The 58,934-nt window shown below is 59.0% G+C and overlaps 2 protein-coding genes across 2 annotated transcripts; both read left to right on the top strand.

Moving 5' to 3' along the window:
* Positions 1–7,460: 7,460 nt before the first annotated feature.
* Positions 7,461–28,398, top strand: LOC133629376 (kallikrein-6-like). The gene is made up of 5 exons (XM_062020032.1): positions 7,461–7,537; positions 15,319–15,481; positions 20,874–21,127; positions 23,674–23,810; positions 28,103–28,398. The coding sequence occupies exons 1-5, from the start codon at positions 7,498–7,500 to the stop codon at positions 28,262–28,264; spliced, it is 756 nt and encodes a 251-aa protein (XP_061876016.1). The 5' UTR covers positions 7,461–7,497; the 3' UTR covers positions 28,265–28,398.
* A 5,138-nt stretch (positions 28,399–33,536) lies between these two features.
* LOC104559325 (kallikrein-11-like) lies at positions 33,537–58,158 on the top strand. The gene is made up of 6 exons (XM_062020031.1): positions 33,537–33,675; positions 41,568–41,636; positions 41,720–41,882; positions 47,949–48,202; positions 54,706–54,842; positions 57,911–58,158. Exons 2-6 carry the CDS (start codon positions 41,573–41,575, stop codon positions 58,064–58,066), a joined length of 774 nt encoding a protein of 257 aa, XP_061876015.1. The 5' UTR covers positions 33,537–33,675; positions 41,568–41,572; the 3' UTR covers positions 58,067–58,158.
* The last annotated feature ends 776 nt before the right edge of the window (positions 58,159–58,934 follow it).

The raw sequence follows: 58,934 nt of genomic DNA, 5'->3' as shown, positions 1-58,934 counted from the left end.
TCCCAGTATCCCCCATCCCAGTGTCCCCATCCCAGTGTCCCCATCCCAGTATCCCCATCCAGTGTCCCCATCCCAGTATCCCCATCGCCAGTATCCCCATCCCAGTATCCCCATCCCAGTGTCACCATCCCAGTATCCCCATCCCCATCCCCAGTATCCCCATCCCAGTATCCCCCATGCCAGTATCCCCATCCCAGTATCCCCATCCCAGTGTCCCCATCCCAGTGTCCCCATCCCGTGTCACCATCCCAGTATCCCCATCCATCCCAGTATCCCCATCCCAGTGTCCCCATCCAGTGTCCCCATGCCAGTATCCCCATGCCAGTATCCCCATTCCCAGTGTCCCCATCCCCATCCCAGTATCCCGATGCCAGTATCCCCTCTCCCAGTATCCCTCTCCCAGTATCCCCATCCCCCATCCCAGTGTCCCCATCCCAGTATCCGATGCCAGTATCCCTCTCCCAGTATCCCTCTCCCAGTATCCCCATCCCCATCCCAGTGTCCCCCATCCCAGTATCCTCTCCCAGTATCCCCATCCCAGTGTCCCATCCAGTATCCCTCTCCCAGTATCCCCCTTCCCCATCCCAGTATCCCCATCCCAGTATCCCTCTCCCAGTATCCCCATCCCTCTCCCAGTATCCCCATCCCCTCTCCAGTATCCCCATCCCAGTGTCCCTCTCCCAGTATCACCATCCCAGTGTCCCTAGCCTCATCCCAGTATCCATATCCCAGTGTCCTCATCCCAGTATCCCCATCCCAGTATCCCTCTCCCAGTATCCACATCCCAGTATCTCTCTCCCAGTATCCCTCTCCCAGTATCCCCATCGCCATCCCAGTATCCCCATCCCCAGTGTCCCCATCCCAGTATCCTCATCCATGTCTCAGTATCCCCATCCCTCTCCCCAGTATCCCTCTCCCAGTATCCCCATCCCTCTCCCACTGTCCCCATCCCAGTGTCCCCATCCCCATCCCAGTGTCCCCATCCCAGTATCCCCATCCCAGTGTCCCCATTCCAGTGTCCCCATCCCAGTATCCCTCTCCCACTGTCCCCATTACCATCCCAATATCCCCATCCCAGTGTCCCCATCACCATCCCAGTATCCCTCTCCCAGTATCCCCATCCCCATCCCAGTATCCCCCATCCCAGTATCCCCACGCCAGTATCCCCATCCCTCTCCCAGTATCCCCATCCCCATCCCAGTATCCATATCCCAGTATCCCCATCCCTCTCCCAGTATCCCCATCCCTCTCCCAGTATCCCCATCCCGATCCCAGTATCACTATCCCAGTATCCCCATCCCAGTGTCCCCATCCCAGTATCCCTCTCCCAGTATCCCCATCGCCATCCCAGTATCCCCATCCATGTCTCAGTATCCCCATCTCTCTCCCAGTATCCCCATCCCAGTATCCCTCTCCCAGTATCCCCATCCCCATCCCAGTATTCCCATCCCAGTATCCCATCCCAGTATCCCCATCCCAGTATCCCCATTCCAGTGTCCCCATCCCAGTATCTCTCTCCCAGTATCCCCATCCCAGTATCCCATCCCAGTATCCCCATCCCAGTGTCCCCATTCCAGTGTCCCCATCCCAGTAGTCCCTCTCCCAGTATCCCCATTACCATCCCAATATCCCCATCCCAGTGTCCCCATCACCATCCCAGTATACCCAGTCACAGTATCCCCAGTCCAGTATCCCCATCCCACTGTCCCCATCCCAGTATCCCTCTCCTAATATCCTTCTCCCAGTATCCCCATCCCCATGCCAGTATCCCTCTCCCAGTATCACCATCCCAGTGTCCCCATCCCCAGTATCCCCATCCCAATATCCCCATCCCAGTATCCCCATTCCCATCCCGCATCCCATCCTCTCTCCCAGTATCACCATCCCCATCCCAGTATCCCCATCCCAGTATCCCCATCCCATTGTCCCCATCCAGTGTCCCCATCCCTCTCCCAGTATCCCCATCCCAGTATCCCCATCCCAGTATCCCTCTCCCAGTATCCCCATCCCCATCCCAGTATCCCCATCCCAGTATCCCCATCCCAGTATCCCTCTCCCAGTATCCCCATATCCGCATCCCAGTGTCCCCATCCCAGTATCCCCATCCCAGTATCCCTCTCCCCAGTATCCCCATCCCTCTCCCAGTATCATCATCCCAGTATCCCCAGTCTCATCCCAGTATCCCCCCATCCCAGTATCCCCAGTCTCATCCCAGTATCCCCATCCCTCTCCCAGTATCCCCATCCCTCTCCCAGTATCATCATCCCAGTATCCCCAGTCTCATCCCAGTATCCCCATCCCAGTATCCCCAGTCTCATCCCAGTATCCCCATCCCTCTCCAGTATCCCCATCCCCTCTCCAGGTATCATCATCCCAGGTATCCCCAGTCTCATCCCATTATCCCCATCCCAGTATCCCCAGTCTCATCCCAGTATCCCCATCCCTCTCCCAGTATCCCCATCCCTCTCCCAGTATCATCATCCCAGTATCCCCAGTCTCATCCCAGTGTCCCCCATCCCAGTATCCCCAGTCTCATCCCAGTATCACCATCCCCTCTCCCAGTATCCCCCATCCCCTCTCCCAGTATCATAATCCCAGTCCCCAGTCTCATCCCAGTGTCCTGTCATCGCCAGTATCCCCAGTCTCATCCCAGTATCACCATCCCCATCCAGTGTCCCAATCCATGTCCCAGTATCCCCATACCCATCCCAGTATCACATATCCCAGTATCATCATCCCAGTGTCCCCAGCCTCATCCCAGTATCCCCATCCCCATCCCAGTATCCCCATCCCAGTAATCCCCATCCCCATCCCAGTATCCCCATCCCCAGTATCACCCATCCCAGTATCCCTCTCCCAGTATCCCCATCCCCCATCCCAGTATCCCCCATTCCTCTCCCCATATCCCCATCCATGTCCCAGTACTGGGAGATGCTGGGAAGAGCACTTGGACATACTGGGAGGCACTGGGATGTACTGGGAGGTACTGGGAAGGATGGGAAGGGCACTGGGAGGTACTGGGAAGGGCACTGGGACATACTGGGAGGTACTGGGAAGGGTGGGAGGGCCACTGGGAGGTACTGGGGAAGGGTACTGGGACATACTGGGAGGTACTGGGATGTACTGGGAGGTACTGGGAAGGATGGGAAGGGCACTGGGGTGTTCTGGGAAGCACTGGGACATACTGGGAGGGTACTGGAAAGGATGGGAAGGGCACTGGGAGGTACTGGAAGGGCACTGGGACATACTGGAGGTACTGGGAAGAAGTGGGAAGGGCACTGGGGTGTACTGGGAAGGGCACTGGGACATACTGGGTGGGTACTGGGAAGGATGGGAAGGCACTGGGACATACTGGGAGATACTGGGAAGGATGAGAAGGGCACTGGATGTACTGGGAGGTACTGGGAAGAATGGGAGTGGCACTGGGAGGTACTGGGAAGGGCACTGGGACATACTGGGAGGTACTGGGAAGGATGGGAAGGGCACTGGGAGGTACTGGGAAGGGCACTGGGACATACTGGGAGACACTGGGATGTACTGGGAGGTACTGGGAAGGATGGGTAAGGGCACTGGGAGGTACTGGGAAGGGCACTGGGACATACTGGGAGGCACTGGGATGTACTGGGAGGCACTGGGATGTACTGGGAGGTACTGGGTAAGGATGGGAAGGGCACTGGGGTGTACTGGGAAGGGCACTGGGACATACTGGGAAGTACTGGGAAGGATGGGAAGGGCACTGGGAGGTACTGGGAAGGGCACTGGGACATACTGGGAGGTACTGGGAAGGATGGGAAGGGCACTGGGATGTACTGGGAGGTACTGGAAGAATGGAAGGGCACTGGGAGGTACTGGGAAGGGCACTGGGACATACTGGGAGGTACTGGGAAGATGGGAAGGGCACTGGGATGTACTGGGAAGGGCACTGGGATATACTGGGAGGTACTGGTAAGGATGGGAAGGGCACTGGGAGGTGCAGGGAAGGGCACTGGGACATACTGGGAGGTACTGGGAAGAATGGGAAGGGCACTGGGTGTACTGGGGAAGGGCACTGGGACATACTGGGAGATACTGGGAAGGATGAGAAGGGCACTGGGATGTACTGGGAGGTACTGGAAGAATGGGAGTAGCACTGGGAGGTACTGGGAAGGGCACTGGGACATACTGGGAGGTACTGGGAAGGATGGGAAGGGCACTGTGTTGGTACTGGGAGGCTGTGGTTGGAACTGGTTGGCACTAGTTGGAACTGGAAGCACTGGTTGGTACTGGGAGGCTGTGTTGGAAGCTGGTTGGCACTGGTTGGAACTGGGAGGCACTGGTTGGTACTGGGAGGCTGTGGTTGGTGTTGGTTGGAACTGGTTGGAACTGGCGGAGGCACTGGTTGGTACTGGGAGGCTGTGGTTGTGTGTTGGGTTGGCACTGTTGGCACTGGGAGGCACTGGTTGGTACTGGGAGCGTGTGGTTGGAACTGGTTGGCACTGGTTGGAACTGGGAGGCACTGATTGGTACTGGGAGGCTGTGGTTGGTGCTGGTTGGCACTGGTTGGAACTGGGAGGCACTGGTTGGTACTGGGAGGCTGTGGTTGGTGTTGGTTGGAACTGGTTGGAACTGGGAGGCACTGGTTGGTACTGGGAGGCTGGTGGTTGGTGTTGGTTGGCACTGGTTGGCACTGGGAGGCACTGGTTGGTACTGGGAGGCTGTGGTTGGAACTGGTTGGCACTAGTTGGAACTGGGAGGTACTGGTTGGTACTGGAGGCTGTGGTTGGTGCTGGTTGGCACTGGTTGGAACTGGGAAGCACTGGTTTGGTACTGGGAGGCTGTGGTTGGTGCTGGTTGGCACTGGTTGGAACTGGGAGGCACTGGTTGGTACTGGGAGGCTGTGGTTGGTGTTGGTTGGCACTGGTTGGAACTGGGAAGCACTGGTTGGTACTGGGAGGCTGTGGTTGGTGCTGGTTGGCACTGTTGGAACTGGAGGCACTGGTTGGTACTGGGAGAGCTGTGGTTGGTGTTGGTTGGCACTGTTGGAACTGGGAGGCACTGGTTGGTACTGGGAGGCTGTGGTTGGTGCTGGTTGGCACTGGTTGGAACTGGGAGGCACTGGTTTGGTACTGGGAGGCTGTGGTTGGAACTGGTTGGAACTGGTTGGAACTGGGAGGCACTGGTTGGTACTGGGGAGGCTGTGGTTGGTGCTGGTTGGCACTGGTTGGAACTGGGATCACTGGTTGGCACTGGGAGCACTGGTGTCACTGAGGAGCACTGGGAGCACTGGGAGCACTGGTGTCACTGGAGCACTGGTGTCACTGTCTGGGCACTGGTGTCACTGGGAGCACTGGTGTCACTGGTTTGCACTGGGATCACTGGTTGGCACTGCGGTGTCACTGGTGTCACTGGTGTCACTGGGATCACTGGGATCACTGGTTGACACCGGGTGTCACTGGTGTCACTGATGTCACTGGTGTCACTGGTGTCACTGGTGTCACTGGTTGAGCACTGCGGATCACTGGTGTCACTGGTGTCACTGGGAGCACTGGTTGGCACTGGGATCACTGGTTGGCACTGGGTATCACTGGTGTCACTGGTGTCACTGGTGTCACTGGTGTCACTGGTTGGCACTGGGATCACTGGTTGGCACTGGGTATCACTGGTGTCACTGGTGTCACTGGTGTCACTGGGATCACTGGGAGTACTGGGAGCACTGGTGTCACTGGTGTCACTGTCTGTCACTGGTTGGCACTGGGTGTCACTGGTGTCACTGGGAGCACTGTGTAGCACTGGTGTCACTGGTGTCACTGGTGTCACTGGGAGCACTGTCTAGCACTGGTTGGCACTGGGATCACTGGTGTCACTGGTGTCACTGGGAGTACTGGTGTCACTGGGATCACTGGGAGTACTGGGAGCACTGGTGTCACTGGGAGCACTGTCTAGCACTGGTTGGCACTGGGTGTCACTGGTGTTACTGGTGTCACTGGTGTCACTGGGAGCACTGTCTAGCACTGGTTGGCACTGGGTGTCACTGGTGTTACTGGTGTCACTGGTGTCACTGGGATCACTGTCTAGCACTGGTGTCACTGGTGTCACTGGGAGCACTGTCTAGCACTGGTGTCACTGGTGTCACTGGTGTCACTGGTGTCACTGGGAGCACTGGTGTCACTGGGATCACTGTCTAGCACTGGTGTCACTGGTGTCACTGGTGTCACTGGTGTCACTGGGAGCACTGTCTGGCACTGGTGTCACTGGTGTCACTGGTGTCACTGGTGTCACTGGGAGCACTGTCTAGCACTGGTGTCACTGGTGTCACTGGTGTCACTGGGAGCACTGTCTGGCACTGGTGTCACTGGTGTCACTGGGAGCACTGGTTGACACTGGTGTCACTGGTGTCACTGGTGTCACTGGTGTCACTGGGAGCACTGTCTAGCACTGGTGTCACTGGTGTCACTGGGAGCACTGTCTGGCACTGGTGTCACTGGTGTCACTGGTGTCACTGGTGTCACTGGGAGCACTGGTGTCACTGGGATCACTGTCTAGCACTGGTGTCACTGGTGTCACTGGGAGCACTGTCTGGCACTGGTGTCACTGGTGTCACTGGGAGCACTGGTTGACACTGGTGTCACTGGTGTCACTGGTGTCACTGGTGTCACTGGTGTCACTGGGAGCACTGTCTGGCACTGGTGTCACTGGTGTCACTGGTGTCACTGGTGTCACTGGGAGCACTGGTGTCACTGGGATCACTGTCTAGCACTGGTGTCACTGGTGTCACTGGGAGCACTGTCTGGCACTGGTGTCACTGGTGTCACTGGTGTCACTGGTGTCACTGGGAGCACTGTCTGTCACTGGTGTCACTGGGATCACTGGGAGTACTGGGAGCACTGGTTGGCATTGGGTGTCACTGGTGTCACTGGGATCACTGGGAGTACTGGGAGCACTGGTGTCACTGGTGTCACTGTCTGTCACTGGTTGGCACTGGGTGTCACTGGTGTCACTGGGAGCACTGTCTGGCACTGGGTGTCACTGGGAGCACTGGTGTCACTGGTGTCACTGGGATCACTGTCACTGGGTGTCACTGGTTGGCACTGGTGTCACTGTCACTGGTGTCACTGGTGTCACTGGGAGCACTGTCTGGCACTGTCTGTCACTGGTTGGCACTGGGTGTCACTGGTGTCACTGGGATCACTGTCACTGGGTGTCACTGGTTGGCACTGTCTGTCACTGGGTGTCACTGGTGTCACTGGTGTCACTGTCACTGGTGTCACTGGTCTCACTGGTTTCCCCAGTTCACCTCCCCGCCTCTGGCCCCGCCCCCTTCCCCTCAGGCCCCGCCCCTTTCCGCGCAAGCCACGCCCACTCGGGGCTTGGCCACGCCCCCTCCCTCACGCACACAGACCGTGGCCACGCCCCCTCCCGGCCTGGCCCCGCCCCCTCCCGCCCTGGCCCCGCCCCTTCCCGCATTTAAAGGGGCCGCAGCCCCGCGCGCGCCACCGCCGGCCGCAGCCGCTCGCGCCGATGGAGCAACTGGTCCCGCTGCTGCTGCTTCTGGCCACTGGTGGGCACTGGGAGGGACTGGGAGCACTGGGAGGGAGCTGGGGGGGAACTGGGAGAGAGCTGGAGGGGAACTGGGGGAACTGGGAGGGAGCTGGAGGGGAACTGGGGGAACTGGGAAAGAGCTGGGAGAGAGCTGGGGGGGAACTGGGAGAGAGCTTTGGGGGAACTGGGAGAGAGCTGGGGGGGAACTGGGAGCACTGGGAGGGAGCTGGGGGGAACTGGGAGAGAGCTGAAGGGGCACTGGGAGGGAGCTGGGGGGGACTGGGGGCACTGGGAGAGAGCTGGAGGGGAACTGGGGGCACTGGGAGGGAGCTGGGAGAGAGCTGGGGGGGAACTGGGAGAGAGCTGGGAGGGCACTGGGGGGGAACTGGGAGGGCACTGGGGGGGAACTGAGGGAACTGGGGGCACTGGGAGGGAGGTGGGGGGAACTGGGAGCACTGGGAGAGAGCTGGGGGGGAACTGGGAGAGAGCTGGGGGGGAACTGGGGGCACTGGGAGAGAGCTGGGGGGGAACTGGGAGGGAGGTGGGGGGGAACTGGGGGCACTGGGAGGGAGCTGGGGGGGAACTGGGAGCACTGGGAGGGCACTGGAGGGGAACTGGGGGAACTGGGAGAGAGCTGGGGGGGAACTAGAGGAACTGGGAGAGAGCTGGAGGGAACTGGGGGCACTGGGAGGGTGCTGAGGGGGAACTGGGAGCACTGGGAGAGCACTGGGGGGAACTGGGGACACTGGGAGAGCACTGGGGGCTCTGGGAGGGAGCTGGGGGAAACTGGGAGAGAACTGGGGGGGCACTGGGGGGAACTGGGAGCACTGGGAGAGAGCTGGGGAGGAACTGGGAGAGAGCTGGGGGGGAACTGGGAGCACTGGGAGAGCACTGGGAGGAACTGGGGACACTGGGAGAGCACTGGGGGGGACTGGGAGGGCACTGGGGGCAACTGGGAATACTGGGGGGAACTGGGAGGGTGCTGGGGGGTACTGGGAAGCACTGGGAGAGCACTGGAGGGTGCTGGGAGGGAACTGGGATGGTGCTGGGGTGAACTGGGGACACTGGGAGGGAGCTGGGAGAGCACTGGGAAGCACTGGGGGGCACTGGGAAGGAACTGGGAGGGCTCAGAGTGTAAACTGGGGGCACTGGGAGGGTACTGGGGGGTACTGGGAGGCACTGGGAAGGAACTGGGAGGGCTCAGAGTGTAAACTGGGGGTACTGGGAGGGTACTGGGGGGTACTGGGAGTACTGGGAGGGCACCAGGGCACATTAGGAGGTGCTGGGGGGGGTACTGGGAGGCACTGGGAAGGAACTGGGAGCACTCAGAGTGCAAACTGGGGGCACTGGGAAGGAACTGGGAGGGCCCTGAGTGTAAACTGGGGGCACTGGGAAAGAACTGGGAGGGCCCTGAGGGTAAACTGGGGGTACTGGGAGGCACTGGGAAGGAATTGGGAGCACTCAGAGTGCAAACTGGGGGCACTGGGAGGCACTGGGAAGGAACTGGGAGGGCCCTGAGAGTAAACTGGGGGCACTGGGAAGGAACTGGGAGGGCCCTGAGTGTAAACTGGGGGTACTGGGAGGGTACTGGGGGGTACTGGGAGGCACTGGGAAGGAACTGGGAGGGCTCAGAGTGTAAACTGGGGGTACTGGGAGGGTACTGGGGGGTACTGGGAGTACTGGGAGGGCACCAGGGCACATTAGGAGGTGCTGGGGGGGGTACTGGGAGGCACTGGGAAGGAATTGGGAGCACTCAGAGTGCAAACTGGGGGCACTGGGAGGCACTGGGAAGGAACTGGGAGGGCCCTGAGAGTAAACTGGGGGCACTGGGAAGGAACTGGGAGGGCCCTGAGTGTAAACTGGGGGTACTGGGAGGCACTGGGAAGGAACTGGGAGGGCCCTGAGAGTAAACTGGGAGGCACTGGGAAGGAACTGGGAGGGCCCTGAGAGTAAACTGGGGGCACTGGGAAGGAACTGGGAGGGCCCTGAGTGTAAACTGGGGGTACTGGGAGGCACTGGGAAGGAACTGGGAGGGCCCTGAGAGTAAACTGGGAGGCACTGGGAAGGAACTGGGAGGGCCCTGAGAGTAAACTGGGGGCACTGGGAAGGAACTGGGAGGGCCCTGAGTGTAAACTGGGGGTACTGGGAGGCACTGGGAAGGAACTGGGAGGGCTCAGAGTGTAAACTGGGGGCACTGGGAAGGAACTGGGAGGGCCCTGAGTGTAAACTGGGGGCACTGGGAGGCACTGGGAAGGAACTGGGAGGGCCCTGAGTGTAAACTGGGGGTACTGGGAGGCACTGGGAAGGAACTGGGAGGGCCCTGAGAGTAAACTGGGGGTACTGGGAAGGAACTGGGAGGGCCCTGAGAGTAAACTGGGGGCACTGGGAAGGAACTGGGAGGGCCCTGAGAGTAAACTGGGGGCACTGGGAAGGAACTGGGAGGGCCCTGAGAGTAAACTGGGGGCACTGGGAAGGAACTGGGAGGGCCCTGAGTGTAAACTGGGGGCACTGGGAGGCACTGGGAAGGAACTGGGAGGGCCCTGAGAGTAAACTGGGGGTACTGGGAAGGAACTGGGAGGGCCCTGAGAGTAAACTGGGGGCACTGGGAAGGAACTGGGAGGGCCCTGAGTGTAAACTGGGAGAACTGGGAAGGCCCTGAGTGTAGACTGGGGGTACTGGGAGGCACTGGGAAGGAACTGGGAGGGCCCTGAGAGTAAACTGGGGGCACTGGGAAGGAACTGGGAGGGCCCTGAGTGTAAACTGGGAGAACTGGGAAGGCCCTGAGAGTAAACTGGGGGCACTGGGAGGCACTGGGAAGGAACTGGGAGGGCTCTGAGAGTAAACTGGGGGCACTGGGAGGCACTGGGAAGGAACTGGGAGGGCATTGAGTGTAAACTGGGGGCACTGGGAGGCACTGGGAAGGAACTGGGAGGGCCCTGAGAGTAAACTGGGGGCACTGGGAGGCACTGGGAAGGAACTGGGAGGGCATTGAGTGTAAACTGGGGGTACTGGGAGGCACTGGGAAGGAACTGGGAGGGCTCAGAGTGTAAACTGGGAGAACTGGGAAGGAACTGGGAGGGCCCTGAGTGTAAACTGGGGGCACTGGGAAGGAACTGGGAGCACTCAGAGTGCAAACTGGGGGCACTGGGAGGCACTGGGAAGGAACTGGGAGGGCTCAGAGTGTAAACTGGGGGCACTGGGAGGCACTGGGAAGGAACTGGGAGGGCCCTGAGTGTAAACTGGGAGAACTGGGAAGTAACTGGGAGGGCTCAGAGTGTAAACTGGGGGTACTGGGAGGCACTGGGAAGGAACTGGGAGGGCCCTGAGAGTAAACTGGGGGCACTGGGAGGCACTGGGAAGGAACTGGGAGGGCCCTCAGTGTAAACTGGGGGCACTGGGAAGGAACTGGGAGGGCCCTGAGTGTAAACTGGGGGTACTGGGAGGGACTGGGAATGAACTGGGAGGGCCCTCAGTGTAAACTGAGGGCACTGGGAAGGAACTGGGAGGGCCCTGAAGGTAAACTGGGGGCACTGGGAAGGAACTGGGAGGGCTCAGAGTGTAAACTGGGGGTACTGGGGGCACTGGGAAGGAACTGGGAGGGCCCTGAGTGTAAACTGGGAGAACTGGGAGGGCTCAGAGTGTAAACTGGGAGAACTGGGAAGGAACTGGGAGGGCCCTGAGTGTAAACTGGGGGTACTGGGAAGGAACTGGGAGGGCCCTGAGTGTAAACTGGGAGAACTGGGAGGCACTGGGAGGCAACTGGGAGGGCCCTGAGTGTAAACTGGGGGTACTGGGAAGGAACTGGGAGGGCCCTGAGTATAAACTGGGAGAACTGGGAGGCACTGGGAAGGAACTGGGAGGGCTCAGAGTGTAAACTGGGGGTACTGGGAGGCACTGGGAAGGAACTGGGAGGGCCCTGAGTATAAACTGGGAGTACTGGGAAGGAACTGGGAGGGCCCTGAGTGTAAACTGGGGGTACTGGGAGGCACTGGGAAGGAACTGGGAGGGCCCTGAGTGTAAACTGGGGGTACTGGGAGGCACTGGGAAGGAACTGGGAGGGCCCTGAGTGTAAACTGGGGGCACTGGGAGGCACTGGGAAGGAACTGGGAGGGCCCTGCGTGTAAACTGGGAGAGCTGGGAAGTAACTGGGAGGGCTCAGAGTGTAAACTGGGGGTACTGGGAGGCACTGGGAAGGAACTGGGAGGGCACTGGAGGTGAACTGGGGACACTGGGAGGCACTGGGAGGATACTGGTGTGAGTGGGAGGGAAGGAGGAAGCAGTGGGAGGCAGCGACACCGGTACTGGGAGGGAGCTGGGGGTGAACTGGGAGGCACTGGGACGGACTGGGAGCACTGGTGAAGAGCAGGAGGGACACTGGGAGGTTACTGGGGGCACTGGGAGCAAACTGGGAGGAATGGGGAAGCACTGGGAGGTGCCAGGAACATACTGGGAGGGGTACTGGGAGGGAACTGGAAAGTGCTGAGGGAGGCAACTGGGAGCTACTGGGAGGGAACTGGAAGCACTGGGAGGGAACTGGGGGCTACTGGGAAGGACTTGTCAGGCAGTGGGAGGCGAATGATGTGATACTGGGAGGGACTGGGAGGAACTGGGAGGCACTGGGGAGCACGGAGGGGGAGTGAGGAAGGGTTGGGAAAGAACTGGGAGGGAACTGGGGGCTACTGGGGCATACTGGGAGGCACTGGGAAGGAACTGGGAGGGCCCTGAGTGTAAACTGGGGGCTACTGGGAGTGAACTGGGAGTTACTGGGAGGCACTGGGGTATACTGGGAGAGAATGGTGAGAGGAACTGGGGGCTACTGGGAGATACTGGGAGTTACTGGGACTCATTGGGAGTTACTGGGAGGCACTGGGAGTTACTGGGATACAATGGGGGACACTGGGAGGCACTGGGGGCTACTGGGAGAAACTGGGAGTTACTGGGATACAATGGGGGATACTGGGAGTTACTGGGAGGCACTGGGGGCTACTGGGAGAAACTGGGAGTTACTGGGATACAATGGGGGACACTGGGAGTTACTGGGAGGCACTGGGGCATAGTGGGAGGAACTGGGAGTTACTGGGAGGCACTGGGAAGGAACTGGGAGGCACTGGGAAGGAACTGGGAGGGCCCTGAGTGTAAACTGGGGTCACTGGGAGTTACTGGGAGACACTGGGTGGGAAGCAGTAGGTCACTGGGGTATACTGGGAGGGAATGGTGGGAGGCACTGGGGGCTACTGGGAGATACTGGGAGTTACTGGGACTCATTGGGAGTTACTGGGAGCTACTGGGGGATACTGGGAGGGAACTGGGAGCTACTGGGAGGGAACTGGAAGCACTGGGAGGGAACTGGGGGCTACTGGGAAGGACTTGTCAGGCAGTGGGAGGCGAATGATGTGATACTGGGAGGGACTGGGAGGAACTGGGAGGCACTGGGGAGCACGGAGGGGGAGTGAGGAAGTGTTGGGAAAGAACTGGGAGGGAACTGGGGGCTACTGGGGCATACTGGGAGGGACTGGGAAGGAACTGGGAGGGCCCTGAGTGTAAACTGGGGTCACTGGGAGTGAACTGGGAGTTACTGGGAGGCACTGGGAAGGAACTGGGAGGGCCCTGAGTGTAAACTGGGGGCTACTGGGAGTGAACTGGGAGTTACTGGGAGGCACTGGGGTATACTGGGAGGGAATGATGAGAGGAACTGGGGGCTACTGGGAGATACTGGGAGTTACTGGGAGGCATTGGGAGTTACTGGGAGCCACAGGGGGCTACTGGGGGATACTGGGAGATACTGGGAGTTACTGGGATACAATGGGGGACACTGGGAGTTACTGGGAGGCACTGGGGGCTACTGGGATACACTGGGATTTACTGGGAGGCACTTGGGGTTACTGGGGGCTACTGGGAGACACTGGGGGCTACTGGGAGACACTGGGGGCTACTGGGAGACACTGGGGGCTACTGGGAGACACTGAGAGCTACTGGGAGGCACTGGGATTTACTGGGAGGCACTTGGGGCTACTGGGAGCTATGGGAGGCACTTGGGGTTACTGGGAGGCACTGGAAGTTACTGGGAGGCACTGGAAGTTACTGGGAGGCACTGAGAGCTACGGGAGGCACTGGGGGCTACTGGGAGACACTGAGAGCTACTGGGAGGCACTGGGATTTACTGGGAGGCACTTGGGGTTACTGGGAGCTATGGAAGGCACTGGGATGTACTGGGAGGCACTGGAATTTACTGGGAGGCACTGGGGGCTACTGGGAGACACTGAGAGCTACTGGGAGGCACTGGAATTTACTGGGAGGCATTTGGGGTTACTGGGAGCTATGGAAGTTACTGGGACGCACTGGAAGTTACTGGGAGGCACTGAGAGCTGCGGGAGGCACTGGAATTTACTGGGAGACACTGGGGACTACTGGGAGACACTGGGGACTACTGGGAGGCACTGGGATTTACTGGGAGGCACTGAGAGCTACAGGAGGCACTGGGGGCTACTGGGAGGCACTGGGGGCTACTGGGAGGCACTGGAATTTACTGGGAGGCACTGGGATGTACCGGGAGGCAGTGGAAGCTACTGGGAGGCACTGGGATTTACTGGGAGGCACTGGGGGCTACTGGGAGACACTTGAGAGCTACTGGAAGGCACTGGAAGTTACTAGGAGGCACTGAGAGCTATGGGAGGCACTGGAATTTACTGGGAGGTACTTGGGGTTACTGGGAGCTATGGGAGGCACTGGGAGTTACTGGGAGGTACTGGGAGTTACTGGGAGGCACTGGGAGGGACTGGGAGCTACAAGAGCTACTTCGAGGCACTGGGATGTACTGGGAAGCAATTGGAGCTACTGGGAGGCAGTGGGGTCTACTGGGAGGCACTGAGAGCTACAGGAGGCACTGGAATTTACTGGGAGGCACTTGGGGTTACTGGGAGCTACTGGGAGGCACTGAGAGCTACTGGGAGGCACTGGGGGCTACTGGGAGGCACTTGGGGTTACTGGGAGCTATGGGAGGCACTGGGAGTTACTGGGAGGCACTGTGAGTTACTGGGAGGCACTGGGAGGGACTGGGAGCTACAAGAGCTACTTCGAGGCACTGGGATGTACTGGGAAGCAATTGGAGCTACTGGGAGGCAGTGGGGTCTACTGGGAGGCACTGAGAGCTACGGGAGGCACTGGAATTTACTGGGAGGCACTTGGGGTTACTGGGGGCTACTGGGAGGCACTGGGGGCTACTGGGAGGCACTTGGGGTTACTGGGAGCTATGGGAGGCACTGGGAGTTACTGGGAGGCACTGTGAGTTACTGGGAGGCACTGGGAGGGACTGGGAGCTACAAGAGCTACTTCGAGGCACTGGGATGTACTGGGAAGCAATTGGAGCTACTGGGAGGCAGTGGGGTCTACTGGGAGGCACTGAGAGCTACGGGAGGCACTGGAATTTACTGGGAGGCACTTGGGGTTACTGGGAGTTACTGGGAGGCACTGGGGGCTACTGGGAGGCACTTGGGGTTACTGGGAGCTATGGAAGGCACTTGGAGTTACTGGGAGACACTGAGAGCTACTGGGAGGCACTGGGAGGGACTGGGAGCTACAAGAGCTACTTCGAGGCACTGGGATGTACTGGGAAGCAATTGGAGCTACTGGGAGGCACTGGTGGCTACTGGGAGGCACTGAGAGCTACGGGAGGCACTGGAATTTACTGGGAGGCACTTGGGGTTACTGGGAGGCCCTTGGGGTTACTGGGAGGCACTGGGAGGCACTGGGAGGCACTGGGGAGGCCGTGTGGGTGCTGAGGGCATGGCTGTGCCCCCGCAGCGGCCGGGGCGGACGAGAACCGCATCGTGGGAGGCGAGCGCTGCCCCAAGCAGCGTCACCCCTACCAAGTGGTGCTGATGGGCCCCCAGAAGAACATCCACTGCGGGGGGGTCCTGATCCACCACTCCTGGGTGCTCACAGCCGCCCACTGCAACACCCCCAGGTGGGCACCACAGGCTGGGGTGGGCTGGGGGGCACCAGGGTGCCCAGATGGGCCTCAAGGTCCTGGGAGGAGCTGGAGGTGGCTGCTGGGGATGGTGGCATCTAGGGGGGGTTTGTGGTGGTGTGGGGAGAGGGAGGAGCTGGGGGATGGGGGAGGGGTTTGGGGTCAGGGGGGGTTGTGGTCAGTGTGGGATTGGTGGTCTTGGTGGGGTTCATCATCCTCATGGGGTTCATGGCCATGGAGGGGCTCAGGGGGGTTGGTGGTCATGGTGAGGTTGGTGGTCTTGGTGGGGTTCATCATCCTCATGGGGTTCATGGCCATGGAGGGGCTCAGGGGGGTTGGTGGTCATGGTGAGGTTGGTGGTCTTGGTGGGGTTCATCATCCTCATGGGGTTCATGGCCATGGAGGGGCTCAGGGGGGTTGGTGGTCATGGAGGGGTTCATCATCCTCATGGTCCTCATGGGGTTCATAGTCATGGAGGAGGTCATGGTCCTCATGGGATTCATCATCCTCATGGTCCTCATGGTCTTCATGGGGGTCATGGTCATGGAGGTGTTCATGGTCCTCTTGGGGTTCATCATCCTCATGGTCCTCATGGGGTTCATCATCCTCATGGTCCTCATGGGGGTCATGGCCATGGAGGGGCTCAGGGGGGTTGGTGGTCTTGGTGGGGTTCATCATCCTCATGGTCCTTATGGGGGTCATGGTCATGGAGGAGGTCATGGTCCTCATGGTCTTCATGGGGGTCATGGTCTGTGAGGAGCTCAGGGGGGTTGGTGGAGTTGGTGGTCTTGGTGGGGTTCATCATCCTCATGGGGTTCATGGCCATGGAGGGGCTCAGGGGGGTTGGTGGTCTTGGTGGGGTTCATCATCCTCATGGTCCTCATGGGGTTCATGGCCATGGAGGGGCTCAATGGGGTTGGTGGTCTTGGTGAGGTTCATCATCCTCATGGTCCTCATGGGGTTCATCATCCTCATGGGGTTCATGGGGGTCATGGCCAGTGAGATGCTCGTGGTCCTCATGGGGTTCATGGTCATGGAGGGGCTCAGGGGGGTTGGTGGTCATGGTGGGGTTCATCATCCTCATGGTCCTCATGGGGTTCATGGCCATGGAGGGGCTCAGGGGGGTTGGTGGTCTTGGTGGGGTTCATCATCCTCATGGTCTTCATGGGGTTTATGGCCATGGAGGGGCTCAGGGGGCTTGGTGGTCTTGGTGAGGTTGGTGGTCTTGGTGGGGTTCATCATCCTCATGGTCCTCATGGGGTTCATGGTCATGGAGGGACTCAGGGAGGTTGGTGGTCTTGGTGGGGTTCATCATCCTCATGGAGATCATGGGGGTCATGGTCATGGAGGGGCTCATGGTCCTCATGGGGTTCATCATCCTCATGGGGTTCATGGGGGTCATGGCCAGTGAGGAGCTCGTGGTCCTCATGGGGTTCATGGTCATGGAGGGGCTCAGGGGGGTTGGTGGTCTTGGTGAGGTTGGTGGTCTTGGTGGGGTTCATCATCCTCATGGTCCTCATGGGGGTCATGGTCATGGAGGGGTTCATGGTCCTCTTGGGGTTCATCATCCTCATGGTCCTCATGGGGTTCATGGTCATGGAGGGGCTCAGGGGGGTTGGTGGTCTTGGTGGGGTTCATCATCCTCATGGTCCTCATGGGGTTCATGGCCATGGAGGGGCTCAGGGGGGGTGGTGGTCTTGGTGGGGTTCATCATCCTCATGGTCCTCATGGGGGTCATGGTCATGGAGGTGTTCATGGTCCTCTTGGGGTTCATCATCCTCATGGTCCTCATGGGGTTCATGGCCATGGACGGGCTCAGGGGGGTTGGTGGTCATGGAGGGGTTCATCATCCTCATGGTCCTCATGGGGTTCATGGCCATGGAGGGGCTCAGGGGGGTTGGTGGTCATGGTGGGGTTCATCATCTTCATGGGGTTCATGGTCATGGAGGGGCTCAGGGGGGTTGGTGGTCATGGAGGGGTTCATCATCCTCATGGTCCTCATGGGGTTCATGGTCATGGAGGAGCTCATGGTCCTCATGGGATTCATCATCCTCATGGTCCTCATGGAGTTCATGGGGGTCCTGGTCAGTGAGGAGATCATGGTCTCCATGGGGTTTATGATCATGGAGGGGCTCAAGGGGGTTGGTGGTCACAGGGGGGTTGGTGGTCTTGGTGGGGTTCATCATCCTCATGGAGATCATGGGGGTCATGGCCATGGAGGGGCTCAGGGGGGTTGGTGGTCACTGAGGGGTTGGTGGTCATGGAGGGGCTCATCATCCTCATGAGGTTCATGGAGTTCATGGCCATGGAGGGGCTCAGGGGGGTTGGTGGTCATGGAGGGGTTCATCATCCTCATGGGGTTCATGGTCCTCATGGGCTTCATGGTCATGGAGGGGCTCATCATCCTCATGAGGTTCATGGTTCTCATGGGGTTAGTTCATGATCATTGAGGAGTTTGTGGTCTTCAGGGGTTCGTGGTCTTTGTGTGGTTCATCACCCTCATGGTTCTCATGAGGTTCATGGTCATGGAGGTGTTCATGGTCCTTGTGGAGCTCATGGTCCTCGTGGTTGATGGTCACTGTGAGGTTCCTTGTCTTGGTGGGGTTCATGGTCACCATGGAGTTGTCTCTATTTCAGATCCCCTTCCTAGTTGAGGTCTCAGTGTGACCATCTACCTGGATTGGCCACCACAAACATCCAGGCTGGAGATGTGTCTCCTTCAGCTGGAGCTGGACCAGCTTTGCCTTGGCCACTGGGTTCCTCAGTTTCCCCAGCTGTTTACATGAGTGGAGGGGAGACCAGGAGCTCCTCCCACCCCCACCATGTGCACTTTATCTGGCATGAGTATGGCCACAGAGGAACCTCACCAGGGGTGGAACCTCCATGAGGAACCTCACCAGGGGAGGAACCTCCATGAGGAACCTCCATGAGGAACCTCCATGAGGAACCTCACCAGGGGTGGAACCTCACCAGGGGTGGAACCTCCATGAGGAGCCTCACCAGGGGTGGAACCTCCATGAGGAACCTCCATGAGGAACCTCACCAGGGGGGAGGTGAAGAACCTCCAAGAGGAACCTCCATGAGGAACCTCACCAGGGGTGGAACCTCCATGAGGAACCTCCATGAGGAACCTCACCAGGGGTGGAACCTCCATGAGGAACCTCACCAGGGCCTCCATGAGGAACCTCACCAGAGAAGGAACCTCAATGAGGAACCTCACCAGGGGTGGAACCTCCATGAGGAACCTCACCAGGGGAGGAACCTCCATGAGGAACCTCACCAGGGAAGGAACCTCCAATGATGAATCCCACTATGGGAGAAACCACCTTGGTGAATAACCTCACCAGGAGAGGAACCCCACCATGAGGAACCTATCAGGGGAGGAACCCCCCATGGTGAATCCCACTAAGGGAGGAACCATCCTGGTGAGGAACCTCACCAGGACAAGATCTCCTTGGTGAGGAACCTCATCAGGAGAGGAACCACACCATGAGGAACCCACCAGTTAAGGAACCTCCAATGATGAATCCCACTAGAGGAGAAACCACCTTGGTGAGGAACCTCACCAGGAGATGAACCCCACCATGAGGAACCTACCAGGGGAGGAACCCCCCATGGTGAATCCCACTAGGGGAGAAACCACCTTGGTGAGGAACCTCATCAGGAGAAGATCTCCTTGGTGAGGAACCTCATCAGGAGAGGAACTCCACAATGAGGAACCCCTCCCATGATGGATCCCACCAAGGGAAGAACACCCCTGGTGAGGAACCTCATCAGGAGATGAACCCCACCATGAGGAACCTACCAGGAGAGGAACCCCACCATGGTGAACCCACCAGGGAAGGAACCTCCAATGATGAATCCCACTAGGGGAGAAACCACCTTGGTGAGGAACCTCATCAGGAGATGAACTCCACCATGAGGAACCTACCAGGGGAGGAACCCCCCATGATGAATCCCACTAGAGGAGAAACCATCCTTGTGAGGAACCTCACCAGGACAAGATCTCCTTGGTGAGGAACCTCATCAGGAGAGGAACCCCACAATGAGGAACCCACCAGTTAAGGAACCTCCAATGATGAATCCCACTGGGGAGAAACCACCTTGGTGAGGAACCTCACCAGGAGATGAACCACACCATGAGGAACCTACCAGGGGAGGAACCTCCCATGGTGAATCCCACTAGAGGAGAAACCATCCTGGTGAGGAACCTCACCAGGAGAAGATCCCCTTGGTGAGGAACCACACAATGAGGAACCCACCAGGGGAGGAACCTCCCATGGTGAATCCCACTAGAGGAGAAACCATCCTGGTGAGGAACCTCACCAGGACAAGATCTCCTTGGTGAGGAACCTCATCAGGAGAGGAACCCCACCATGAGGAACCCACCAGTTAAGGAACCTCCAATGATGAATCCCACTAGGGGAGAAACCACCTTGGTGAGGAACCTCACCAGGAGATGAACCACACCATGAGGAACCTACCAGGGGAGGAACCTCCCATGGTGAATCCCACTAGAGGAGGAACCACCTTGGTGAGGAACCTCACCAGGAGAACCTCACCAGGGGAGGAACCCCCATGGTGAATCCCACTAGGGGAGAAACCACCTTGGTGAGGAACCTCATCAGGAGAAGATCCCTTTGGTGAGGAACCACACAATGAGGAACCCACCAGGGGAGGAACCTCCCATGGTGAATCCCACTAGAGGAGAAACCATCCTGGTGAGGAACCTCACCAGGAGAAGATCCCCTTGGTGAGGAACCTCATCAGGAGAGGAACCCCACCATGAGGAACCTACCAGTTAAGGAACCTCCAATGATGAATCCCACTAGGGGAAGAACCACCTTGGTGAGGAACCTCACCAGGGGAGGAACCTCCCATGGTGAATCCCACTAGAGGAGAAACCATCCTGGTGAGGAACCTCACCAGGAGAAGATCCCCTTGGTGAGGAACCACACAATGAGGAACCCCACAATGAGGAACCCACCAGGGAAGGAACCTCCAATGATGAATCCCACTAGGGGAGAAACCATCCTGGTGAGGAACCTCACCAGGAGAAGATCCCCTTGGTGAGGAACCACACAATGAGGAACCCACCAAGGGAAGGAACCCCCCATGATGAATCCCACTAGAGGAGAAACCACCTTGGTGAGGAACCTCACCAGGAGAACCTCACCAGGGGAGGAATCCCCATGGTGAATCCCACTGGGGAGAAACCACCTTGGTGAGGAACCTCAACAGGAGAGGAACCCCACCATGGTGAACCCACCAGGGAAGGAACCTCCAATGATGAATCCCACTAGGGGAGGAACCACCTTGGTGAGGAACCTCACCAGGAGAACCTCACCAAGGTTCCTGGCTGAGGAACCTCTCCATGCCTCTTGTCCAGCCCCATCCCCATCCGTCTGGGAGAGCACAGCCTGAAGAAGAAGGAGGGGACTGAGCAGTGTGTCACCTCAGCCAAAGCCTTCATCCACCCTGACTACAACCCCACCAGCCATGACAGTGACATCATGCTGCTGAAGCTGCAGAAGCCCGTCCGCTTCACCGAGCACGTGCACCCCGTGGAGCTGCCCAAGAGCTGCCCCCCACCCAACACCGAGTGCATCGTCTCGGGCTGGGGCAGCACCAGCAGCCCAGAAGGTAGGCTGCAAACATCTCCTACCACCTTGTAGGGGGTGGACCTGGGGCCACCTCAGAGTATGGAGGAGGTCTGAGGGTCATCTCAGCACCTTGGGGGCATCTCAGCATCTTGGGGGCATCTCAGAGTGTTCAGGAGGTCTTGGGGTCATCTCAGAGTCTTGGGGGCATCTCAGCATCTTGGGGTCATCTCAGCACCTTGGGGTCATCTCAGAGTCTTGAGGAGGTCTAAGAGTCATCTCAGAGTCTTGGGGTCATCTCAGAGTCTTGGGGGCATCTCAGCATCTTGGGGGCATCTCAGAGTGTTGAGGAGGTCTGAGGGTCATCTCAGAGTCATCTCAGCACCTTGGGGGCATCTCAGAATTTTGAGGAGGTCTGAGAGTCATCTCAGAGTCTTGGGGTCATCTCAGAGTCTTGGGGGCATCTCAGCATCTTGGGGTCATCTCAGAGTGTTGAGGAGGTCTTGGGGTCATCTCAGAGTGTTGAGGAGGTCTTGGGGTCATCTCAGAGTCTTGGGGTCATCTCAGCATTTTGGGGCCACCTCAGAGTCTTGGGGTCATCTCAGAGTCTTGGGGGCATCTCAGCATCTTGGGGTCATCTCAGAGTGTTGAGGAGGTCTTGGGGTCATCTCAGAGTGTTGAGGAGGTCTTGGGGTCATCTCAGAGTCTTGGGGTCATCTCAGCATTTTGGGGCCACCTCAGAGTCTTGGAGGCATCTCAGCACCTTGGGGTCACCTCAGAGTCTTGAGGAGGTCTGAGAGTCATCTCAGAGTCTTGGGGTCATCTCGGAGTCTTGAGGAGGTCTGAGGGTCATCTCAGCATCTTGGGGTCATCTCAGAGTGTTGAGGAGGTCTGAGGGTCATCTCAGAGTCTTGGGTCCCTTGGGTCATCTCAGAGTCATCTCAGCACCTTGGGGACATCTCAGAATTTTGAGGAGGTCTGAGAGTCATCTCAGAGTCTTGGGGTCATCTCTGAGTCTTGGGGTCATCTCAGAGTGTTGAGGAGGTCTTGGGGTCATCTCAGAGTCTTGGGGGCATCTCAGCACCTTGGGGGCATCTCAGAGTGTTGAGGAGGTCTAAGAGTCATCTCAGAGTCTTGGGGTCATCTCAGCACCTTGGGGTCATCTCAGCATGTTGAGGAGGTCTAAGAGTCATCTCAGCATCTTGGAGTCATCTCAGCACCTTGGGGTCATCTCAGAGTCTTGGGGGCATCTCAGAGTGCTGAGGAGATCTAAGAGTCATTTCAGAGTCTTGGGGTCATCTCAGAATCTTGAGGAGGTCTGAGAGTCATCTCAGCACCTTGGGGTCATGTCAGCGTGTTGAGGAGGTCTAAGAGTCATCTCAGCATCTTGGAGTCATCTCAGAGTCTTGAGGAGGTCTTGGGGTCATCTCAGAGTCTTGGGGTCATCTCAGCATCTTGGGGTCATCTCAGAGTCTTGAGGAGGTCTTGGGGTCATCTCAGAGTCTTGGGGTCATCTCAGCATCTTGGGGTCATCTCAGAGTCTTGAGGAGGTCTTGGGGTTATCTCAGAGTCTTGGGATCATCTCAGCATCTTGGGGTCATCTCGGAATCTTGAGGAGGTCAGAGAGTCATCTCAGAGTCTTGGGGTCATTCAGGGTCTTGGGGTCATCTCAGAGTGACGAGGAGGTCTGAGAGTCATCTCAGAGTCTTGGGGTCATCTCAGCACCTTGGGATCATCTCAGAGTGCTGAGGAGGTCTAAGAGTCATCTCAGAGTCTTGGGGTCATCTCAGAGTATGGAGGAGGTCTTGGGGTCATCTCAGAGTCTTGGGGTCATCTCAGAGTCTAGAGGAGGTCTGAGAGTCATCTCAGCACCTTGGGGCCACCTCAGCACCTTGGGGCCACCTCAGCATCTTGAGACCATCTCCTCATCTTGAGATCTCAGACTTGGGGCCATCTCAGCATCTTCGGGCCACCTCAAAGTCTTGGAGGCACCTCAGCACCTTGAGGCCACCTCAGAGTGTTGAGGAGGTCTGAGAGTCATCCCAGCACCTTGGGGTCATCCCAGCATCTTGGGGCCACCTCAGAGTCTTGGAGGCACCTCAGCATCTTGGGGCCAACTCAGAGTGTTGAGGAGGTCTGAGAGTCATCTCAGCACCTTGGGGTCATCTCAGCACTTTGGGGCCACCTCAGAGTCTTGGAGGCACCTCAGCACCTTGAGGCCACCTCAGAGTGTTGAAGAGGTCTGAGAGTCATCTCAGCACCTTGGGGTCATCTCAGCACCTTGGGGCCACCTCAGAGTCTTGGAGGCACCTCAGCATCTTGAGGCCACCTCAGAGTCTTGGAGAGGTCTCAAAGCCTTGGTTCCACCTCAGTCTTGAGGGACACCTCAGCAGCTTCAGGGCATGAATGTCCAGTGTCTTGGGGACATCAGATCCTTGAGGCCACCTCAACCTCTTGTAGACCCCATGTGGGGTCTCCATTCCCCACCAACTCCACGCCACGACCACAGGAGACCCCCTGCCCAACCCCAAGCATCCCTCAGGTGGGGTTGGGGAGAGTGGTCCCCTGACCACCTCCTGTTGTCCTCAGGCTACTTCCCAGACGTGCTGCAGTGTGGGGTGGTCTACACGCTGCCCAACGAGGAGTGTGGGCGGCTCTACCCCAAGGGCATCACCAGGAACATGCTCTGTGCCGGCGTCAGCGCGGGGGGCACCGACTCCTGCCAGGTACAGGGGGGTGGTGGGGTGGTGGGAGGGGGCTCTGGGGGTCCCAGGGCTTGCAGAGGGATGGGGGGGTGATCCCACAGAGTATGGGGGTTGTCATGTCTTGATCTCATAAGCCAACAGACTGTGGTGGTCTCTCCCCATAGACCATGGTGGTCTTCATCCCTTGACCCCACAGACCATGGTGGTCTCTCCCCACAGACCATGGTGGTCTTCATCCCTTGACCCCACAGACCTTGGTGGTCTCTCCCCACAGACCTTGGTGGTCTCTATGCCCAGACCCCACAGACCATGGTGGTCTCTCCCAACAGATCATGGTGGTCTCCCCTCCCTGACCTCACAGACCATGGTGGTCTCTCCCCATAGATCATGGTGGTCTCCCCTCCCTGACCCCACAGACCATGGTGGTCTCTCCCCTTAGATCATGGTGGTCTCTCCCCATAGACCATGGTGGTCTTCATCCCTTGACCCCTTAGACCTTGGTGGTCTCTCCCCATAGACAATGGTGGTCTCTCCCCATAGACCATGGTGGTCTCTCCCCATAGATCAGGGTGGTCTCCCCTACCAGACCCCACAGACCATGGTGGTCTCTCCCCATAGACCATGGTGGTCTTCATCCCTTGGCCCCTTAGACCATGGTGGTCTCTCCCCATAGATCATGATGGTCTTCATCCCTTGAATCCCCTAAACCATGGTGGTCTCTCCCAACAGATCATGGTGGTCTCTCCCCATAGACCATGGTGGTCTTCATCCCTTGACCCCTTAGATCATGGTGGTCTCTCCACAGACCATGGTGGTCTCCCCTCCCTGACCCCACAGACCATGGTGGTCTCTCCCCATAGACCATGGTGGTCTCTCCCCATAGATCATGGTGGTCTTCATCCCTTGGCCCCTTAGACCATGGTGGTCTCCCCTCCCTGACCCCACAGACCATGGTGGTCTCTCCCAACAGACCATGGTGGTCTCCATGCCCTGACCCAACAGACCATGGGGGTCTTTCCCCATAGATCAGGGTGGTCTCCCCTCCCTGACCCTACAGACCTTGGTGGTCTCTCCCCATAGACCATGGTGGTCTTCATCCCTTGGCCCCTTAGACCATGGTGGTCTCCATGCCCTGACCTCTTAGATCATGGTGGTCTCTCCCCATTGACCATGGTGGTCTCTCCCCATTGACCATGGTGGTCTCTCCCCATAGATCATGGTGGTCTCTCTCAACAGATCATGGTGGTCTTCATCCCTTGGCCCCTTAGACCATGGTGGTCTCCTTGACCTGACCCCTTAGACCATGGTGGTCTCTCCCCTTAGACCATGGTGGTCTCTCCCCATAGACCATGGTGGTCTCCATGCCCTGACCCCTTAGATCATGGTGGTCTCTCCCCACAGACCATGGTGGTCTCTCCCCATAGATCATGGTGGTCTTCATCCCTTGGCCCCTTAGACCATGGTGATCTCTCCCCATAGACCTTGGTGGTCTCTCCCCACAGACCTTGGTGGTCTCTCCCCTTAGATCATGGTGGTCTCTCCCCATAGATCATGGTGGTCTCCCCTACCTGACCCCACAGACCATGGTGGTCTCTCCCCATAGATGATGGTGGTCTTCATGCCCTGACCCCACAGACCATGGTGGTCTCTCCCCACAGACCATGGTGGTCTTCATCCCTTGACCCCACAGACCATGGTGGTCTCTCCCCATAGACCATGGTGGTCTCTCCCCACAGACCTTGGTGGTCTCTCCCCATAGACCTTGGGGGTCTCTCCCCACAGACCATGGTGGTCTCTCCTCAGACCATGGTGGTCTCTCCCCACAGACCATGGTGGTCTCCCCTACCTGACCCCACAGACCATGGTGGTCTCTCCCCATAGATCATGGTGGTCTTCATCCCTTGACCCCACAGACCATGGTGGTCTCTCCCCACAGACCATGGTGGTCTCTCCTCAGACCATGGTGGTCTCTCCACAGACCATGGGGGTCTCTCCCACAGACCTTGGTGGTCTCTCTCCCCTCCCTGACCCCACAGACCATGGGGGTCTCTCCCCACAGACCATGGTGGTCTCTCTCTCCTCCCTGGCCCCACAGACCATGGTGGTCTCCATGCCCTGACCCCTTAGATCAGGGTGGTCTCTCCACAGACCATGATGGTCTCCCCTCCCTGACCCCACAGACCATGGTGGTCTCTCCCCACAGATCATGGGGGTCTCCATGCCCTGACCCCACAGATCAGGGTGGTCTCTCCCCACAGACCATGGGGGTCTCTCCCCACAGACCATGGGGGTCTCTCCCCCCTGACCCCACAGACCATGGTGGTCTCTCTCCATAGACCATGGGGGTCTCTCCCACAGACCTTGGTGGTCTCTCTCTCTCCTCCCTGACCCCACAGACCATGGTGGTCTCTCTCCATAGACCATGGTGGTCTCTCCCCACAGACCATGGTGGTCTCTCCCCATAGACCATGGTGGTCTCTCTCCACAGACCATGGTGGTCTCCTTGACCTGACCCCACAGACCATGGTGGTCTCTCCCATAGACCATGGTGGTCTCTCCTCAGACCATGGTGGTCTCTCCCACAGACCATGGTGGTCTCTCTCTCCTCCCTGACCCCACAGACCATGGGGGTCTCTCCTCAGACCATGGTGGTCTCTCCTCCCTGACCCCACACACCATGGGAGTCTCTCCCATAGACCTTGGTGGTCTCCACATCCTGACCCCACAGACCATGGTGGTCTCTCCCACAGACCTTGGTGGTCTCTCTCTCCCCCCTGACCCCACAGACCATGGGGGTCTCTCCCACAGACCATGGTGATCTCCATGCCCTGACCCCACAGATCAGAGTGGTCTCTCCCAATAGATCAGGGTGATCTCTCCCACAGACCATGGGGGTCTCTCCCACAGACCTTGGTGGTCTCCACATCCTGACCCCACAGACCATGGTGGTCTCCATGCCCTGAGCCCTTAGATCAGGGTGGTCTCTCCCCACAGACCTTGGTGGTCTCTCCCCACAGACCATGGGGGTCTCTCCCACAGACCTTGGTGATCTCTCCCCACAGACCATGGTGGTCTCTCCCACAGACTTTGGTGGTCTCTCTCTCCCCCCTGACCCCACAGACCATGGTGGTCTCTCCTTAGACCATGGTGGTCTCTCCCACAGACCATGGTGGTCTCTCCTCAGACCATGGTGGTCTCTCCCCACAGACCTTGGTGGTCTCCATGCCCTGAGCCCTTAGATCAGGGTGGTCTCTCCCACAGACCATTGTGGTCTCTCTCCCCTTCCTGATCCCACAGACCTTGGTCGTCTCTCCCCACAGACCATGGGGGTCTCTCCCACAGACCTTGGTGGTCTCTCTCTCCCCCCTGACCCCATAGACCATGGTGGTCTCTCCCCACAGACCATGGTGGTCTCTCCTCAGACCATGGTGGTCTCTCCACAGACCATGGGGGTCTCTCCCACAGACCTTGGTGGTCTCTCTCCCCTCCCTGACCCCACAGACCTTGGTGGTCTCTCCCCATAGACCATGGTGGTCTCTCCCCACAGACCATGGTGGTCTCTCCTCAGACCATGGTGGTCTCTCCCCACAGACCATGGGGGTCTCTCTCTCCTCCCTGACCCCACAGACCAGGGTGGTCTCTCCCACAGACCATGGTGGTCTCTCCCACAGACCATGGTGGTCTCTCCTCAGACCATGGTGGTCTCTCCCCACAGACCTTGGTGGTCTCCATGCCCTGAGCCCTTAGATCAGGGTGGTCTCTCCCACAGACCATTGTGGTCTCTCTCCCCTTCCTGATCCCACAGACCTTGGTCGTCTCTCCCCACAGACCATGGGGGTCTCTCCCACAGACCTTGGTGGTCTCTCTCTCCTCCCTGACCCCACAGACCATGGTGGTCTCTCCCCACAGACCATGGTGGTCTCTCCTCAGACCATGGTGGTCTCTCCCCACAGACCATGGGGGTCTCTCCCACAGACCTTGGTGGTCTCTCTCTCCCCCCTGACCCCATAGACCATGGTGGTCTCTCCCCACAGACCATGGTGGTCTCTCCTCAGACCATGGTGGTCTCTCCCCACAGACCATGGGGGTCTCTCTCTCCTCCCTGACCCCACAGACCAGGGTGGTCTCTCCCACAGACCAGGGTGGTCTCTCCCACAGACCATGGTGGTCTCTCCCCACAGACCATGGTGGTCTCTCTCCCCTGACCCCACACACCATGCCATTCCCAATTGCCCCCCAGGGTGGGCTTTGTGCAGGGGCTTTGGAGCCCTTTGGTGGTCCCACCTCTCAGTTCTCCTCCTCCCCCACCACAGGGTGACTCTGGGGGGCCACTGGTGTGCCAGGAGCAGCTGCAGGGCATCGTGTCCTGGGGGATGCAGGTGTGTGGCCAACGTGGCAAACCCGGCGTGTACACACGTGTGTGTCGCTTCACCTCCTGGATCCAGGACACCATCAGGAGAAACGGCCCCAACTGAGCCCCCTCCTCCCCACAACCCCCTCCAGGACATCACCAGGGGCTTCTTCTCCCTCCTCCCATCACCACCCCACCCCGTGTCCTGCTCCAGGGCTGGGGGAGAGCTCCTGGAATAAAGCCCCCCCCTGAAACGTGGCTGCTGTGTGTTGTGCTCTGGGGGTCCCTGGGGTGGGGGAGGTAGGGGTGGTGGCCATGGTGGGACATTGCTGGTCATGGATGGTGGGTGCTGGTGGCTATGGTGGGACATTTATGGCCATGGATGGTGCTGGTGGCCATGGTGGGACACTGATGGCCATGGATGGTGCTGGTGGCCATGGTGGGACACTGCTGGCCATGGATGGTGCTGGTGGCCATGGTGGGACACTGCTGGCCATGGATGGTGCTGGTGGTCATGGTGGGTGACTGCTGGCCATGGATGGTGCTGGTGGTCATGGTGGGTGACTGCTGGCCATGGATGGTGCTGGTGGCCATGGTGGGACACTGCTGGCCATTGATAGTGGGTGCTGTTGGCCATGGTGGGACACTGCTGGCCATGGATGGTGGGGATGGTGGCCATGGTGGCAACCTGGAACCACCTCTCTGGTGCTGGTGGCCATGGTGGGACACTTATGATCATGGATGGTGCTGGTGGCCATGGTGGGCATCTGCTGGCCATGGATGGTGCTGGTGGCCATGGTGGGATGCTTATGGCCATGGATGGTGCTGGTGGCCATGGAGGGAAGCTGCTGGCCATGGATGGTGCTGGTGGCCATGGTGGGACACTGCTGGCCATTGATAGTGGGTGCTGTTGGCCATGGTGGGACACTGCTGGCCATGGATGGTGGGGATGGTGGCCATGGTGGCAACCTGGAACCACCTCTCTGGTGCTGGTGGCCATGGTGGGACACTTATGATCATGGATGGTGCTGGTGGCCATGGTGGGCATCTGCTGGCCATGGATGGTGCTGGTGGCCATGGTGGGATGCTTATGGCCATGGATGGTGCTGGTGGCCATGGAGGGAAGCTGCTGGCCATGGATGGTGCTGGTGGCCATGGAGGGAAGCTGCTGGTCATGGATGGTGCTGGTGGCCATGGTGGGATGCTGATGGCCATGGATGGTGCTGGTGGCCATGGTGGGAAGCTGCTGGCCATGGATGGTGCTGGTGGCCATGGTGAGAAGCTGCTGGCCATGGATGGTGCTGGTGGCCATGGTGGGACACTGCTGGCCATGGATGGTGCTGGTGGCCATGGTGGGTGACTGCTGGCCATGGATGGTGCTGGTGGCCATGGTGGGAAGCTGCTGGCCATGGATGGTGCTGGTGGCCATAGTGGGACACTGCTGGTCATGGATGGGGCTGGTGGTCATGGTGGGCCACTGCTGGTCATGATAGTGGGTACTGGTGGCCATGGTGGGATGCTTATGGACATGGATGGTTGATGCTTGTAGCCATGGTGGGCAACTGCTGGCCATGGATGGTGGGTGCTGGTGGCCATGGTGGGACACTTATGGCCATGGATGGTGCTGGTGGCCATGGTGGAAGCTGCTGGTCATGGATGGTGGGTGCTGGTGGCCATGGTGGGACACTGCTGGCCATGGATGGTGGGTGCTGGTGGCCATGGTGGGATGCTTATGGCCATGGATGGTGCTGGTGGCCATGGTGGGAAGCTGCTGGCCATGGATGGTGCTGGTGGCCATGGTGAGAAGCTGCTGGCCATGGATGGTGCTGGTGGCCATGGTGGGACACTGCTGGCCATGGATGGTGGGTGCTGGTGGCCATGGTGGGACACTGCTGGTCATGGATAGTGCTGGTGGCCATGGTGGGACACTGCTGGCCATGGATGGTGCTGGTGGCCAGGGTGGGATGCTTATGGCCATGGATGGTGCTGGTGGCCATAGTGGGACACTGCTGGTCATGGATGGTGCTGGTGGCCATGGTGGGATGCTGATGGCCATGGATGGTGCTGGTGGCCATGGTGGGAAGCTGCTGGCCATGGATGGTGCTGGTGGCCATGGTGGGAAGCTGCTGGCCATGGATGGTGCTGGTGGCCATAGTGGGACACTGCTGGTCATGGATGGTGCTGGTGGCCATGGTGAGAAGCTGCTGGCCATGGATGGTGCTGGTGGCCATGGTGGGACACTGCTGGCCATGGATGGTGCTGGTGGCCATGGTGGGACACTGCTGGCCATGGATGGTGGGTGCTGGTGGCCATGGTGGGACACTTATGGCCATGGATGGTGCTGGTGGCCATGGTGGGACACTGCTGGCCATGGATGGTGCTGGTGGCCATGGTGGGACACTGCTGGCCATGGATGGTGCTGGTGGTCATGGTGGCTGACTGCTGGCCATGGATGGTGCTGGTGGTCATGGTGGGTGACTGCTGGCCATGGATGGTGCTGGTGGCCATGGTGAGATGCTTATGGCCATGGATGGTGCTGGTGGCCATGGTGGGACACTGCTGGCCATTGATAGTGGGTGCTGTTGGCCATGGTGGGACACTGCTGGCCATGGATGGTGGGGATGGTGGCCATGGTGGCAACCTGGAACCACCTCTCTGGTGCTGGTGGCCATGGTGGGACACTTATGATCATGGATGGTGCTGGTGGCCATGGTGGGCATCTGCTGGCCATGGATGGTGCTGGTGGCCATGGAGGGAAGCTGCTGGCCATGGATGGTGCTGGTGGCCATGGTGGGACACTGCTGGTCATGGATGGTGCTGGTGGCCATGGTGGGATGCTGATGGCCATGGATGGTGCTGGTGGCCATGGTGGGAAGCTGCTGGCCATGGATGGTGCTGGTGGCCATGGTGAGAAGCTGCTGGCCATGGATGGTGCTGGTGGCCATGGTGGGAAGCTGCTGGCCATGGATGGTGCTGGTGGCCATAGTGGGACACTGCTGGTCATGGATGGTGCTGGTGGCCATGGTGAGAAGCTGCTGGCCATGGATGGTGCTGGTGGCCATGGTGGGACACTGCTGGCCATGGATGGTGCTGGTGGCCATGGTGAGAAGCTGCTGGCCATGGATGGTGCTGGTGGCCATGGTGGGACACTGCTGGCCATGGATGGTGGGTGCTGGTGGCCATGGTGGGACACTTATGGTCATGGATAGTGCTGGTGGCCATGGTGGGACACTGCTGGCCATGGATGGTGCTGGTGGCCATGGTGGGATGCTTATGGCCATGGATGGTGCTGGTGGCCATGGTGGGACACTGCTGGCCATTGATAGTGGGTGCTGTTGGCCATGGTGGGACACTGCTGGTCATGGATGGTGCTGGTGGCCATGGTGGGACACTTATGGTCATGGATGGTGGGTGCTGGTGGCCATGGTGGGATGCTTATGGCCATGGATGGTGCTGGTGGCCATAGTGGGACACTGCTGGCCATGAGTGATGGTGGCCATGGTGGGACACTGCTGGCCATGAGTGATGGTGGCCATGGTGGGACACTTATGGTCATGAGTGATGGTGGTGGCCATGGTGGGACACTGCTGGCCATGGATGGTGCTGGTGGCCAGGGTGGCAGCCTACAGCCACCTCTCTGGTGCTGGTGGCCATGGTGGGACACTGCTGGCCATGGATGGTGCTGGTGGCCATGGTGGGACACTGCTGGCCATGGATGGTGGGTGCTGGTGGCCATGGTGGGACACTTATGATCATGAGTGATGCTGGTGGCCATGGTGGGACACTGCTGGCCATGGATGGTGCTGGTGGCCAGGGTGGCAGCCTACAGCCACCTCTCTGGTGCTGGTGGCCATGGTGGGACACTGCTGGCCATGGATGGTGCTGGTGGCCATGGTGGGAAGCTGCTGGCCACGTCTGTTTGGGGCTGGTGGCCATGGTGGCAGCCTGCAGCCACCTCTCTGGTGCTGGTGGCCAGCTGGTGCTGGTGGCCAGCCCTCCAACTGATCCAGTGGCCACCAGCCAGGTCTGGCTGTGGAGCAACATGAGGTGGTGCCAGGAAGGGACGAGGGGAGGAGGAAGAGGAGGAGGAGGAGGGTCCTGGGAAGGGAGTAGGGATGAAGAGGAGGAGAAAGAGGAGGAGGAAGGTCCTGGCAAGGGATTAGGGGAGGAGCAGGAGGAGGAGGAGGAGGAGGAGAAAGGTCCTGTGAAGGGATTACGGGAGGAGGAGCAGGAGGAAGGTCCTGGGAAGGGATTAGGGGAGGAGCAGGAGGAGGAAGAGGAAGGTCCTGAGAAGGGATTAGGGGAGGAGGAGAAGCAGGAGGAGGAAGGTCCTGGCAAGGGATTAGGGGAGGAGAAGGAGGAGGAGGAAGGTCCGGGGAAGGGATTAGGGGAGGAGGAGGAGGAGGAGGAGGAGGAGGAGGAAGGTCCTGGGAAGGGATTAGGGGAGGAGGAGCAGGAGGGGGAGGAGGAGGAAGGTCCTGGGAAGGGATTAGGGGAGGAGGAGGAGGAAGAGGAAGGTCCTGGGAAGGGATGAGGGGAGGAGGAGCAGGAGGATGAGCAGAAGGAAGGTCCTGGAAGGGATTAGGGGAGCAGGAGGAGGAGGAAGGTCCTGTGAAGGGATTAGGGGAGGAGGAGGAGGAAGGTCCTGGAAGGGATTAGGGGAGGACCAGGAGCAGGAGGAGGAAGGGCCTGGGAAGAGATTAGGGGAGGAGCAGGAGGAGGAGGAGGAAGGTCCTGGGAAGGGATTAGAGGAGGAGGAGGAGGAGGAAGGTCCTGGAAAGGATTAGGTGAGGAGGAGGAGGAAGGTCCTGGGAAGAGATTAGGGGAGGAGGAGGAGCAGGAGGAGGAAGGGCCTGGAAGGGATTAGGGGAGGAGGAGCAGGAGGAGGAGCAGGAGGAGGAGGAAGGTCCTGGGAAGGGATTAGGGGAGCAGGAGGAGGAGGAGGAAGGTCCTGAGAAGGGATTAGAGGAGGAGGAGGAAGGTCCTGGGAAGGGATTAGGGGAGGAGGAGGAGCAGGAGGAGGAGGAAGGTCCTGGGAAGGGATTAAGGGAGGAGCAGGAGGAGGAGGAAGGTCCTGGAAGGGATTAGGGGAGGAGGAGGAGCAGGAGGAAGGTCCTGAGAAGGGATTAGAGGAGGAGGAGGAGCAGGAGGAAGGTCCTGAGAAGGGATTAGAGGAGGAGGAGGAGCAGGAGGAAGGTCCTGGAAGGGATTAGGGGAGGAGGAGCAGCAGCACAAGCGTCTCCTCAGCTGCCTCTGGCTCAGCCCCGGGCTGTGACGCCGTTATAAATCCACCCCTCCCATGGGAGAGCTCAGAGAGGAGGAGGAGGAGGGGGAGGAAGAGGAGGAGAGGGCTGGGGAGGCTTCCCTGGCAGCAGAGGGCTGAGCTGGACCAGCAGGGCGAGGAGGAGACGCTCAGGACACCAGGACTCGGCTCCCAGGCACCGGGGGACACGGCCAGGGACAGGAGAGGGGTGTCCTCACCCCCTCCCCACTCCCCAAACCCGGCCCTGGGGCACCACAGGCACCTGCAGAGAGGTTGGTTGGGGGATGGGGGGTGGGAGGGGATGGGGGGGACCCCGATGGGGAGGGATGTGGCCATGGTCATTCCTTCCAGCAGCTGCCCCACAGCCCCCCTTGGCCCCTGGCCTCCATCTCTCCTTCCCCTGGTCTGATCCATCCCCCTGGCCTTGGTCTCCAACCTCCCTTCCTCCTCCAGGCTCATCCCATCCGTCATCTCCATCCCATCTCCATCCCATCCCATCTCATCCCTCATCCCCATCCCATCCCATCCCATCCCATCCCATCCCATCTCATCCCTCATTTCCATCCCATCTCCATCCCATCTCCATCCCATCCCATCCCTCATCTCCATCCCATCCCATCCCATCCCATCCCATCCCATCCCATCCCATCCCATCCCATCCCATCCCTCATCTCCATCCCATCCCATCCCTCATCTCCATCCCATCCCATCCCATCCCTCATCTCCATCCCATCCCATCCCATCCCATCCCATCCCATCCCATCCCATCCCTCATCTCCATCCCATCCCATCCCTCATCTCCATCCCATCCCATCCCATCCCATCCCATCCCATCCCATCCCATCCCTCATCTCCATCCCATCCCATCCCATCCCTCATCTCCATCCCATCCCATCCCATCCCATCCCATCCCATCCCATCCCATCCCTCATCTCCATCCCATCCCATCCCATCCCATCCCATCCCTCATCTCCATCCCATCCCATCCCTCATCTCCATCCCATCCCATCCCATCCCCATCCCATCCCATCCCATCCCTCATCTCCATCCCATCCCATCCCATCCCCATCCCCATCCCATCCCATCCCTCATCTCCATCCCATCCCATCCCTCATCTCCATCCCATCCCATCCCATCCCATCCCATCCCATCCCATCCCATCCCTCATCTCCATCCCATCCCATCCCATCCCTCATCTCCATCCCATCCCATCCCATCCCATCCCATCCCATCCCATCCCATCCCTCATCTCCATCCCATCCCATCCCATCCCATCCCATCCCATCCCATCCCATCCCTCATCTCCATCCCATCCCATCCCATCCCATCCCTCATCTCCATCCCATCCCATCCCTCATCTCCATCCCATCCCATCCCATCCCCATCCCATCCCATCCCATCCCTCATCTCCATCCCATCCCATCCCATCCCCATCCCCATCCCATCCCATCCCTCATCTCCATCCCATCCCATCCCATCCCCATCCCATCCCATCCCATCCCTCATCTCCATCCCATCCCATCCCATCCCCATCCCCATCCCATCCCATCCCATCCCCATCCCATCCCATCCCATCCCATCCCTCATCTCCATCCCATCCCATCCCATCCCCATCCCCATCCCATCCCATCCCATCCCATCCCATCCCATCCCATCCCATCCCATCCCTCCTCTCCTTTCTTCCTTCCATCCTTTCTTCTGTCTCCATGCTCTTTCTATCCCTGATCTCCATCCTTCCTTCCATCCTTCTCCAGGCTCATCCCATCCCTGATCTCCAGCTCTTCTCCCCTTCCTTCCTTCCTTCCTTCCTTCCTTCCTTCCTTCCTTCCTTCCTTCCTTCCTTCCTTCCTTCTCCAGGCTTGTTCCATCCCTGACCATCTCATCCCATCCCTGATCTCCTTCCTTCCTTCCTTCCATCCATCCTTCTCCCAGGCTGTTTCCATCCCTGAGCTCCTTCCTTCCTTCTGCAGGCTCATCCCATCCCAGATCTCCATCTCATCCCATCCCTTATCTCCTTCTTCCCTTCCTTCCTTCATCCTCCAGACTCATCCCATCCCATCCCTTCCTTTCTTCCTTCTCCAGGCTTGTTCCATCCCTGATCCATCTCATCCCATCCTTGATCCAGCTCATCCCCTCCCTGATCTCCAACCTCATCCCATCCCTGATCTCCATCCATCCTTCCTTCCTTCCTTCATCTTCCAGACTCATCCCAGATCTCCATCTCATCCCATCCCTCATCTCCTTCCTTCCTTCCTTCCTTCATCTTCCAGACTCATCCCAGATCTCCAGCTCATCCCATCCCTCATCTCCTTCCTTCCTTCCATCCTTCCATCTTTCCTTCCTTCCATCCTTCCTTCCTTCCTTCCTTCTCCAGCCTCATCCCCTCCCTGACCCATCTCATCCCCTCCCTGATCTCCAGCCTCATCCCATCCCTGACCCATCTCATCCCATCCCTCATCTCCTTCCTTCCTTCCTTCCTTCTCCAGGCTTGTTCCATCCCTGACCCATCTCATCCCATCCCTGATCTCCTTCCTTCCTTCCTTCCTTCCTTCCTTCCTTCCTTCCTTCCTTCCTTCCTTCCTTCCTTCCTTCCTTCCTTCATCTTCCAGACTCATCCCAGATCTCCAGCTCATCCCATCCCTGATCTCCTTCCATCCTTCCTTCCATCCCTCCTTCCATCCTTCCTTCCTTCTCCAGCCTCATCCCATCCCTGATCTCCATCCATCCTTCCTCCCTTCATCCTCCAGGCTTGTTCCATCCCTGACCCATCTCATCCCATCCCTGATCTCCATCCATCCTTCCTCCCTGACCCATCTCATCCCATCCCTGACCATCTCATCCCATCCCTGATCTCCAGCCTCATCCCATCCCTTATCTCCTTCTTCCCTTCCTTCCTTCATCCTCCAGACTCATCCCAGATCTCCAGCTCATCCCATCCCTCATCTCCTTCCATCCTTCCTCCCTCCCTTCTCCAGCCTCATCCCATCCCTGATCCAGCTCATCCCCTCCCTGATCTCCTTCCATCCTTCCATCCTTCCATCCTTCCATCCTTCCTTCCTTCCTTCTCCAGCCTCATCCCCTCCCTGACCCATCTCATCCCATCCCTGACCCATCTCATCCCATCCCTTCTCCAGCCTCATCCCATCCCTGACCCATCTCATCCCATCCCTGATCTCCATCCATCCTTCCTTCCTTCCTTCATCTTCCAGACTCATCCCAGATCTCCAGCTCATCCCATTCCTCATCTCCTTCCTTCCTTCCATCCTTCCATCCTCCCTTCCTCCTCCAGGCTTGTTCCATCCCTGACCCATCTCATCCCATCCCTGACCAATCTCATCCCCTCCCTGATCTCCAGCCTCATCCCATCCCTGATCTCCAGCCTCATCCCATCCCTGACCCATCTCATCCCATCCCTCATCTCCTTCCATCCTTCCTCCCTTCCTTCATCCTCCAGACTCATCCCAGATCTCCATCTCATCCCATCCCTCATCTCCTTCCTTCCTTCCTTCCATCCTTCCTTCCTTCCATCCTTCCTCCCTTCCTTCTCCAGCCTCATCCCCTCCCTGACCCATCTCATCCCCTCCCTGATCTCCTTCCATCCTTCCATCCTTCCATCCTTCCTTCCTTCTCCAGCCTCATCCCATCCCTGACCATCTCATCCCCTCCCTGATCTCCATCCATCCTTCCTCCCTGACCCATCTCATCCCATCCCTGATCTCCAGCCTCATCCCATCCCTGACCATCTCATCCCATCCCTGATCTCCATCCATCCTTCCTCCCTGACCCATCTCATCCCATCCCTGACCCATCTCATCCCATCCCTGACCCATCTCATCCCCTCCCTGACCCATCTCATCCCATCCCTGACCCATCTCATCCCCTCCCTCATCTCCAGCCTCATTCCATCCCTGACCATCTCATCCCCTCCCTGATCTCCATCCATCCTTCCTCCCTGACCCATCTCATCCCATCCCTGACCCATCTCATCCCCTCCCTCATCTCCAGCCTCATCCCCTCCCTGACCCATCTCATCCCACCTCTCCTCTCCCTCCCTCCCTGCCCCTGCCCCTGGGACACGTCTGTGTGTGTTGGGGACACCCAAGGGACTCGTTTCCCTTCTCCGTGGGGCCCGTGGCACGTGGCCACAGGGAGTGGTGACCCCACACCCATGGGTGGCACCGACCTGTGGCCATGGGAATGGTGACCCACAGTCACGTGGAGCTCTGACCCACTTCTGTGGGGCCCCACAACCCCTTCCCAGTGACCCCAGTGACCCCAGTGGGGACAGGAACCATCACCCCACACTTATGGGGAGCAGAACACATGGCTTGTGGTTCCACCAACCCATGGCCAGGGCAAACCACCACTCAGAGCCACGTGCCCCACAGCCCCAGAGAGGTCAGACCCACTTCTGTGGGGCCCCACAACCCCTTCCCAGTGACCCCAGTGGGGAGAGGAACCATCACCCCACACTTATGGGGAGCAGAACACATGGCTTGTGGTTCCACCAACCCATGGCCATGGCAAGCCACCACTCAGAGCCAGTTGCCCCACAGCCCCATGGAGCTCTGACCCACTTCTGTGGGGCCCCACAGCCCTTCCCATGCTCCCCAGTGACCCCAGTGGGGAGAGGAACCATCACCCCACACTTATGGGGAGCAGAACACATGGCTTGGGGTTCCACCAACCCATGGCCAGGGCAAACCACCACTCAGAGCCACGTGCCCCACAGCCCCATGGAGCTCTGACCCACTTCTGTGGGGCCCCACAGCCCTTCCCATGCTCCCCAGTGACCCCAGTGGGGAGAGGAACCATCACCCCACACTTATGGGGAGCAGAACACATGGCTTGGGGTTCCACCAACCCATGGCCAGGGCAAACCACCACTCAGAGCCACGTGCCCCACAGCCCCATGGAGCTCTGACCCACTTCTGTGGGGCCCCACAGCCCTCCCCAGTGACCCCAGTGGGGAGAGGAACCATCACCCCACACTTATGGGGAGCAGAACATGTGGCTTGGGGTTCCACCAACCCATGGCCATGGCAAACCACCACTCAGAGCCACGTGCCCCACAGCCCCAGAGAGGTCTGACCCACTTCTGTGGGGCTCCACAGCCCCATGGAGCTCTGACCCACTTCTGTGGGGCCCCACAGCCCTTCCCAGTGACCCCAGTGGGGAGAGGAACCATCACCCCACACTTATGGGGAGCAGAACACATGGCTTGGGGTTCCACCAACCCATGGCCATGGCAAACCACCACTCAGAGCCACGTGCCCCACAGCCCCAGAGAAGTCAGACCCACTTCTGTGGGGCCCCACAACCCCTTCCCAGTGACCCCAGTGGGGACAGGAACCATCACCCCACACTTATGGGGAGCAGAACACATGGCTTGGGGTTCCACCAACCCATGGCCATGGCAAACCACCACTCAGAGCCAGTTGCCCCACACCCAAGGGACCACCACAACCCACATCCATGGGTCACCCAGACCCACAGCCACCAGTAGCCACCACCCCATGGCCTCACAACCCATCTCCATGGTTGGGGGGGGCTGTGGGACCCCCAAACCACGTTCCAAGGGGCTGAGATGTGGATGTCCAAGGGGGAAGGAGAGGAGGGAGAAGCAGAGAGAGGAGAGGAGGGATCCAAGGGCAGAGTGAGGTGCTGGGAGGTCAATGGCCCCAGGACAAGGAGGGGGAGGTGGAGGAGCTGGTGGAGCCCCATAATTAAGGGGCCTCGTTAGGGATGAGTGTGTTGATTGTTGCTCTGGGGGATGATGTCAGCCTTGCAACAGCAGGAGGAGGAGGAGGAGGAGGAGGAGGAAGCTCTGATGGAGCAGGGAGAGATGGGGGGATGGGGATGGAGGTGCCATGTTGCTGGAGACCCCCAAAAAATGGGGTGGGGATGGTGAGCAGAGGGTGGGGGGACACCAGGAACCCCCTGGAACAGGTTCAGGAGTGGGAAAGGGGGGAAACAGAAGGTTCCAGAGGGTGAAAATAGGTTCAGGAGTGCAAAGGAGAGGGGGGGACAGAAGGTTCTAGATGGTGAAACCCCCATCAGGGGCCTGATCCTGCTGCCCCCAGAGTGGGAGACACTGGTGGGGACCCCAAAGTGGTGCAGAGCTGCTCCCCAGAGTGTGGGGGGACACCAGGAACCCCCTTAAACAGGTTCTGGATTGGAAAAGGGGGGGAACAAAAGGTTCTACAGGGTCAAAACCCCCATCAGGGGCCTGATCCTGCTGCCCCCAGGGTGGGAGACATTGGTGGGGACCCCAAAGTGGTGCAGAGCTGCTGCCCAGAGTGTGGGGGGACACCAGGAACCCCCTGAAACAGGGTCTGGAGTGGGAAAGGGGGGGACAGATGGTTTTAGGGGGTGAAACCCCCATCAGGGGCCTGATCCTGCTGCCCCCAGGGTGGGAGACATTGGTGGGGACCCCAAAGTGGTGCAGAGCTGCTGCCCAGAGTGTGGGGGGACACCAGGAACCCCCCTGGAACAGGTTCTGGAGTGGGAAAGGGGGGGGAACAGAAGGTTCTAGAGGGTCAAAACAGGTTCAGGAGTATAAAGGAGGTGGGGACAGATGGTTCTAGAGGGTCAAAACCTCCATCAGGGGCCTGATCCTGCTGCCCCAGGGTGGGAGACACTGGTGGGGACCCCAAAGTGGTGCAGAGCTGCTGCCCAGAGTGTGGGGGGACACCTTGAACCCCCTGAAACACATTCAGGAGTGGGAAAGGGGGGGGACAGAAGGTTCTAGGGGGTGAAAAACCCCATGATGGGTCTGATCCTGCTGCCCCCAGGGTGGGAGACGTTGGTGGGGACTCCAAAGTGGTGCAGAGCTGCTGCCCAGAGTGTGGGGGGACACCTTTAAGACCCCTTAAACAGGTTCAGGAGTGGGAAAGGGGGGGGAACAGAAGGTTCTAGAGGGTCAAAACAGGTTCAGGAGTATAAAGGAGGTGGGGACAGAAGGTTCTAGAGGGTCAAAACCCCCATGATGGGCCTGATCCTGCTGCCCCCAGGGTGAGAGACATTGGTGGGCACCCCAAAGTGGTGCAGAGCTGCTGCCCAGAGTGTGGGGGGACACCTTGTACCCCCTTAAAACAGCTTCTGGAGTGGGAAAGGGGGGAGACAGATGGTTCTAGAGGGTCAAAACCTCCATCAGGGGCCTGATCCTGCTGCCCCAGGGTGGGAGACGTTGGTGGGGACCCCAAAGTGGTGCAGAGCTGCTGCCCAGAGTGTGGGGGGACACCTTGAACCCCCTTAAAACAGGTTCAGGAGTGGGAAAGGGGGGGGACAGATGGTTCTAGAGGGTGAAACCCCCCATGATGGGTCTGATCCTGCTGCCCCCAGGGTGGGAGACGTTGGTGGGGACTCCAAAGTGGTGCAGAGCTGCTGCCCAGAGTGTGGGGGGACACCTTGAACCCCCTGGCACAGGTTCAGGAGTGGGAAAAGGGGGGGGACAGATGTTTCTAGAGGGTGAAACCCCCCATGATGGGCCTGATCCTGCTGCCCCCAGAGTGGGAGACTTTGGTGGGGACTCCAAAGTGGTGCAGAGCTGCTGCCCAGAGTGTGGGGGGACACCTTGAACCCCCTGAAACAGGTTCTGGGGTGGGAAAAGGGGGGGGACAGATGTTTCTAGGAGGTGAATCCCCCCATTAGGGGCCTGATCCTGGTGCCCCCAGAGTGGGAGACAGTGGTGGGGACCCCAAAGTGGTGCAGAGCTGCTGCCCAGAGTGTGGGGGGACACCTTGAACCCCCTTAAACTGGTTCTGGAGTGGGAAAGGGGGGGGACAGATGTTTCTAGGGGGTGAAACCCCCCATGATGGGCCTGATCCTGCTGCCCCCAGGGTGGGAGACATTGGTGGGGACTCCAAAGTGGTGCAGAGCTGCTGCCCAGAGTGTGGGGGGACACCTTGAACCCCCTGGAGTAGGTTCTGGAGTGGGAAAAGCGGGGGTCAGAAGGTTCTAGAGGGTGAAACCCCCCATGATGGGCCTGATCCTGCTGCCCCCAGGGTGGGAGACATTGGTGGGCACCCCAAAGTGGTGCAGAGCTGCTGCCCAGAGTGTGGGGGGACACCAGGAACCCCCTGAAACACATTCAGGAGTGGGAAAGGGGGGGACAGAATGCTCCAGAGCCTCCCCCCCTTAACCCCCACCCATTGCCCCCCAGCATCCATGGCTGTGACCCCCACACTCCGACTGGCTCTGCTGGGTCCCCTGCTGCTGGTGCTGTGCCTGGGTGAGTGCAGGGGCTGTGTGATGCTCAGGGGGGGTCCCAGGGGGGGTGACAGGGGTGGGTCTGACCCTGTGACCCCCTGGCAGCGGCGCTGGCAGCGGGGGACACGCGTGTGGTGGGTGGCCGGGCGTGTGAGCCGCACTCCCAGCCCTGGCAGGCGGCTGTGCTGGATATGAACAAGCTGTACTGTGGAGGGGTGCTGGTGGCACGCCAGTGGGTGGTCACCGCGGCTCACTGCACCACGCCGGGGTAAGGCACGGCACCACGGTCCCATGCACCCCTATATGGCCCCTCAGACCCCCACAGGGCCCCTCAGACCCCTATATGGCCCCTCAGACCCCCACAGGGCCCCTCAGACCCCTATATGGCCCCTCAGACCCCTATATGGACCCTCAGACCCCTGTGTGGCTCCTCAGACCCCCACATGGCCCCCCAGACCCCTACATGGACCCTCAGACCCCTAGGTGGACCCTCAGACCCCCATGTGGCTCCTCGGACCCCCACATGGCCCCTCAGACCCCTATATGGACCCTCAGACCCCCACGTGGCTCCTCAGACCCCTATATGGCCCCTCAGACCCCTATATGGACCCTCAGACCCCCACGTGGCCCCTCAGACCCCTATATGGCCCCTCAGACCCCTATATGGCCCCTCAGACCCCCACAGGGCCCCTCAGACCCCTATATGGCCCCTCAAACCCCTACATGGCCCCTCAGACCCCTAAATGGTCCCTGAGACACCTACGTGGCCCCTCAGACCCCTAAATGGCCCCTCAGACCCCTAAATGGTCCCTGAGACACCTACGTGGCCCCTCAGACCCCTACATGGTCCCTCAGACCCCTACATGGTCCCTCAGACCCCCATATGGCCCCTCAAACCCCTGTATGGACCCTCAGACCCCTACAGAACCCCCCAGACCAATCCTGGCCTCTTCAGACCCCTATATGGACCCTCAGACCCCGAAATGGTCCCTCAGACCCCCACATGGCCCCTCAGACCCCTATATGGACCCTCAGACCCCTACAGGACCCCCCAGAGAAATCCTGGCCTCTTCAGACCCCTACAGGACCCTCAGACCCCTATATGGCCCCTCAGACCCCTATATGGCCCCTCAGACCCCCACAGGGCCCCTCAGACCCCTATATGGCCCCTCAGACCCCTAAATGGCCCCTCAGACCCCTAAATGGTCCCTGAGACACCTACAGGGCCGCTCAGACCCCTGTGTGGCTCCTCAGACCCCTACATGGACCCTCAGACCCCTAGGTGGACCCTCAGACCCCCACGTGGCTCCTCGGACCCCCACATGGCCCCTCAGACCCCTATATGGCCCCTCAGACCCCCACGTGGCCCCTCAGACCCCTATATGGCCCCTCAGACCCCCACATGGCCCCTCAGACCCCTATATGGCCCCTCAGACCCCCACGTGGCCCCTCAGACCCCTATATGGCCCCTCAGACCCCCAAGTGGCCCCTCAGACCCCTATATGGACCCTCAGACCCCCACGTGGCTCCTCAGACCCCTATATGGCCCCTCAGACCCCTACATGGACCCTCAGACCCCTAGGTGGACCCTCAGACCCCCACGTGGCTCCTCGGACCCCCACATGGACCCTCAGACCCCTGTGTGGCTCCTCAGACCCCTATATGGCCCCTCAGACCCCCACGTGGCCCCTCAGACCCCTATATGGCCCCTCAGACCCCCACATGGCCCCTCAGACCCCTATATGGCCCCTCAGACCCCCACGTGGCCCCTCAGACCCCTATATGGCCCCTCAGACCCCCAAGTGGCCCCTCAGACCCCTATATGGCCCCTCAGACCCCCACGTGGCTCCTCAGACCCCTATATGGCCCCTCAGACCCCTAAATGGTCCCTGAGACACCTACGTGGCCCCTCAGACCCCTGTGTGACTCCTCAGACCCCTACATGGCCCCTCAGACCCCTGTGTGGCCCCTCAGACCCCTATATGGACCCTCAGACCCCCACATGTCCCCTCAGACCCCCACATGGTCCCTCAGACCCCTACATGGCCCCTCAGACCCCTATATGGACCCTCAGACCCCTACATGGCCCCTCAGACCCCTATATGGCCCCTCAGACGCCTATATGGACCCTCAGACCCCCACATGGCTCCTCAGACCCCTATATGGACCCTCAGACCCCTACATGGCCCCTCAGACCCCTATATGGCCCCTCAGACCCCTATATGGCCCCTCAAACCCCTATATGGCCCCTCAGACCCCTATATGGCCCCTCAGACCCCCACAGGGCCCCTCAGACCCCTATATGGCCCCTCAGACCCCTAGGTGGACCCTCAGACCCCTAAATGGTCCCTGAGACCCCTATATGGACCCTCAGACCCCTAAATGGTCCCTGAGACACCTACGTGGCCCCTCAGACCCCTATATGGCCCCTCAAACCCCTATATGGCCCCTCAGACCCCTACATGGCCCCTCAGACCCCCACAGGGCCCCTCAGACCCCTATATGGCCCCTCAGACCCCTAAATGGCCCCTCAGACCCCTAAATGGTCCCTGAGACACCTACGTGGCCCCTCAGACCCCTGTGTGACTCCTCAGACCCCTATATGGCCCCTCAGACCCCTGTGTGGCCCCTCAGACCCCTATATGGACCCTCAGACCCCCACATGTCCCCTCAGACCCCTACATGGACCCTCAGACCCCTAGGTGGACCCTCAGACCCCCACGTGGCTCCTCGGACCCCCACATGGCCCCTCAGACCCCTATATGGACCCTCAGACCCCCACGTGGCTCCTCAGACCCCTATATGGACCCTCAGACCCCTAAATGGTCTCTGAGACACCTACGTGGCCCCTCAGACCCCTATATGGACCCTCAGACCCCCACGTGGCTCCTCAGACCCCTATATGGACCCTCAGACCCCTAAATGGTCCCTGAGACCCCTACATGGCCCCTCAGACCCCCACAGGGCCCCTCAGACCCCTACATGGTCCCTCAGACCCCTAAATGGTCCCTGAGACACATACGTGGCCCCTCAGACCCCTATATGGACTCTCAGACCCCTACAGGACCCCCCAGACCAATCCTGGCCTCTTCAGACCCCTACATGGACCCTCAGACCCCTGTGTGGCCCCTCAGACCCCTATATGGACCCTCAGACCCCTGTGTGGCCCCTCAGACCCCTATATGGACCCTCAGACCCCCACATGGCTCCTCAGACCCCTATATGGACCCTCAGACCCCTAAATGGTCCCTGAGACACATACGTGGCCCCTCACACCCCTAAATGGCCCCTCAGACCCCTACATGGACCCTCAGACCCCTAAATGGTCCCTGAGACACATACGTGGCCCCTCAGACCCCTACATGGACCCCCCAGACCAATCCTGGCCTCTTCAGACCCCTATATGGCCCCTCAGACCCCTATATGGTCCCTGAGACCCCTACGTGGCTCCTCAGACCCCTACAGGACCCTCAGACCCCTAGGTGAACCCTCAGACCAATCTTGGCCCCTCACACCCCTATATGGACCCTCAGACCCCTATATGGCCCCTCAGACCCCCACATGGCCCCTCAGATCCCTATATGGCCCCTCAGACCCCTATATGGACCATCAGACCCCTGTGTGGCTCCTAAGACCACTATATGGCCCCTCAGACCCCTAGGTGGACCCTCAGACCCCTATATGGCCCCTCGGACCCCTATATGGACCCTCAGACCCCTACATGTCCCCTCAGCCCCCCACATGTCCCCTCAGCCCCCCACGTGGCACCTCAGCCCCCCAAGTGTCCCCTCAGCCCCCCATATGGCCCCTCAAGCCCTACATGTCCCCTCAGCCCCCCACATAGCCCTCAGCCCCTCACATGTCCCCTCAGCCCCCCATATGGCCCCTCAAGCCCTACATGTCCCCTCAGACCCCCAAGTGTCCCCTCAGCCCCCCACATGGCCCCTCAAGCCCTACATGTCCCCTCAGCCCCCCACATGGCCCTTCAGCCCCCCACATGGCCCCTCAGCCCCACACATGACCCCTCAGCCCCACACATGACCCCTCAGCCCCCCACATGGCCCCTCAGCCCCACACATGACCCCTCAGCCCCCCACATGGCCCCTCAGCCCCACACATGACCCCTCAGCCCCCCATGTGTCCCCTCAGCCCCCCACATGTCCCCTCAGCCCCCCGTGTCCCCACAGCCCCTCACATGTGCCCTCAGTCCCCAAAATGTCCCCTCAGCCCCACATATGCCCCCTCAGCTCCCCAAGTGTCCCTTCAGCCCCCCACATGTCCCTTCAGCCCCCCACATGTCCCCTCAGCCCCCCACATGGCCCCTCAGCCCCCCACATTGCCCCTCAGACCCCCACATGTCCCCTCAAGCCCTACATGTCCCCTCAGCCCCCCACATGTCCCCTCAGCCCCCAAGATGTCCTCTCAGCCCCTCATGTGGCCTGTCAGCCCCCCAGATGTCCCCTCAGACCCCCAAGTGTCCCCTCAGCCCCCCACATGGCCCCTCAGCCCCACACATGTCCCCTCAGTCCCACATATGGCCTCTCAAGCCCTACATGACCCCTCAGCCCCCCAAATGACCCCTCACCCCCCACATGTCCCTTCAGCCCCCAACATGGCCTCTCAGCCCCCCACATGTCCCCTCAGCCCCCCAAGTGTCCCCTCAGCCCCCCACATGTCCCCTCAGCCCCCCATGTGTCCCCTCAGCCCCCCACATGTCCCCTCAGCCCCCCATGTGTCCCCTCAGCCCCCAACATGCCCCCTCAGCCCCCCACATGTCCCCTCAGCCCCCCACATGTCCCCTCAGCCCCCCATGTGTCCCCTCAGCCCCCCACATGTCCCCTCAGCCCCCCATGTGTCCCCTCAGCCCCCCACATGTCCCCTCAGACCCCCAAGTGGCCCCTCAGCCCCCCACATGTCCCCTCAGCCCCCCAAGTGTCCCCTCAGCCCTCCACATGTCCCCTCAGCCCCCCATGTGTCCCCTCAGCCCCCAACATGCCCCCTCAGCCCCCCAAGTGTCCCCTCAGCCCCCCACATGTCCCCTCAGCCCCCCATGTGTCCCCTCAGCCCCCCACATGTCCCTTCAGCCCCCCATATGTCCCCTCAGCCCCCCAAGTGTCCCCTCAGCCCCCCACATTGCCATGTCCAACACTGCTGTGGGGCCACCCCATGGCCTCCAACCCCTTCCCCAACGTGTCCCATGACCCTGTGGCCACGTTTCTGTCCCTTCCAGGCTACCAGTGTCCCAGCCATGCCATGACCCACAAGTGCCACCTCTGTGGGGCCACCCCATGGCCCAGGCTACCAGTGGCCACATGTCCCAGTCATGCCATGTCCCTCATGTGCCACCTCTGTGGGGCCACCCCATGGCCTCCAAACCCCCTCCCCAACGTGTCCCATGACCCTGTGGCCACGTTTTCCTTCCTTCCAGGCTACCAGTGGCCACATGTCCCAGCCATGACCCACATGTGCCACCTCTGTGGCCACCCCATGGCCCAGGCTTCCAGTGTCCCAGCCATGCCATGTCCCTCATGTGCCACCTCTGTGGGGCCACCCCATGGCCTCCAACCCCTCCCCCACCATGTCCCATGACCCTGTGGCCACGTTTCTGTCCCTTCCAGGCTTCCAGTGACCCAGCCATGCCATGACCCACATGTGCCACCTCTGTGGGGCCACCCCATGGCCCAGGCTACCAGTGGCCACATGTCCCAGCCATGCCATGACCCACATGTGCCACCTCTGTGGGGCCACCCCATGGCCTCCAACCCCTTCCCCATCCTGTCCCATGACCCTGTGGCCACGTCTCTGTCCCTTCCAGGCTTCCAGTGACCCAGCCATGTCCCTCATGTCCCACACTGCTGTGGGGCCACCCCATGGCCCAGGCTACCAGTGGCCACATGTCCCAGCCATGCCATGACCCACATGTGGCACCTCTGTGGGGCCACCCCATGGCCTCCAACCCCTTCCCCAACGTGTCCCATGACCCTGTGGCCACATTTCCCTTCCTTCCAGGCTACCAGTGGCCACATGTCCCAGCCATGACCCACATGTGCCACCTCTGTGGGGCCACCCCATGGCCTCCAACCCCCTCCCCATCCTGTCCCATGACCCTGTGGCCACATTTCCCTTCCTTCCAGGCTACCAGTGGCCACATGTCCCAGCCATGACCCACATGTGCCACCTCTGTGGGGCCACCCCATGGCCCAGGCTTCCAGTGTCCCAGCCATGCCATGTCCCTCATGTGCCACCTCTGTGGGGCCACCCCATGGCCTCCAACCCCTCCCCCACCATGTCCCATGGCCCTGTGGCCACGTTCTCCCCCCCTCCCTGCCTCCAGGATCACCTCCATCCACCTGGGCAAGCACAACCTCTACGCCAGGGAGTGGGGGCAGATGCAGAAGATGGTGCAGAAGTTCGTGCCCCACCCTGACTACAACCCCACCACCAAGGACAACGACATCATGCTGATGAAGCTCCTGGCCCCCGTGGCCCTCAGCTCCAGGATCCAGCCCATCCCCGTGGCCTCCTGCCTCCCCGAGCCTGGTACCACCTGCATCACCTCGGGATGGGGGGCCACCACCTCCCCAGAAGGTACCTGGGGTCTGGTGGCTTCTGCTGGGGTGGGGGGCAGCTGGGTCAGCTCCTGGAGGTCTGTTCTGCTGGAGGGATGGGTATTTTCCCCCTGGTGCCCACCAGAGATACCTGGGGCACCTCTGGGGCATCTGGGTGGTCTCTGGGTCATCTCCTGAACATCTGGGTGGTCTCTGGGACATCTGGGGCACCTCTGGGGCATCTGGGTGGTCTCTGGGGCATCTCCTGAACATCTGGGTGGTCTCTGGGCCATCTCCTGGGCATCTGGGTCATCTCCTGAACATCTGGGTGGTCTCTGGGTCATCCCCTGAACATGTGGGTCATCTCTGGGGCATCTGGGTCACCTCTGGGGCATCTGGGTGGTCTCTGGGCCATGTCCTGAACATCTGGGTGGTCTCTGGGTCATCCCCTGAACATGTGGGTCATCTCTGGGGCATCTGGGTCACCTCTGGGGCATCTGGGTGGTCTCTGGGACATCTCCTGAACATCTGGGTGGTCTCTGGGCCATCTCCTGAACATCTGGGTGGTCTCTGGGAGATCTCCTGGGCATCTGGGGCATCTCCTGAACATCTGTGTGGTCTCTGGGTCATCTCCTGAACATCTGGGTGGTCTCTGGGGCATCTGGGTGGTCTCTGGGGCATCCCCTGAACATCTGGGTGGTCTCTGGGACATCTGGGTCACCTCTGGGACATCTGGGTGGTCTCTGGGACATCTCCTGGGCATCTGGGTGGTCTCTGGGGCATCTGGGTGGTCTCTGGGACATCTGGGTGATCTCTGGGTCATCTTGGTCACCTCTGGGGCATCTGGGTGGTCTCTGGGACATCTGGGTCACCTCTGGGGCATCTGGGTGGTCTCTGGGGCGTCTGGGTCACCTCTGGGCCATCTGGGTGGTCTCTGGGCCATCTCCTGGGCATCTGGGTCATCTCCTGAACATCTGGGTGGTCCCTGGGTCATCTGGGTCACCTCTGGGGTATCTGGGTCACCTCTGGGGCATCTGGGTGGTCTCTGGGCCATCTCCTGAACATCTGGGTGGTCTCTGGGAGATCTCCTGGGCATCTGGGGCATCTCCTGAACATCTGTGTGGTCTCTGGGTCATCTCCTGAACATCTGGGTGGTCTCTGGGGCATCTGGGTGGTCTCTGGGGCATCCCCTGAACATCTGGGTGGTCTCTGGGACATCTGGGTCACCTCTGGGACATCTGGGTGGTCTCTGGGACATCTCCTGGGCATCTGGGGCACCTCTGGGGCATCTGGGTGGTCTCTGGGACATCTGGGTGATCTCTGGGTCATCTTGGTCACCTCTGGGGCATCTGGGTGGTCTCTGGGACATCTGGGTCACCTCTGGGGCATCTGGGTGGTCTCTGGGGTGTCTGGGTCACCTCTGGGGCATCTGAGTGGTCTCTGGGCCATCTCCTGGGCATCTGAGGCATCTCCTGAATATCTGGGTGGTCTCTGGGACATCTGGGTCACCTCTGGGGCATCTGGGTGGTCTCTGGGACATCTGGGTGGTCTCTGGGTCATCTCTGGGGCATCTGGGTCACCTCTGGGCCATCTGGGTGGTCTCTGGGCCATCTCCTGGGCATCTGGGTGGTCTCTGGGACATCTCCTGGGCATCTGGGGCATCTCCTGAACATCTGTGTGGTCTCTGGGTCATCTCCTGAACATCTGGGTGGTCCCTGGGTCATCTGGGTCACCTCTGGGGTATCTGGGTCACCTCTGGGGCATCTGGGTGGTCTCTGGGACATCTCCTGAACATCTGGGTGGTCTCTGGGGCATCTGGGTGATCTCTGGGTCATCTTGGTCACCTCTGGGGCATCTGGGTGGTCTCTGGGACATCTGGGTCACCTCTGGGGCATCTGGGTGGTCTCTGGGGCATCTGGGTGGTCTCTGGGCAATCCCCTGAACATCTGGGTCATCCCCTGAACATCTGGGTGGTCTCTGGGGCATCTGGGTGATCTCTGGGTCATCTTGGTCACCTCTGGGGCATCTGGGTGGTCTCTGGGACATCTGGGTCACCTCTGGGGCATCTGGGTGGTCTCTGGGGCATCTGGGTGGTCTCTGGGCAATCCCCTGAACATCTGGGTCATCCCCTGAACATCTGGGTGGTCTCTGGGGCATCTCCTGGGCATCTGGGGCATCTCCTGAACATCTGGGTGGTCTCTGGGACATCTGGGTCACCTCTGGGGCATCTGGGTGGTCTCTGGGGCGTCTGCGTCACCTCTGGGGCATCTGAGTGGTCTCTGGGCCATCTCCTGGGCATCTGAGGCATCTCCTGAATATCTGGGTGGTCTCTGGGACATCTGGGTCACCTCTGGGGCATCTGGGTGGTCTCTGGGACATCTGGGTGGTCTCTGGGTCATCTCTGGGGCATCTGGGTCACCTCTGGGCCATCTGGGTGGTCTCTGGGCCATCTCCTGGGCATCTGGGTGGTCTCTGGGACATCTCCTGGGCATCTGGGGCATCTCCTGAACATCTGTGTGGTCTCTGGGTCATCTCCTGAACATCTGGGTGGTCCCTGGGTCATCTGGGTCACCTCTGGGGTATCTGGGTCACCTCTGGGGCATCTGGGTGGTCTCTGGGACATCTCCTGAACATCTGGGTGGTCTCTGGGGCATCTGGGTGGTCTCTGGGGCATCCCCTGAACATCTGGGTGGTCTCTGGGGCATCTGGGTGGTCTCTGGGGCATCCCCTGAACATCTGGGTGGTCTCTGGGACATCTGGGTCACCTCTGGGACATCTGGGTGGTCTCTGGGACATCTCCTGGGCATCTGGGGCACCTCTGGGGCATCTGGGTGGTCTCTGGGGCATCTGGGTGATCTCTGGGTCATCTTGGTCACCTCTGGGGCATCTGGGTGGTCTCTGGGACATCTGGGTCACCTCTGGGGCATCTGGGTGGTCTCTGGGACATCTGGGTCACCTCTGGGGCATCTGGGTGGTCTCTGGGGCATCTGGGTGGTCTCTGGGCAATCCCCTGAACATCTGGGTCATCCCCTGAACATCTGGGTGGTCTCTGGGGCATCTCCTGGGCATCTGGGGCATCTCCTGGGCATCTGGGGCATCTCCTGAACATCTGGGTGGTCTCTGGGACATCTGGGTCACCTCTGGGGCATCTGGGTGGTCTCTGGGGCGTCTGGGTCACCTCTGGGGCATCTGAGTGGTCTCTGGGCCATCTCCTGGGCATCTGAGGCATCTCCTGAATATCTGGGTGTTCTCTGGGACATCTGGGTCACCTCTGGGACATCTGGGTGGTCTCTGGGGCATCTGAACATCTGGGTAATCTCTGGGACATCTTGGTCACCTCTGGGGCATCTGGGTGGTCTCTGGGGCGTCTGGGTCACCTCTGGGGCATCTGAGTGGTCTCTGGGCCATCTCCTGGGCATCTGAGGCATCTCCTGAATATCTGGGTGTTCTCTGGGACATCTGGGTCACCTCTGGGACATCTGGGTGGTCTCTGGGGCATCTGAACATCTGGGTAATCTCTGGGACATCTGGGTCACCTCTGGGGCATCTGGGTGGTCTCTGGGACATCTGGGGCATCTCTGGGGCATCTGGGTGGTCTCTGGGCAATCCCCTGAACATCTGGGTCGTCTCTGGGGCATCTGGGTCACCTCTGGGGCATCTGGGTGGTCTCTGGGCCATCCCCTGAACATCTGGGTCATCTCCTGAACATCTGGGTGGTCTCTGGGCCATCCCCTGAACATCTGGGTCATCTCCTGAACATCTGGGTGGTCTCTGGGCCATCTCCTGAACATCTGGATCATCTCCTGAACATCTGGGTGGTCTCTGGGCCATCTCCTGAACATCTGGGTCATCTCCTGAACATCTGGGTCACCTCTGGGACACCTGGGTGGTCTCTAGACTATCTGGGTGGGCTCTGGGCCATCTCCTGAACTTCTGGGTGGTCTCTTGGACATATGTGTGGTCTCTGGGTCATCTGGGTTGTCTCTAGACTATCTGGGTCACCTCTGGGACATCTGGGTGGTCTCTGAGTCATCTCCTGAACATCTGGGTCATCTCTGGGGCATCTGGGTGGTCTCTGAGGCATTTGGGTGGTCTCTGGGATGTCTGAGTTGTCTCTTGGCCATCTGAGTGGGCTCCTGACAACTGGGTGGTCTCTGGGACATCTGAGTTGTCTCTTGGCCATCTGGGTCATCTCCTGGACAACTGGGTGGTCTCTTGAACATCTGAGTGGTCTCTGGGACATCTCCTGGACATCTGAGTGGTCTCTGGGACATCTGAATGGTCTCTGTGATATCTGGGTGGTCTCCTGGACATCTGTGGGACATGTGGGTGGTCTCTTGAACATCTGAGTGGTCTCTGAGACATCTGGGTGGTCTCTGGGACATCTTCTGAACATCTGAGTGGTCTCTGGGACATCTGAGTGGTCTCTGAGACATCTGGGTGGTCTCTGGGACATCTTCTGAACATCTGAGTGGTCTCTGGGATGTCTGAGTGGTCTCTGAGACATCTGGGTGGCCTCTGGGTCATCTCCTGGACATCTGGGTGGTCTCTGGGACATCTGAGTGGTCTCTGAGACATCTGGGTGGTCTCTGGGTCATCTCCTGGACATCTGGGTGGTCTCTGGGACATCTGAGTGGTCTCTGAGACATCTGGGTGGTCTCTGGGACATCTTCTGAACATCTAGGTGGTCTCTGGGACATCTGGGTGGGCTTCTGACAACTGGGTGGTCTCTGGGACATCTGAATGGTCTCTGGGACATCTGAGTGGTCTCTGTGACATCTTCTGAACATCTGGGTGGTCTCTGGGATGTCTGAGTTGTCTCTTGGCCATCTGGGTCATCTCCTGGACATCTGGGTGGTCTCTGGGACATCTGAGTTGTCTCTTGGCCATCTGGGTCATCTCCTGGACATCTGGGTGGTCTCTTGAACATCTGGGTGGTCTCTGAAATGTCTGAGTGGTCTCTTGGCCATCTGGGTGGCCTCCTGGCCATCTGGGTCATCTCCTGGACATCTGTGTGGTCTGTGGGACATGTGGGTGGTCTCTTGGACATCTGAGTGGGCTCCTGACAACTGGGTGGTCTCTGTGACATCTTCTGAACATCTGAGTGGTCTCTGGGACATCTGAGTTGTCTCTTGGCCATCTGGATCATCTCCTGGACATTTGGGTGGTCTCTTGAACATCTGAGTGGTCTCTGGGACATCTGAGTGGGCTTCTGACAACTGGGTGGTCTCTGGGACATCTGAATGGTCTCTGAGACATCTGGGTGGTCTCTGTGACATCTTCTGAACATCTGGGTGGTCTCTGGGATGTCTGAGTGGTCTCTTGGACATCTGAGTGGTCTCTGGGATGTCTGGGTGGTCTCTTGGCCATCTGGGTGGTCTCTCGGCCATCTGGGTCATCTCCTGGACATCTGGGTGGTCTCTTGAACATCTGAGTGGTCTCTGGGACATCTTCTGAACATCTGGGTGGTCTCTGGGATGTCTGAGTGGTCTCTTGGACACCTGAGTGGTCTCTTGGCCATCTGGGTGGCCTCTTGGCCATCTGGGTGGTCTCTTGGCCATCTGGGTCATCTCCTGGACATCTGGGTGGTCTGTGGGACATCTGAATGGTCTCTGTGATATCTGGGTGGTCTCCTGGACATCTGTGTGGTCTGTGGGACATGTGGGTGGTCTCTTGGACATCTGAGTGGGCTTCTGACAACTGGGTGGTCTGTGGGACATGTGGGTGGTCTCTTGGACATCTGAGTGGGCACCTGACATCTGGGTAGTCTCTGTGACATCTTCTGAACATCTGAGTGGTCTCTGGGACATCTGAGTGGTGTCTTGGACATCTGGGTGGTCTCTGGGACATCTGAGTTATCTCTTGGCCATCTGGGTCATCTCCTGGACATTTGGGTGGTCTCTTGAACATCTGAGTGGTCTCTGGGACATGTGAGTGGGCTCCTGACAACTGGGTGGTCTCTGGGACATCTGAGCTGTCTCTTGGCCATCTGGGTCATCTCCTGGACATCTGGGTGGTCTCTGGGACATCTGAATGGTCTCTGAGACATCTGGGTGGTCTCTGTGACATCTTCTGAACATCTGAGTGGTCTCTGGGATGTCTGAGTGGTCTCTTGGCCATCTGGGTGGCCTCTTGGCCATCTGGGTCATCTCCTGGACATCTGAGTGGTCTGTGGGACGTGTGGATGGTCTCTTGGACATCTGAGTGGGCTCCTGACAACTGGGTGGCCCCTGGGCCATCTGGGTCTTGATGAGGAGGGGGTTGGTTGTTGGTAAGGGTTGGTTTTGGTGAGGACAGGGTTGGTTTATTGGTGAGGGTTGGTTTTGGTGGGGGTGGCTTTCATTGAGGGTGGGTTTTGGGGGGGTGACTTTCAGTGAGGGTGGGTTTTGGTGGGGTGGCTTTCAGTGAGGGTGGGTTTTGGTGAGGAGGAGGTTGCTTTTGGGGGGAAAAGGGATGAATCTCTGCTGTCTGTAGGGTGGTTTGCTGTGGATCTCGTTCTCCTTTCCCTCCCCCACCCCTCCCTGTCTCTGTGTCCCGTCTCAGTCTCTTACCCAGACGTCTTGCAGTGTGTCAACGTCACCCTCTTCTCCACGGCCGAGTGCCAGAGCTTCTACCCCGGCTCCATCACCGACAACATGTTGTGTGCTGGCAGCCTGGAAGGGGGTATGGACTCCTGTCAGGTATGGCCACAATGTCCCCCTCCCTCTTCCTCTCCTCCTGGTGGGGTTGGAGTCCTCACCAAGGTGGACTCTGGGGAGAGGAGGGGATGTGTGCTGGTGGTGTGGTGGGTGAGGGGTTGCTCTGGTGAGGAGCTTGATGGTGGCTGCTGAGGGGGAGGAGGGTTGGGCAGGATGGTGATGGTCTTCAGAGCAATGAAGGGTGGTCAAATGGTGCACAGTTGGCCAACTCAACAAGGGTTGGCCAACACAAGAGGTGTTGAGTAAGCCAGAGATGATTCCTCAACCCAACAAGGGTTGGCCAACACAAGAGGGGTTGAGTAAGCCAGAGATGGTTCTTCAACTCAACAAGGGTTGGCCAACACAAGAAGGGTTGAATAAGCCAGAGATGGTTCTGCAACCCAACAAGGGTTGGCCAACACAAGAGGGGTTGAGTAAGTCAGAGATGGTTCTTCAACCCAACAAGGGTTGGCCAACACAAGAGGGGTTGAGTAAGCCAGAGATGGTTCTGCAACCCAACAAGGGTTGGCCAACACAAGAGGGGTTGAGTAAGTCAGAGATGGTTCTTCAACCCAACAAGGGTTGGCCAACACAAGAGGAGTTGAGTAAGCCAGAGATGGTTCTTCAACTCAACAAGGGTTGGCCAACACAAGAGGGGTTGAGTAAGCCACAGATGGTTCTTCAACCCAGCAAGAGTTGGCCAACACAAGAGGGGTTGAGTAAGCCACAGATGGTTCTTCAACCCAGCAAGAGTTGGCCAACACAAGAGGGGTTGAGTAAGCCAGAGATGGTTCTTCAACCCAACAAGGGTTGGCCAACACAAGAGGAGTTGAGTAAGCCAGAGATGGTTCTTCAACCCAACAAGGGTTGGCCAACACAAGAGGGGTTGTAAAAGCCAGAGATGGTTCTTCAACCCAGCAAGAGTTGGCCAACACAAGAGGGGTTGAGTAAGCCAGAGATGGTTCTTCAACCCAACAAGGGTTGGCCAACACAAGAGGGGTTGAGTAAGCCACAGATGGTTCTGCAACCCAACAAGGGTTGGCCAACACAAGAGGGGTTAAGTAAGCCACAGATGGTTCTTCAAGCCAACAAGGGTTGGCCAACACAAGAAGGGTTGAGTAAGTCAGAGATGGTTCTTCAACCCAACAAAGGTTGGCCAACACAAGAGGGGTTGAGTAAGCCAGAGATGGTTCTTCAACCCAACAAGGGTTGGCCAACACAAGAGGGGTTGAGTAAGTCAGAGATGGTTCTTCAACCCAACAAGGGTTGGCCAACACAAGAGGAGCTGAGTAAGACAGAGATGGTTCTTCAACCCAACAAGGGTTGGCCAACACAAGAGGGGTTGAGTAAGCCAGAGATGGTTCTTCAACCCAACAAGGGTTGACCAACACAAGAGGGGTTGAGTAAGCCACAGATGGTTCTTCAACCCAACAAGGGTTGGCCAACACAAGAGGGGTTGAGTAAGTCAGAGATGGTTCTTCAACCCAACAAGGGTTGGCCAACACAAGAGGAGCTGAGTAAGACAGAGATGGTTCTTCAACCCAGCAAGAGTTGGCCAACACAAGAGGAGCTGAGTAAGCCAGAGATGGTTCTTCAACCCAACAAGGGTTGGCCAACACAAGAGGGGTTGAGTAAGCCAGAGATGGTTCTTCAACCCAACAAGGGTTGGCCAACACAAGAGGGGTTGAGTAAGCCACAGATGGTTCTTCAACCCAACAAGGGTTGGCCAACACAAGAGGGGTTGAGTAAGTCAGAGATGGTTCTTCAACCCAACAAGGGTTGGCCAACACAAGAGGGGTTGAGTAAGCCAGAGATGGTTCTTCAACCCAACAAGGGTTGGCCAACACAAGAGGAGCTGAGTAAGCCAGAGATGGTTCTTCAACCCAACAAGGGTTGGCCAACACAAGAGGAGCTGAGTAAGCCAGAGATGGTTCTTCAACCCAGCAAGAGTTGGCCAACACAAGAGGGGTTGAGTAAGCCAGAGATGGTTCTTCAACCCAACAAGGGTTGGCCAACACAAGAGGGGTTGAGTAAGCCAGAGATGGTTCTTCAACCCAACAAAGGTTGGCCAACACAAGAGGGGTTGAGTAAGGCAGAGATGGTTCTTCAACCCAACAAGGGTTGGCCAACACAAGAGGGGTTGAGTAAGCCAGAGATAGTTCTTCAATCCAACAAGGGTTGGCCAACACAAGAGGAGTTGAGTAAGCCAGAGATGGTTCTGCAACCCAACAAGGGTTGGCCAACACAAGAGGGGTTGAGTAAGCCAGAGATGGTTCTTCAACCCAACAAGGGTTGGCCAACACAAGAGGGGTTGAGTAAGCCAGTGATGGTTCTTCAACCCAACAAGGGTTGGCCAACACAAGAAGGGTTGAGTAAGCCAGAGATGGTTCTTCAACCCAACAAGGGTTGGCCAACACAAGAGGAGCTGAGTAAGACAGAGGTGGTTCTTCAACCCAGCAAGGGTTGGCCAACACAAGAGGAGCTGAGTAAGACAGAGATGGTTCTTCAACCCAACAAGAGTTGGCCAACACAAGAGGGGTTAAGTAAGCCACAGATGGTTCTTCAAGCCAACAAGGGTCGGCCAACACAAGAGGGGCTGAGTAAGCCATAGATGGTTCTTCAACCCAACAAGGGTTGGCCAACACAAGAGGGTTTAAGTAAGCCACAGATGGTTCTTCAACCCAACAAGGGTTGGCCAACACAATAGGAACTGAGTAAGGCAGACATGGTTCCACAACCCAACAAGGGTTGGCCAACACAAGAGGGGTTGAGTAAGCCAGAGATGGTTCCACAACCCAGCAAGAGTTGGCCAACCCAATGATGGATGGCTAAACAATGAAGGATGGCCAACTCAGTAATGGATGGCCATCCCAATGATGGATGGTCAACCCAGTGATGGATGGCCAACCAATGATGATTGGCCAACCCAATGATGGATGGCCAATCCAACCAGGTGACCCAACTCAATCAGGCCTAATGATGGTGAATCAAGGCCACAGGGGGTTGACCAACCCACCAAGGGTTGGGTGAGCTGGTGTAGGACATTGGCTTGACCCCATGTCTTTCCATAGGGTGACTCTGGAGGACCTTTGATTTGCAACCAGGCCCTCCAAGGTATCGTGTCCTGGGGCATGGAGATATGTGGGCAGCCCAAGAGACCTGGTGTGTACACCAAGGTCTGCAGATATGCCCAGTGGATCCAGAAGATCATGAAGGACAACCAATGATGCTCCAGCAACCTCCTCTGGGGGGGGAAGGTCAGAGGATCATGTCTGAGCTGCCACCCACCCCATGCTGGGGCAGGACACAGAGGACAACAGAGGCCAAACTGGAGCCAGCTGGTGAAGCTGGTGAGATGGTGGGTGGGAAGGGAGGAGACATTAAAGCCTGGTGATGTCTGGTGGGAGATGTTGTCCTTTCAATCTGCCCAAACCCCATCAAAACCAGATTTAAGGGTTCAAGCCAAACATCTCCTGTCCTGCTGGTCCACTCGTGGTGATGGGCTTGTGTTTGAGGTCATGCCCTTCCCACCACCACCCCCCACGTTTGTGGCTCTCCCAGGAGGAGAAGTTGGTTTGATTTGAAGCCCAAACCATGTTCTCCTGCCTGTCAGCTCCCTGTGGGGCTGTGGTGGCCTGGAGATGGCTCTGAGGCCATGGGGCCATGGCCTCCCAACCCCAGTGGAGTTGGTCAACTCAAGCAGAGTGACTAATGGGAGATGGTTGCCCAACTCAACCACTGTTGGCTGCCCAGAAATGGCTTGTCCAATAGGAATGAAGAACCCAAAGAGCATCAGCCAATGAAGGAAGGGTCAACCAGTTCATGAGGGTCAACCCAGTGATGAGGGTCAACCAATGAATGAGGGTCAACCTGTCAATGAGGGTCAACCCAGTGATGAGGGTCAACCAAAGAATGAGGGTCAACCTGTCCATGAGGGTCAACCCAGTGATGAGGGTCAACCAATGAATGAGGGTCAACCCAATGATGAGGGTCAACTCATTGATTAAGGTCAACCAATCCATGAGGGTCAATCCATCAATGAGGGTCAACCCATCCATGAGGGTCAACCCATCCATGAGGGTCAATCCGTCCATG

The sequence above is a fragment of the Colius striatus genome, unplaced genomic scaffold, assembly GCF_028858725.1.
Source record: "Colius striatus isolate bColStr4 unplaced genomic scaffold, bColStr4.1.hap1 scaffold_40, whole genome shotgun sequence".
In the NCBI taxonomy this organism is placed as follows: domain Eukaryota; kingdom Metazoa; phylum Chordata; class Aves; order Coliiformes; family Coliidae; genus Colius; species Colius striatus.
This window is presented reverse-complemented; position numbering and strand designations above follow the sequence as displayed.

Excerpts from the sequence above, each read along its gene's own strand:
- LOC133629376 (XM_062020032.1), top strand. The coding sequence starts at position 7,498 with ATGGAGCAACTGGTCCCGCTGCTGCTGCTTCTGGCCACTG. Across the intron at positions 15,482-20,873 it reads GCCCACTGCAACACCCCCAG|CCCCATCCCCATCCGTCTGG; the intron begins GTGGGCACCACA and ends CCTCTTGTCCAG. Across the intron at positions 21,128-23,673 it reads CAGCACCAGCAGCCCAGAAG|GCTACTTCCCAGACGTGCTG; the intron begins GTAGGCTGCAAA and ends TGTTGTCCTCAG.
- LOC104559325 (XM_062020031.1), top strand. The coding sequence starts at position 41,573 with ATGGCTGTGACCCCCACACTCCGACTGGCTCTGCTGGGTCCCCTGCTG. Across the intron at positions 41,637-41,719 it reads GCTGCTGGTGCTGTGCCTGG|CGGCGCTGGCAGCGGGGGAC; the intron begins GTGAGTGCAGGG and ends ACCCCCTGGCAG. Across the intron at positions 54,843-57,910 it reads GGGGTATGGACTCCTGTCAG|GGTGACTCTGGAGGACCTTT; the intron begins GTATGGCCACAA and ends GTCTTTCCATAG.